Source organism: Zingiber officinale, chromosome 3B, assembly GCF_018446385.1.
Source record: "Zingiber officinale cultivar Zhangliang chromosome 3B, Zo_v1.1, whole genome shotgun sequence".
Taxonomy (NCBI): domain Eukaryota; kingdom Viridiplantae; phylum Streptophyta; class Magnoliopsida; order Zingiberales; family Zingiberaceae; genus Zingiber; species Zingiber officinale.
This window is the reverse complement of record NC_055991.1, coordinates 106420364-106492452: the sequence shown is the minus strand read 5'-3', so window position 1 is coordinate 106492452 and position 72089 is coordinate 106420364. Positions and strand designations below refer to the sequence as shown.

General features: G+C 39.8%; 1 non-coding gene across 1 annotated transcript; it reads right to left on the bottom strand.

The window, feature by feature from the left end:
* Positions 1-29482: 29482 nt before the first annotated feature.
* Positions 29483-29588, bottom strand: LOC121968901. Its single transcript, XR_006108418.1, has one exon. It is a non-coding gene; the product is annotated as a small nucleolar RNA R71 (small nucleolar RNA).
* Between the last annotated feature and the right edge of the window lie 42501 nt (positions 29589-72089).

Genomic DNA, 72089 nt, shown 5'->3' with positions numbered 1-72089 from the left:
ATACATGGGAAACATAATTAGATTTCTAACCCTAATGTCTTATAGTGGCTGAAACATATAGATTGGGTTTTAGGTAAAAACTCCATACCAACATGTGAACCCTAAATAAGTATCATTTCCTATACCATAAGAAAACACCATGAGCAAGTTTAGGTAGAGTTCTAGGTTTCTTAAGCTTACAACTTATCATGGCCGAAACTTATCAAACATACATTGGGTTAAAAATTATCATTCAAACTTGTGAACCCTAAACAACTTCATAGCAATTATTTCAAGGAACAACATGAGTATAGTTGAGTTAGGTTCTAAGTTTCCTAGGCCCTTAAACATGATATGGCCGAAACTTGTAGGGCTTAAAGTTAGGGTCCAAGTGTCATAAAAGCATGAGAACCTTAAATAACTTTCATAGCAAATATTTCAAGGAACAACATGAGCATAGTTGAGTTTGGTTCTAAGTTTCCTAGGCCCTTAAACATGATATGGTCGAAACTTGTAGGGCTTAAAGCTAGGGTTCAAGTGTCCTAAAAGCATGAGAACCTTAAACAACTTCCATAGCAAATATTTCAAGGAATAACATGAGCATAGTTGAGTTAGGTTCTAAGTTTCCTAGGCCCTTAAACATGATATGGCCGAAACTTGTAGGGCTTAAAGCTAGGGTTCAAGTGTCCTAAAAGCATGAGAACCTTAAACAACTTTCATAGCAAATATTTCAAGAAATAACATGAGTATAGTTGAGTTAGGTTCTAAGTTTCCTAGGCCCTTAAACATGATATGGCCAAAACTTGTAGGACTTAAGGCTAGGGTTCAAGTGTCCTAAAAGCATGAGAACCTTAAACAACTTTCATAGCAAATATTTCAAGGAATAACATGAGCATATTTGAGTTAGGTTCTAAGTTTCCTAGGTCTTAAAACCTTGTGTGGCAGAAAGTTGTAGAGCATGTAACTAAATTTCCATGCAACAATCAAACATAAGAACATTAAGTTAGTTTCATATCATTTCATCAAGAAGGTCATGAGCATCTTATGTTGGTGCGGGAAGCATCCGACGATCGAACCTAAGTTTTGATAATGGCAAAGGATTCAAAGTTAAGGTGCTTTGTTATCTGACAGCTTTTGCTGAGTGTTTCAGGAAAGTCCTAACTGCGGTTAGGCAAGGTAAAACCCTAGGGGGTGGTAACCCTAGGTCATAGGGGGTGGTAACCCTATGCGGAAAGTCTGGGCAGGTCGATGGCTTCAGGCAAAAGTCCTAGGGGGTGGTAACCCTAGGTGGAAAGTCCTGGTGTCGCGAACCAGGTGAAAGTCTGAACTGGCCGGTGAAGCGGATGTTCAGCAGAAAGTCCGGAAGCATCGAGTGCTGAGCAAAAGTCCAGTCGATCTGGAGGATCGTACTGGCAACAGGTAAATCTCCTGAGTGGAGTAGGTGAGGACGCGTTCCCCGTAGAGGGAACAGTAGGCGTCGGGTCGACCTAGGATTTCCGGCTGGAAATCCGAAGTCAGACCCGGACAGTCCGGAGACTGTCATAATTTCATATTCATACTATTATTTTGTGTTAACTCTGTGTTGCAGGTATCTTTGGATTAACATACTTGCAGGTACCAAAAACACAAAGAAGGACTCGGATGAACAGTGTCCGAGGCGCCTCCATGGAGCTTGGAGGCGCCTCGGGTGCGAGCCAGGAAAAGGCCAGCGCAGCAGACTGGAGGCGCCTTGAATGGAGTTCAAGGCGCCTTGAATGGAGTTCAAGGCGCCTTGGACCGGAGGTTGGAGGCGCCTTGGATAGGCTGAAGGCGCCTTGAACCAGATAGAGTTCGACCAGGTCAGTGCTGATCCACGCGGGTGACTCGGCTCGTTCAAGGCGCCTTGATGAACAGTGTAAGGCGCCTTGAACCCCCTTTATAAGGGGTCTCGACCAGCAGCTTCAAATATCTTCTTCCAAGTGACTCAAGTGCTACGTGCTGCTCCAAACGACGTTCCGAAGTGCTGCTACTTGTGCCCGACGACCAGGAGCTCCGAATCTTCATTTCTTTGTCGTTGGTATAATTAATTACTGTCGTTTATTGTACTTCAACTTGTAATCGTTTATCGAGCTTATAGTTGTTGCCCACCGGAAGCGATCAAGGATCACGGGCCTTCGAGTAGGAGTCGCCTTAGGCTCCGAACGAAGTAAACGACCGTGTCTCTGTGTTTGTGTTTATTTACATTTTCCGCTGCTTTAATTACTCTACGAACGTTTTACGATTCCGATAATCGAACGAAATAGCCGCGAGCGCTATTCACCCCCCCTCTAGCGCGTCTCGATCCAACAATTGGTATCAGAGCGGGGTCGTTTTGAATTGGTGCAACCACCTTTCAAAACAAATTTTTCGCAGTTTTTTTTTCGTTTTCGGAGTCGAATTAGAATTTAGCCTTATAGCTATATTCTAATTTTTGTTTCCCTCGAATCGACTTTTGCTCGAAGTAGGTGCAACACCACTCGAGTTCGTTTTTATTATCCTTTACTCTCGCACTACTAATCCAAGACTCAGTCTTGGAATAGATTTTGTTGTTTTTGTTCTTTTAGATCTAAAATGGCCCAACAAGAAGGATATAGCACCGTTCGTCCCCCACTATTTTCCGGAGAAGACTTCGGGTATTGGAAGGGGCGAATGGAGATATATCTGAAGATCCAGTTCGATACCTGGATGATCATCAAAACAGGACTGGAACTGCCAACTGGTACCGACGGTAAGCCTACACCCTGTGAAAATTGGGAGCCAGCATTTATCAAAAAGGTGGAAGCTGACGCAAAAGCCACCTGCACCATCCAATGTGGTCTTACCAAAGAAGAGCTCAACAGAGTCGGTCCATTCTCCTCCGCAAAAGAACTCTGGGAAAAGCTCATCGAACTCCACGAAGGCACTGACGACACCAAGGTAAGTAAAAGAGATCTTTTACTTAATAAATTATATAATCTAAAAATGCAGGAAGGCGAAACGGCGAGTTCTCTTCACGCGAGAATACAAGACATCCTTAACTCTCTTCACGGAATTGGCCAGAAGATAGAAAATCGGGACATAATAAGGTATGCCCTAAACTCGTTTCCAAGGAATACATTGTGGGCATCAATGGTAGATGCCTACAAAGTTTCCAAGGATTTATCTTCTTTAAAACTAGATGAAATTTTTAGTGAATTTGAACTTCATGAGCAGACTAATGCACAGCCTACCGAGAAAGGTATTGCGTTGGTTGCAGGTACAAGCCGAACCCGGGAACCGAGACCTCGACGGAGAACCGAACCAGTATCGGAAGCTGAACCAGACTCTGATGATGAAGAAGGTGACATTACAACCGAGCTGGTAAACCTCGTGAAGAAGCTCTACAAGACGAAAGGATTCGACAAAAGAGATCTAAAGAAGGCAGTGAAATCAAAGGAAGGCCCACAAAATACAAAGATGAAGTTTGAAGTTACATGCTACGGGTGTAACCAAAAAGGGCACATCAAAACCAACTGCCCTAACCTGAAGGAGATCAAAAAGCAAAGAAGGAAAAAGGTCCTTAAGGCAACATGGGACGAATCTTCATCAGAGGACGACGACGACGAGCTCGAACAAACGAGTCTACTCGCATTAATGGCCCGGGACCAAGTCGTCGAATCCGGATGCGAGAGCGAGTCTGAGGCAGAGTCCGAGCAAAGCCACGGATCCGTATCCGTTTTCGAAGGACCAGACCCCGCTGTAAGTATCTCCCGGTTGAACAGTTTAGTTAGCTATTTATTGCGCAAATTAGCTAAGTCAAACCTGAAAGTTAAGTCACTTCTAAAGGAAGTAAGTGTCCTTAAAGAAGTGGCTAACACCAAACCTTTACCTGACCAGAGTCAGACTAAATTACCAACTCAAGTTCAAAAACTTGAGAAAGAAAATTCAAATCTAACAAATCAGGTTAAAGATTTAAAAAATACCTTAGAACGGTTTATTTTGGGCTCCAAGAATTTGAACTTGATTCTTGGGACACAAAGAGCCATCTACAACAGAACTGGGCTGGGTTACAAAAGTAAATATAGATCCTATTTATCATTAATAAACAAACAAAGTATTAAAACAGTCCAAGCATGGGTCTCCAAGTCTAACTTGGTTAATCAAGTTGGACTTGGCCAATACTGGGTTCCAAAGGATCAAATATACTACCTCGATAGACCATATCGAGGCCATGATCCAGGGGGAGCAAAGAGAAAAACAATCCTAAAAATTTAAAATTCAAAATTCAAAATTAAAATTAAATTCAAAATTCAAAATTAAAATTAAATTCAAAATTCGAAATTAAAATTAAAAATTAAATTCAAAATTCAAAATTAAAAATTAAATTCAAAATTCAAAATTAAAATTAAATTCAAAATTCGAAATCAAAATTAAAATTAAATTCAAAATTAAAATTAAAAATTCAAAATTCAAAATTAAAAATTAAATTCAAAATTCAAAATTAGAAATTAAAACTCAAAATGAAGATAAGGGATCCAGACTCGCTGGCACCCCCAACTAAACCACCCGGGAGGGTAACTGAACCTAATCTACCCGAAATGGGTAAAACAAGAGTAGATTACCCGGCAGGGTAATTAAGGTTAGATTAAAACGGACTAAGGTTAACTTGAACCACAGTACTGGTGAAGTTTTTGGATGATAGTACGTTAGGGAAGCTTGGGCATCGCATGTCTAGGAAGATATGGCTTCGACCTGGTGCATTTGGCCAAGTGGAACTAACCGAAGCTACCCTTAAATGGATCCTAACTAGTTAGACCAAGGTTTAGTACTAAGCTCAATGGGTAGGACTATTTGGAAAACCTCGAAGGCATGGTTACTTTAATGAGTTCCTTGTGACTCACCATAGCCCAGAAGTTTATCCAAAGAATGCTTACTTGTTGAACCCAAAGCTAAACCTGAATCTAACACAAAGTTAACCCAAACCTTAAAATTGAATTATAAATCATCTCACATCAATCATAGGTTTCCCTGATTGAAAATTTAGATCGGGTGAGATGACTAAGTAATAACATTCATTTGAAAATCATTTTCAAAATCTATTTTAAAAATCAATTTTAAAACTCAATTTTAAAAATCAATTTTAAAACTCAATTTTAAAAATCAATTTTAAAACTCAATTTCAAAATCAATTTTAAAACTCAATTTTAAAAATCAATTTTAAAACTCAATTTTAAAAATCAATTTTAAAACTCAATTTCAAAATCAATTTTAAAAATCAATTTCAAAATCAATTTTAAAACTCAATTTAAAAATCAATTTTAAAACTCAATTTTAAAAATCAATTTTAAAACTCAATTTTAAAAATCAATTTTAAAAATCAATTTCAAAATCAATTTTAAAACTCAATTTAAAAATCAATTTTAAAACTCAATTTTAAAAATCAATTTTAAAACTCAATTTCAAAATCAATTTTAAAACTCAATTTCAAAATCAATTTTAAAAATCAATTTCAAAATCAATTTTAAAACTCAATTTAAAAATCAATTTTAAAACTCAATTTTAAAAATCAATTTTAAAACACAATTTTAAAAATCAATTTTAAAACTCAATTTAAAAATCAATTTTAAAACTCAATTTTAAAAATCAATTTTAAAACTCAATTTTAAAAATCAATTTTAAAACTCAATTTTAAAAATCAATTTTAAAACTCAATTTCAAAATCAATTTTAAAACTCAATTTCAAAATCAATTTTAAAACTCAATTTCAAAATCAATTTTAAAACTCAATTTTCAAATCAATTTTCAAAATCAATTTTAAAACTCAATTTTAAAAATCAATTTTAAAACTCAATTTTAAAAATCAATTTTAAAACTCAATTTCAAAATCAATTTTAAAACTCAATTTCAAAATCAATTTTAAAACTCAATTTTCAAATCAAATTTCAAAATCAATTTTAAAACTCAATTTTAAAAATCAATTTTAAAACTCAATTTTAAAAATCAATTTTAAAACTCAATTTCAAAATCAATTTTAAAACTCAATTTCAAAATCAATTTAAAACTCAATTTCAAAATCAATTTTAAAACTCAATTTTCAAATCAAATTTCAAAATCAATTTTAAAACTCAATTTTCAAAATCAATTTTAAAACTCAATTTTAAAAAATCAATTTTAAAACTCAATTTCAAAATCAATCTTATTTTGAAATTTCAATTCTAAAACTCAATTATTTCAAAACCTCTTCAAAATTAAATTAAATTTAAATTAAAAAAAAAAAAAATCGGGTGGAGCTTATCAGAGGCGCCTCCCATCAAAAGGAGGCGCCTTAGCAAGCGGCGGGAAAATTCCCGCCGCTTCGTCTTAAGGCGCCTCGGATCAACCCGAGGCGCCTCCAACTTATATAAGGCGCCTTAAACCTTGGTTTAAGGCGCCTTCAACACTTTATATCAAAACGAACAGAAGCCTTTCTGTTCGTTTTCTGTCGACGCCAAGCACGCGTTACTCGTGCGGTTTCCTCCCAACTAAGGCGCCCTCAACCGGTTTTTTTTCCCTCTCTACGTGACAATGCCTCCTAGGTATAATCCTAATCCCTTCCGATCAAGTTTTACTTAGAACTTTTGCTTATTTCTGTCAATTTTTGGTAAAATCGTTCAAAATAGGAAACGCCGACATGTTGATCTTAATCCAGCTAGAATTCCATCAGCAGATATCAGATTCCCGACTATACATCTTAGGGATACCTTTGCTAATTACATCTTTGAACCTATCAAGCCTAGATTTGTGAATAAGACTTTTTATACCCAGTATTGTCAACCAACTATTCAAATGATAGAGCACTATCAACTGGATCAATTGGTTTACTGCATCGATACAGTAAACCAGGAGTTATGTGCCCAGTTTTATCACAATCTTGAGAGGATTGATGATAATAGGTACAGCACCAGAGTTTCTGGCGTGGACATTGAGCTTACTCCCACTCTGCTACGCACCACCCTAGGTCTTAGGGCTTCTGAGTCTACCTTTCTATGCTATCCCAGTAGGGATCTGCCATTTGGCGATCCTTACTCCCACATTACGTTAGATACTATCTATACGTACTTCCTCGGGGGAGAGAGACCTGCTGACTTGACTGAGTTCAGGTCAGTTACTCTTCGGATTCAGGACTACATGATGTATAGGGTCCTGACAGCATGTATTCTGCCGATCTCATCTCTGGATGTCCCGAAGATGAGATCTTCACACTCATTCTTCTTGTACGCCCTGTGTCATCGGTTTGACATCGATATTGCCCTGCATATGTTCCAGAACATTATCTGTGCATCTGGGACAGTCACCTCCAAGATAGTCCACATGCCCTATTGTCATATTCTGACACGCTTCTTTTCGACGATAGAGGGTATAGATGTGACCAGAGGAACAATCATTCCTCTTACTATATATGATGAGCTAGGATCCCGTAGTTGTAGACTAGCCAGTGTCGATATCACAGCTGATGGAGTTCTAGCGTGGATAGGACGACCACAGCAGGCAGCTGCCCCTATCGCTCCAGCAGCCGATGATTTACCAGGCGAGGGAGAGGAGTGGGCTGATTTCTTAGCTGAGGATCTTTTTTCAGATCCTTCCTCGTCTGCCAGACCATCCACCTCAGCTGGACCTTCGACCTCTACATCACTCTCCGTCGAGGATAGACTTGCACGACTCGAGGTTGAGTCCATCCAGACACGACGGATAGTTCTCTCTATTCGATCCGAGATGGCTGCCGGATTTACGTCCCTTCGTGACGAGATACGACGGCTAGGTCAGCCAGCACCTGAGCAGCCCCATGATCCTCCAGCTAGCTCTCCTCGAGCAGATGATCCTGCTAGTTGATATGACTTTGTTATGCATTATTCTGTGGATTGTTGTCTCACTTGTTTAGACTTCCTTATTCTGTGGATGTACTTATTTGCATGCTTATTCAGTTTCACAAAATCTGAGTTCACTTATCATTTACTTTTAAAATTCTAGGAAAATACTTATTTCAAATTCCAATTTCTTAGAAGTTTCAAAAATTCTGGATTTAGCTTAGGCTTTCCCCTAGATATCATGTACCCCTAGATCAAAGCCAGAGCATCTCACAAACACCTAGGTCTACCTTGCTTGTGTTTGAAAAACTTAGAAAGGCGTGAGATGCATAGGGTACAGCCTGGACTCAGGAATGCTTATATTTATGCATCGATATGAGTCTGGGCATTAAATACATCATAAATATTAATCAAGTCAAGTCTTCTAGCTCTAGCCAACTCTAACTGGACCAAATGGACTTAATTTGACTAACCATGTGAAAGCTACTGCCCTCTAGGCAATCAGCAAGTAGCTAAAGGTTAGACAATTGGGAAAAGTGTGTTTCAATTTGTTGTTTAAGCATGATTGTACTTTAAGGTTCTAATCAAATTACTTTACCTGATTATTTTAAAGGCTCTGATACTTAATCAAATTAAACTCAATAATTTAATTTGACTCATGCTTGGACTAGAAAACAAACTACTGCTACTCCCTCTGTCCTAAAACTAAACATTTTTTAATATCAAAGTTTCTTCAAAATAAGTATTCAAAACTTAATTACAGTTTTTTCAAAAAACTTGTCCATGTAATTGAGTATTCAAAATAGTTTCAAATCTAGTAAACTTTTTATAACGTGTTAAAGTTATTTTTTTTCAAGTGACATCATATTTTCATCCAATTGACCTCATATTTTATAACTTCTAAGCAAATCCTTTTATTGAAAATTCAAATGCTCATATTTTCAAACCTAATTAATTTTAAAGACTAATTGAACTAGACTTAGTTAGATTGTACTTAGCTATTTGGCAAAATATTTTCTCAATACAAATCGTTTTGAAGCTGAATATATAGCTAAGTATTTTCAAATTTGGCAAATTCCAAAACTCAAAAAGCTAAGTCATTTTTGCTAAGAAGAATATTGTTCTTTTTCCCTCTTTTGAAAATTTTCCTTCAGAAAATACAAATCTACTCTCAAACTGGTTTATTTTTTATATATGGCAAAGGGGGAGAGTAGGTAAATTAAAGTTAAAGGAAAATTCAAGGCAGAGAGTAGGTAAAGTAAAGTTAAATTCAAGTATTTAATAAAAGGAGGGCTTTTATTAAGGGGGAGTCTTATATTACAAAGTTTCCAGCTTAACTGTTATTGCATTTGAAGTTTATTTACTTAAGCTTGGTTAACTTTAAGCAGTTATTACATATGTTGTTTTTCTTAACTTTGAATTACGTGTTGCCATAATCAAAAAGGGGGAGATTGTTGGTGCGGGAAGCATCTGACGATCGAACCTAAGTTTTGATAATGGCAAAGGATTCAAAGTTAAGGTGCTTTGTTATCTGACAGCTTTTGCTGAGTGTTTCAGGAAAGTCCTAACTGCGGTTAGGCAAGGTAAAATCCTAGGGGGTGGTAACCCTAGGTCATAGGGGGTGGTAACCCTATGCGGAAAGTCTTGGCAGGTCGATGGCTTCAGGCAAAAGTCCTAGGGGGTGGTAACCCTAGGTGGAAAGTCCTGGTGTCGCGAACCAGGTGAAAGTCTGAACTGGCCGGTGAAGCGGATGTTCAGCAGAAAGTCCGGGAGCATCGAGTGCTGAGCAAAAGTCGATCTGGAGGATCGTACTGGCAACATGTAAATCTCCGAGTGGAGTAGGTGAGGACGCGTTCCCCGTAGAGGGAACAGAAGGCGTCGAGTCGACCTAGGATTTCCAGACCCGAAGTCAGACCCGGACAGTCCGGAGACTGTCATAATTTCATATTCATACTATTATTTTGTGTTAACTTTGTGTTGCAGGTATCTTTGGATTAACATACTTGCAGGTACCAAAAACACAAAGAAGGACTCGGATGAACAGTGTCCGAGGCGCCTCCATGGAGCTTGGAGGCGCCTCGGGTGCGAGCCAGGAAAAGGCCAGCGCAGCAGACTGGAGGCGCCTTGAATGGAGTTCAAGGCGCCTTGGACCGGAGGTTGGAGGCGCCTTGGATAGGCTGAAGGCGCCTTGAACCAGATAGAGTTCGACCAGGTCAGTGCTGATCCACGCGGGTGACTCGGCTCGTTCAAGGCGCCTTGATGAACAGTGTAAGGCGCCTTGAACCCCCTTTATAAGGGGTCTCGACCAGCAGCTTCAAATATCTTCTTCCAAGTGACTCAAGTGCTACGTGCTGCTCCAAACGACGTTCCGAAGTGCTGCTACTTGTGCCCGACGACCAGGAGCTCCGAATCTTCATTTCTTTGTCGTTGGTATAATTAATTACTGTCGTTTATTGTACTTCAACTTGTAATCGTTTATCGAGCTTATAGTTGTTGCCCACCGGAAGCGATCAAGGATCGCGGGCCTTCGAGTAGGAGTCGCCTTAGGCTCCGAACGAAGTAAACGACCGTGTCTCTGTGTTTGTGTTTATTTACATTTTCCGCTGCTTTAATTACTCTACGAACGTTTTACGATTCCGATAATCGAACGAAATAGCCGCGAGCGCTATTCACCCCCCCTCTAGCGCGTCTCGATCCAACATCTTAGACTTGTTTTAAACTCTCCTAGGCCTCAAATCTAAACATGGCCGAACCTTCATAGACATGAAATAAAGTTCAACTCAACATACAATCATGGGCATATCATAATAGCTTCATATCTTATCTTAGGGAAATCATGGCATGCTTAGTTTTAAATTAAAGCTCTCCTAGGCCCTTAGTTCTACCATGGCCGAATATTCATGAGCCTGAAAATAAAGTTCCAAACAACATAACAAGTAGGTGAAAATGTTAATAATACCATTATCATAGGGCACCTATCATAAGAACAAAGGAGCATGTTTTAGTTTGAGACTTAAGCTTACATAATCCTTTTGTTCATGCTTGGCCAAAAGTCTAGGATCATGAATCTAAGTTCTAACTAAACATTCTAGCATAGAAACATGAAATAAATCCCTACCATAAAATACATGTTACAAGAAACATATCGAGCATGTCGAAATTTAGTTCTTTACATTCCCTAGATCCTTCCTTTGGTCTTATCTTGACCGAAATTCTTCATGAGGTTTTCTTAGATTTTTATGTAACCGAATCTTCATAGAACACACAAAAGCTATTGTACCACAGGTGAGGAAACTTACATCCTTTCGCTTGTGGTTTTTCTTAAGGACAAAAGTATCCTAAGTGCCAAGAAAGGGGAAAGCTTCTTCTTCTTGTACCTCCTTTTGTTTCCTTTGCTTGGAAGGGCTAGAACTTGAGGGCTTCTTCACGGAAATTAGTTTTCTTGGAGAAGAACTTAACTTAGCTATTAGAATGAGGAGAGGGAAAGGTTCTTGGTTCGGTGAGGAATGAAGAAGGAAGAAGGAGGAAGAAAGAAAGGACTTACTCTCTTGTTTTTCTTCTCCCAAATCTATTTATTCCTTTGTTCAATGAAACATGTCTTCATTCATTCCCTCAACTCTTCTTCTCCATCATTCCTTTAATTCCCACGAAAATTGAGAGAGGGAGGGAAGTAGGCAATTCCTCTTTTGCTTACTCCTTTTCTTAACCAAGAGGAAAAGAAGGTAAGCCACTTGGTTTTCTCTTGCTCTTTTGTTTATTTTTCTTTTATTTCCTTCTCACCTTTAATTAAATTTTTCATTCCTTTCCATCCAAATATTACTCCTTATCCTAGTGGTTATCATGTATCAATTTATCTCCATCATTTGGGGGAGGTTCAAGGTTCAATCCTTGACCTCACCTCTTCTTATTCTATATTTTTGTTTTTATTTTCCCTTTTCTCTTATTCTTTTCATTTCTATGCTCTAAGGAAAAATAATATTCATATACCTATCTTATAATTTCGTGGGTGTTACAGTACCCCATACCTCATAGAAAGTTCATCCTCGAACTTAGAATAGTGATGGATACTTCTGTCTCATATCATCTTCTCGTTCCCACGTGGCTTCTTCGTATCGTTGATTTTGCCACAGAACCTTTACTAAGGGTACTTCTTTGTTCCTTAGTCTTTTGACGTCTCGATCCAATATCTGAATTGGTCGGCTCTCGTAAGTTAGGTCCTCTTGCACTTGTACTGCCCGTGGTTTGATCACTTGATCCGTGCTCGGAATGCATTTTTTTAGCATCGAAACGTGGAACACGTTGTGAATGGCTGACATCTCTTGAGGCAGCTCTATTTCATAAGCTACTTTGTCGATTCTTTTCAGAACTCGGTATGGTCCCACATAATGCGAGCTTAGCTTTCCCTTCTTACCAAACCTCATTACCCCTTTCATAGGAGCTACTTTGAGAAATACTGAGTCTCCGACACTGAATTCCAATGGCCTTCGCCGCTTATCCGCATAATTCTTTTGTCGACTCTGAGCAGTTTCTATTCGTTGGCGGATGTTCTGTATAGCCTGGGTGGTGTTATCGATGAACTCGGTTTGGAATCCCATCTCCTTCTTTTCACCGCCTTCGTTCCAACATATAGGGGATTTGCATTTCCTCCCATACAGAGCCTCGTAAGGTGCCATTCCAATAGTAGCCTGGTAACTATTGTTGTAGGCAAATTCCGCCAGGCATAAATATCGGCTCCAGATTCCCTTGAAGTCTAATGCGCATGCCCGTAACATATCTTCTAGCACTTGATTAACCCTTTCTGTTTGTCCGTCGGTCTGAGGGTGAAAGGCGGTACTGAATAATAGCTTCGTACCAAGAATCTTCTGGATGCATTCCCAGAAATGTGAAACGAAACGACCATCTCTGTCTGAAATGATGGTCTTAGGGATCCCATGTAGCCTAACAATTTCCTTGACATATAATTGAGCCAGTTGCTCAATCGAATAAGTCATTTTGATTGCTAGAAAATGGCTGGATTTGGTTAATCTATCCACAATTACCCATATGGCATCGTAGCCATTTGTTGTCTTGGGTAATCCTGCTATAAAGTCCATAGAGATATCTTCCCATTTCCATTCTGGAATTTGGACAGGTTGCAGTAATCCTCTCGGTCTCTGATGTTCTGTTTTAACCCTCTGACAGGTTAGGCAAGGACCAACATACTGAGCCACATCTCTTTTCATACCGGACCACCAAAATTTTTTTTTCAAATCTTGGTACATTTTGGTGGATCCTAGGTGCATTGCATAGGGCGTTGAATGAGCTTCCTCTAGTATCCTTCTTCGCAACTCTGGATCCCCGGGAATACATAATCGATCCCTGAGGTATAATATTCCATTGTCCGCGATCCGGAATTCGTCATTCTTTCCTTCTAGGGTTTCTTGTTTAATCCTTTGGAGACTTTGGTCACTGGTTTGCTTCTCTAATAAATTATCGAATAATGTGGGTGCTGGTAGAGAGCTGCCCGGACATATTTTCGATCCATTGACTAGTAATATCTCTCGGTTTCCCAATAATTTCGAACACTGGTTCACCTTTAGCACCAGATATAGCTTTGGCATATTGACTAAAAGTAGGTAACTGACCTGTGACGACAGTAGTGGCGTTCGCCACATCTTCTTTAGTAAGCGAGAAAACCCTGGCGTTCGTTGTAGTTGGTGGAGCTTCCAATCTCCCTTGGCTAATCGATGTTCCCTCAATAGTAGCTTGCATCTGATGTAGTTATGAGGGGGTACTCTTGTTTTAGTTGTTCTGCTGGAGTGGTACCTGGAACCGGTTAGTGCAGTCTCTGGCCAGATGTCCTTCCCCTCCGTAATTATAGCACCTTCTTGTACCCTTGTGACATATTCCAGGATGCAGCTTTCCGTAAATAGTGCACTGAGGGTACTTCGGTTGCTTATTCACTGAGCTACCTTTTGCATTGTCCCACTGTTTCCTTTTTCCAGCGGAGGTCCCTTTCCAGCTTGTTTTATTACCTGAGGGTTTCTGTCCTTCTGTTCGGGCCTGACTCTTATTCCCGTTCATTGCGTTCTGATAATGTTCTGTGATGAGGGCACTGCTGACCAATTCCTCTGTAGTCTGAGGTCTATTAACTCCTCCGGCCACGTTCAGTGCTATTTCGGGTCGAAGCATCTTCAACATCAGTCTGACCCTTTCTCTTTCTGTGCGAACCAATTCTGGACATAGACATGCCAAACGGTTGAAGCGTTTTACTACTTTGTTCACTGATATGTCACCTTGTCGAAACTCGGTGAACTCGTCATAGTGCCGATTCATCACTTGCATATGGAAGAACTCCTCGAAGAACTCTGTCTCGAAGTCCGTCCAGTTCATCAGATTAATCTGTCTCTTTGCTTTTACTCTTTCCCACCACATCCTTGCGTCTCCAGAAAAATAGAATGATACACACTTGATCTTTTCCGCTACGGGCCAGTCCAGTAATTCCACTATGTTTTCCACTGTCTTGAACTAGGCCTGAGCGTCCCATGGTTCGCAAGTACCTGAGAAATTTTCCGGCTTCAGCCTTAGCCACTGTATCAAGTAGGTCTCCTGTCTGACCACTGGAGCAGGGGCTATCGGTGGTACTGGTGCAACTACTGAGATGACAGGCGCTGCATTCTGATTTACTGGCGGGGTGACAGGATTTTCTTGCTGACCCATCAAGGTCGTGATCAGCTGCTGTTGCTCCGTGATCTGACGCTGGAGGTCGGTAACTACCTGAGTCAGATCTGGTGGAGTAGCTGCCTCGTCTGCTCGGGTAGTACGTCTCCTAGCCATGCTTATCTTCATTAAATAACAATAAATTATAGTTATTTCTATTCAGGCTAAAATAAGATCGTTATTATTCCTATCCTACCATCATGCATACCTAAACTAGGACTGTGACTTAACATCATAACAACAAAATAAGAAATCATGCATAATATTAAAGCATCATAGAAGAATTAATTTTAAGCATATAGATTCTTACTTGGAGCGGCAGGATGGAGGCTTGACATGTGTGTAGTGAAAAGGCTAAACTTGGCTCTGATACCAAACTATAACGCCCCGCCCCTTCCTGCTTAAGCTGACGGATGTTACTTATCTTTTCTTCTTAAAACAGCGGAAGTCTTATCTATAGTATATATTTTTTTCTTTTTAAACTTTTCTTTTACTTTTCAAATCATCATTGCTAACTACCTATCATATGAGTCACATAACATGCTTAACATAATTTAACCCATAATACTAAAGAGCATGATGAAGTGTCATAGAGTCATAAAAGAAACAACATGAACATAATTCTTATTAACTAGAAGCAGGTCTTTCTCTTTAGCCAAGTCACTACTACACACGTCCTCCTTGCCCCCTCCTGCTACTCCCTTAGTACATCCACTCTTTGCCCTTATCTGTGGTACAAGGAAAGTAAGCTGTGAGCACTCAAGGTTCAGTAAGATCCTTTCCTACTCACAAAAACCGTATAGCATAAATAAAGCTTCAAGGCATAAAGCATAAAGACAACTCATCATATCAAGTATAGAAGCATCATATCATAACATAATCATATGGTATCATGGAATATCCAAATAAAGTCATAAAGTGCATTCTAGCATAACATAATCATGATCATAACATATCATAACATAATCATAAGGTTCATCCTAACATAACATAACATAATCATAGGCATCATGGTATATCGTAACATAATCATAATGTGTTATGCGAGATGACTTTCGAAAACATGATTCATGCAATAATATATGCAGCATGTCCTTTGAAAAACTTTTTACTTACATACTTAAACATAATCATAACATGGTTAGGGCCCCGGCTTGTACCACATACATAAATGCGCGCGTCCCATGTAGGTCCAAGGTAGCAAGTCTTGAACCCTACAAGGCATACATATCAGGCCCGTTTCTTAGTCCATCGACCTAGGAGCACTTAGGAGCCCATCCCTAACGAGGCCCGTTTCTTAGTCCATCGACCCCGAGGCGCTTATGGAGCCCACCCTTGGTACAAGCCATATAAAGTAAAGTAGCATGTCATACGTATCATGGTTCTTATCATTTCTTGCACATCGTATTTCTTATCATGTCATACCATATAGAATTTTGGGCACACAGCTCATCATAATGGTATGTAAAATTTGGGCACACAGCACATCATAAATACATGCATAGTTTGGGTACACAGCTCATCATAAATAGCATGTAAACTTGGGCACACAGCTCATCACATATATCATGCGTAAATTGGGCACACAGCTCATCATAAATAACACACGGCATAGCATAAGGGTTTCCATCATGTATAGATCATAAGTGTGCATAATTGAACATAGAAGCATAGAAATCTCATAAACATGGCATATAAGATACATGGGAAACATAATTAGATTTCTAACCCTAATGTCTTATAGTGGTCGAAACATATAGATTGGGTTTTAGCTAAAAACTCCATACCAACATGTGAACCCTAAATAAGTATCATTTCCTATATCATAAGAAAACACCATGAGCAAGTTTAGGTAGAGTTCTAGGTTTCTTAAGCTTACAACTTATCATGGCCGAAACTTATCAAACATACATTGGGTTAAAAATTATCATTCAAGCTTGTGAACCCTAAACAACTTCATAGCAATTATTTCAAGGAACAACATGAGCATAGTTGAGTTAGGTTCTAAGTTTCCTAGGCCCTTAAACATGATATGGCCGAAACTTGTAGGGCTTAAAGTTAGGGTCCAAGTGTCATAAAAGCATGAGAACCTTAAACAACTTTCATAGCAAATATTTCAAGGAACAACATGAGCATAGTTGAGTTAGGTTCTATGTTTCCTAGGCCCTTAAACATGATATGGCCGAAACTTGTAGGGCTTAAAGCTAGGGTTCAAATGTCATAAAAGCATGAGAACCTTAAACAACTTCCATAGCAAATATTTCAAGGAGTAACATGAGCATAGTTGAGTTAGGTTCTAAGTTTTCTAGGCCCTTAAACATGATATGGCCGAAACTTGTAGGCTTAAAGCTAGGGTTCAAGTGTCCTAAAAGCATGAGAACCTTAAACAACTTTCATAGCAAATATTTCAAGGAATAACATGAGCATAGTTGAGTTAGGTTCTAAGTTTCCTAGGCCCTTAAACATGATATGGCTGAAACTTGTAGGACTTAAGGCTAGGGTTCAAGTGTCCTAAAAGCATGAGAACCTTAAACAACTTTCATAGCAAATATTTCAAGGAATAACATGAGCATAGTTGAGTTAGGTTCTAAGTTTTCTAGGTCTTAAAACCTTGTGTGGCTGAAAGTTGTAGAGCATGTAACCAAATTTCCATGCAACAATCAAACATAAGAACATTAATTTAGTTTCATATCATTTCATCAAGAAGGTCATGAGCATCTTAGACTTATTTTAAACTCTCCTAGGCCTCAAATCTAAACATGGCCGAACCTTCATAGACATGAAATAAAGTTCAACTCAACATACAATCATGGGCATATCATAATAGCTTCATATCTTATCTTAGGGAAATCATGACATGCTTAGTTTTAAATTAAAGCTCTCCTAAGCCCTTAGTTCTACCATGGACGAATATTCATGAGCCTGAAAATAAAGTTCCAAACAACATAACAAGTAGGAGAAAATGTTAATAATACCATTATCATAAGGCACCTATCATAAGAACAAAGGAGCATGTTTTAGTTTGAGACTTAAGCTTACCTAATCCTTTTGTTCATGCTTGGCCGAAAGTCTAGGATCATGAATCTAAGTTCTAACTAAACATTCTAGCATAGAAACATGAAATAAATCCCTACCATAAAATACATGTTACAAGAAACATATCGAGCATGTCGAAATTTAGTTCTTTACATTCCCTAGGTCCTTCCTTTGGTCTTATCTTGACCGAAATTCTTCATGAGGTTTTCTTAGATTTTTATGTAACCGAATCTTCATAGAACACACAAAAGCTATTGTACCACAGGTGAGGAAAACTTACATCCTTTCGCTTGTGGTTTTTCTTAAGGACAAAAGTATCCTAAGTGCCAAGAAAGGGGAAAGCTTCTTCTTCTTGTACCTCCTTTTGTTTCCTTTGCTTGGAAGGGCTAGAACTTGAGGGCTTCTTCACGGAAATTAGTTTTCTTGGAGAAGAACTTAACTTAGCTATTAGAATGAGGAGAGGGAAAGGTTCTTGGTTCGGTGAGGAATGAAGAAGGAAGAAGGAGGAAGAAAGAAAAGGACTTACTCTCTTGTTTTTATTCTCCCAAATATATTTATTCCTTTGTTCAATGAAACATGTCTTCATTCATTCCCTCAACTCTTCTTCTCCATCATTCCTTTAATTCCCACGAAAATTGAGAGAGGGAGGGAAGTAGGCAATTCCTCTTTTGCTTACTCCTTTTCTTAACCAAGAGGAAAAGAAGGTAAGCCACTTGGTTTTCTCTTGCTCTTTTGTTTAGTTTTCTTTTATTTCCTTCTCACCTTTAATTAAATTTTTCATTCCTTTCCATCCAAATATTACTCCTTATCCTAGTGGTTATCATGCATCAATTTATCTCCATCATAGGTTCAAGGTTCAATCCTTGACCTCACCTCTTCTTATTCTATATTTTTGTTTTTATCTTCCCTTTTCTCTTATTCTTTTCATTTATATGCTCTAAGGAAAAATAATATTCATATACCTATCTTATAATTTCGTGGGTGTTACAGAGTGTTCACTTGACACTCTTCAAGATCCAGTACCTTTTGGACGAGCGAGATAAGCAAAGGGCTTCGCTACAAAGGTATAATCTCTACCATGTAGATCTAGGAGAAAACTATGTATATGTTATTTTTTATCTTCGCACGGATCTGTGGCAAGAACTTCGGGGTTTCCGCAACGCAAAAAGTAGTTTTTGCGGCTCGAAAGTTCCTAACAATGGTATCAGAGCCACGTGCGAAGCATATACTAGTTTTATTTGAATTTTATTAGATATTTGCATATCTATAAATTTATGTAGATTTACTAAATTTCAACATTTTTATGAGTATTTTTCTCTTGGGGGCAAAACAACAAGTGTATAGTCACTTGGAGGTTTCGGTCACTAAGAAAAAAATTTCGCAATGAGTTGGTCTCGGCCATATCGGCGATCTATGTGATTTTAGGTGCTGTAAGGTCTATGTAACACTCAAAAAATTAATTTTGTGAGTAGGGGTGTTGCCCCTAACCCTGCAAGGGGAATTGTTACTTGACCTCGGTCGAAAAATCAACAAACTAGACCGCTGCGAAGTTGTGGCTCATAAAGGGTTGTTAGAATGGTAGTAAATTTATGAAAAATGCATATTTTGAATATGTGTGTGATGTGTTCATGGTTATGGCCCAAAAGACCCAATATGATTGAAAATTGTGTGTTGTAATTCATAATATGGCCTGCGAGCCGTCAGTTGGTTGTGCGTGTTGTATTTTGTTACACGATCTGTGTGTCGTGCCCTCTTTCTTTTAATATTCCTGTTATAAAATAGTTTTAGGCTCGAATGTAACTCGAGTTTCACTTTTGTAATGTACAATTGAAGATGGAGTTACAAGAAGAGAGCCGACAACACAAGGTGGTCAAATGAAGACTTTAGAGAAGATACTTTCCCTAGGTTGACCATTCGATCTTCTCTTTGGCTAGAGAGGATTGTAGTAGGGCCATAACCATGTCACATTATTTTTTGAATATTGATATATTCTTTGTGTGTATGTGATGCATGCTATTGTAGGGTAATTAGTGCCTTGATGCGTATATGATACGCATTAATGATTAGATTAGATCTTAATCGAGTCAACTCGAAATGCCTACCATGTTTTGATACCCATCACTACCTCGATCATTTGTTGTTGTTGAATCTGCCAAAGCAGAGCAACGCATATTATCTTGGTAGGGTGCGGAGGGACAATCTTGGTCCCGCCTATCAAAGCTTGGGTGAGTACAAACTCAATTAGATTGAGTATAACTAGTTAACTCAATTTGATCGGGTATAACTATAGCCATTTTCCAACGGTTGGAAGATAGGATACAAATCACATTTATACTAAATCTTGGGCGATTTAGCCAAAGCTAACTCAAGCTTTAGTATAAATGAGGATCTTGATCCTATAAACAAGAGTTGCATAGAGATGTAATTGTTAATTAGTTATCTACCGATTATACTAAGTCTTGGGGGATTTAGCCAAAGCTAACTCAAGGCGTAGTATGATGTGGATCTTGTCCCATGAGAATTATAGCTAATTGGTACGAATCTAGTAGTGTGGTTTGACCACATCCATGACTTGTTTCTACAAAAGCTCTATAATTCAGTGGGAGAATCATTTAGTTAAAGGACTAATAAAATGATAAATGGAATATGATATTTACTTTCTGCATTATTTCTGTTGTAGATTGCCATGTCGACAAACATGAACACCTTCTCCCTGCGTTCTACCCTTGACAAGGACAAGCTCAATGGAGATAATTTCCTGGACTAGTACAGGAATCTGAGAATCATTTTCACACAAGAAAGAAAACTGTACGTCCTGGAAAAGCTCTTTCCCGAGGTACCTCCTGCCACTGCCACGCGAGCTGACCGAGATGCTTATAAGAAGCATCAAGATGATGCATTAGATGTGTCATGCCTCATGCTCGCGACCATAAACTCTAAGCTTCAGAAGCAACACGAGTTGATGTCTGCATATGATATGGTTGAACATCTTCGTCAACTATATCAAGGACAAGTGAGGCATGAGAGATTCGAGATCTTCAAGGCACTGTTTCAGTGCAAGATGCAAGATGGGACTCCCGTAAGTCCATATGTGCTCAAGATGATTGGATACATAGAAAACCTACAGAGGCTGGGATTCCCACTTGGCCAAGAACTGGCCACTGACTTGATCTTGCAATCCTTGCCAGAGAGCTACAGTCAATTTATAATGAATTACAACATGAACGAAATTGACAAGTCACTGCCTGAGCTACTAAGCATGTTACGAACTACTGAGCTCAACCTTAAGAAGGTAAAGCCCAACTCCATTTTGATGGTGCAAAAACATAAAGGCAAGGGCAAGCCTAAAGGTAAGAGAAAGTCTCAAGCCAAGGGCAAAGGCAAGGTAATGAAACCGAAAGGAGGGGTTTCCAAGGATGCTACCTACTTCCACTGCGGTCAGACCGGGCACTGGAAGAGAAACTGCAAAGGATACCTGGAAGATCTTAAGAAGAAGAGGAGTGAGACTTCTACTTCAGGTATATATGTTATAGAAGTCAATCTATCTATTTCTGCATCGTGGGTATTGGATATCGGATGTGCTTCTCACATTTGTACTAATGTGTAGGCGTTGAGAAATAGCAGGGCATTGACGAAAGGCGAGGTGAACCTACGAGTAGGCAATGGAGCACGGGTTGCTGCTATTACTGTAGGAACTTACTATCTATCTCTGCCCTCTGGGCTTGTACTAGAATTAGATGAATGTTGTTATGTGCCTGCTCTTACAAAAAACATCATTTCAGTTTCTTGTTTAGACAAGAAAGGTTTTTCGTTTATAATAAAGAACAAATGTTGTTCCATTTATTTAAAAGATATGTTTTATTGTAGTGCACCTCTGATGAACGGACTCTACATTCTAGACTTAGAGAACCCCATCTATAACATAAGTACCAAAAGGTTCAAGTCAAATGAAATGAACCAAACCTATCTCTGGCATTGCCACTTAGGTCATATAAATGAAAACCGCTTATCCCAGCTCCATAAAGATGGTTTGCTGGACTCATTTGATTTTGAATCATATGAGACATGTGAGTCATGCTTACTAGGCAAGATGACGAAGACTCCCTTTAGTGGACACATCGAAAGAGTAACTGACTTGTTAGGACTTATACATAGTGATGTATGTGGCCCTTTCAATGTCACTGCCAGAGGTGGTTACAGATACTTCATTACATTTACTGATGACTTCAGTAGATATGGTTATGTGTATCTGATGACACATAAGTCACAATCCTGCGATCAGATGAATTCAAGAATGAAGTACAAAACCAACTAGGCAAGAGTATTAAAATACTGCGATCAGATCGAAGTGGGGAATACCTTAACCATGAGTTTCGTGACTATCTAGTTGAGTGTGGGATTCTATCCCAACTCACTCCTCCTGGAACACCACAGTGGAATGGTGCATCCGAAAGGAGGAATCGTACCCTATTAGATATGGTATGATCTATGATGAGTCACACAGATCTTCCTATATCCTTTTGGGGATATGCTCTAGACACAGCAGCCTTCACACTTAACCGTGTTTCATCCAAAGCTGTGATAAAGACACCACATAGGATATGGACTGGGAGAGATGCCCAGGTGACTTTTATGAGGATTTGGGGTTGTGAGGCTTACGTTCGACGTCAAGTCTCGGACAAACTGGGACCCAAATCTGACAAGTACTATTTTATTGGATATCCCAAGAAAACGAAGGGATATTACTTCTACATTCCCAGTCAACACAAAGTGTTTGTGGTTAAGACTAGGGTATTTCTAGAAAGGAACTTTGTTTCTAGAAAAAACTAGTGGGAGTGCGTTCGATCTTGAAGAAGTTCAAGATATAGACCATAGCACTGAGGCCTTGATGGAAGTTGAACTGGAACCACAAAATATTGTGGATGATGAGATTGTTCCACAAAGAGTTGAGGAACAACAACCAATTCAAGTAGACCTACCTCTTCACAGGTCTGATAGGGTACGTCGTCAGCCTGAGAGATACTCATTTCTCTTGTCTGACCATGATGACATTATGCTAGTTGAGAATGAGCCTACCTCCTATCAGGAAGCTGTGATGAGACCAAATTCTGAGTCATGGCTAGAGGCCATGAGATCCGAGATGGAATCTATGTACACCAACCAAGTATGGACTTTGGTTGATCCACCTGAAGGCGTCAAACCCATTAGGTGTAAGTGGGTCTTTAAGAGAAAGACTGACATGGATGAACTTATTACCTATAAGGGTTGTTTGGTAGCTAAAGGTTTCAAGCAAATTCATGGTATTGACTATGATGAAACCTTTTCTCCAGTAGCGATGTTTAAGTCCATTCGGATCATGCTTGCTATTGCAGCATACCACGATTATGAGATCTGGCAGATGGATGTCAAAACCGCGTTTATGAATGGAAACTTACTCGAGGATGTGTACATGACACAACCTGAGGGTTTTGTAGATCCACAGCATACTGGAAGAGTATGCAAGCTGCATAAGTCCATTTATGGACTAAAGCTAGCTTCTCGGAGCTGGAATCTTCGATTCGATGTTGCGATCAAACAGTTTGGTTTCATCAAGAATGAAAATGAACCCTGTGTCTACAAGAAGGTTGTTGGGGACACAGTTGTCTTCCTTGTATTGTATATGGATGACATACTACTCATTGGAAATGACATCCCTTTGCTGCAGTCTGTAAAGACTTGCCTAGGGAATTATTTCTCAATGAAGGACTTAGGTGAAGCAGTCTGTATTCTAGGCATAAAGATCTATAGAGATAGATCTTAGAGATTGCTTGGCTTAAGTCAAAGTACATATATTGACACGGTATTACTATGGTTTGCCATGCAGAATTCTAAGAAAGGATTTCTGCCGATGTCACATGGTGTGAGTCTTCCGAAGACTCAAAGTCCCTCTTCTATAGAGGAGAGAGACCGCATGGATAAGATCCCTTATGCTTCAGCCATAGGATCTATCATGTACGCAATGCTATGTACTCGTCCTGATGTTTCATATGCTTTGAGTATGACGAGAAGATACCAGTCAGATCCAGGTGAACGTCACTGGATAGCGGTTAAGAATATTCTTAAGTACCTGAGAAGGACTAAAGACTATTTCTTGATATTTGGAGGTGATGATGAGCTAGCTGTAAAGGGTTACAGTGATGCTAGCTTCCAAACTGACCAGGATGATTATAGATCGTAGTCTGGGTTCGTATTTTGCTTGCATGGCGGTGCTGTGAGCTGGAAGAGTTCGAAGCAGGACACAGTTGTTGATTCTACAACAGAGGCCGAGTATATTGTTGCATCAAAAGCAGCAAAGGAGGCAGTTTGGATATGCAAGTTCATTACTGAGCTTGGGGTGATTCCTAGCATAGCAGATCCTATAGAGCTCTATTGTGACAACAATGGAGCAATTGCGCAGGCTAAGGAACCTCGCTCACACCAGTGGGCCAAACACATACTACGGCGCTTCCATCTCATTCGAGAGATCATCGATAGAGGAGATGTGAAGATTTGCAAAGTACCCACAGAGCCTAACGTCGTTGATCCCTTGACCAAGGCTTTGGCACAGAGAAAGCATGATGATCACATTAGGTCATTAGGCCTTAGAGCCTACACTGATTGGCACTAGTGCTAGTGGGAGATTGTTAGTTAGGGCCCTAGAGCCAATCATATGATAATTGTTATATGGACTCGATGTATCATATTCCTATATACTTATAAAGGCATTTCTTTATGGTTATTATACTTACTTGTATTGGTGCCAAATAACTAGTGTAATAGGGTCCTTGAGTAGAAGGTTCTTATCTATATCAATCGATTGGTTGAATTGATAGTGAGATGATATAGAGAACACTACTCTTAATCATTCCTAGTCAAGTATTAATATTCAGGGACAATGTTAATGCGCTGAGACTAGCATGTAGGTCAACTCGATGACTTAATCTCACAAGTCATGGATAAAGAGATATCAAGTTGACACATGGGTATGCATTGGAGAATGTATACTGAATGACCCGCCATGAGAAAGTATCATGGATCGTTATATGAGTGTCATATACTTTCTCATGTGACTATTAGTATGACTATGAGTCCTTGGACCTGAAGTCACCATGGTTCCCTACATAAGGAGTTGCATATTTTGGCTTCGTCAAACATCACCCATAACTGGGTGGACTATAAAGACGATTACTGGATATGTAACAAATTATACGGAGGGATGTGAGTGATGTAGATGGGATCTATCCCTCCTATATGATGGGAGTGACATCATGATATTTAATTAGAGTGAGTCTACTTGGAGTTCGAGATATAAATTGATTAGAGGATGACACAGTCTATGTCTCAGTTGATCAATTTAGATATCTAGGATAGAAGAGCATTATCATATATTGTGAGAGTCACAATTAGTAGTCACAAAGGTGATGTTGGATCTCAACATTCTTGTAACTTAGGTAGTAATGATGTGTTGCTAGATATCGCTCATTACTTATGTTTCTAAATGAGTTTAGGAGTATTACCAACATTACAAGAACCTATAGGGTCACACACAAAGGGCAATTTGATAGAGATTAGGTTCATATGATGGACCAAGAGGATTAGGTTCATATGATGAACCAAATTGGATTAAGAGTAATCCAAATTAGACTAATTGAGTTGGACTCAATTTGATTCATGTGTTGAATGAGTCTAATTTAGATTATGACTCATTGAATCAATTTAATTCAATGAATAGAGATTCATTAAATCAAATTGATTTGAATCAATGGTTAGATTTGATCAATCATGGGAGATAAATAGGTCAAGTTTGACTTGACTTGAGAGGGAAGATAAACGGTCAAGTTTGACTTGACCAAATGCTACCTCATTGTGACTTGGCATGGGGCTGGCCAATGATGGTGTTCCACATCATCATGGCCACATAATTGTGTGCCACCTCATAAGAGAGACCAAGAGCCATGACTCTTGGTATTACATGGAGGTATAAAACCTCTAGAAAAGTGGTCGGCCACTTTATGTGAAGCAATCAAGTGCTCATTCAAGATATCATCTTCTTCCTCCTCTCTTCTCATCTCTCCCTCTCCTCCATTGCCGAGCCACCCAAGAGTGCTAGCACACTCTAAGTGGTTTTTCTCCACGTTTTGTCCGTGTGGATACTTGTAGAGGAGTGTTCACTTGACACTCTTCGAGATCCGACACCTTTTGGATGAGCGGGATAAGTGGAGGGCTTCCCTACAAAGGTATAATCTCTACCATGTAGATCTAGTGTAGATCTAGGAGAAAACTATGTATATGTTAATTTTTATCTTTGCACGGATCCGTGGCAAGAACTTTGGGGTTTTCGCAACGCAAAAAGCGGTTTTTGCGACTCGAAAGTTCCTAACAAACATGTCATCCTCCAATAAGCATTGGAAGGATTACTTCTTCTTCTTGCGATTCCTCGAACCACCTCCCTTCCGGACCCGATGGCAGACGACTCTGTTGGATCAAAAGCACTAGAGGGGGGTGAATAGTGCTCATGGCTTTCACAATCGATTTCAGAATCGTAAAAGTAAATACAGGGGAAAAGAAATAACACAAATACAGAAGACACGAGAAGTTACTTCGTTTGGAGTCTATCTCGACTCCTACTCGAAGGCCCGCGGTCGTTGACCGCTTCCGGTGGGCAACAACTATATAGCGCAAATCTTTACAAGTAGATGAATACAAGTATGAGCTTAAAAAGAAAGATTATACCAACAAAATACAATATATTAAGAGTGGTCGCTGATTGTCGGAGCAGCAAGGCGTTGTCGAAGCGTACGGAGCAGCACACTAGAGCGCAGGAGATCTTCTGTTCGAGAGTTGTGTTCAAGCTGCACTTCGAGGCCTCCTTTTATATCTCTGCAAAGTCTGATCCAGATCCCCAAGCTTCAGGATCAAGTTTGACCCAACACGGATCGGTCGACCGATCCCAAGGTTCGGTCGACCGATCAGGCGATCCCTCCTATCTGATCCACCCGATCTTCTCGCTCCACTTCGATCTGATCAAACTCCATCCGAGGTTCGGTCGACCGATAAGCTCTTCTAACTCAGCCTAGTCAGCCTGATCCAATCGACACCCAACCTAGGTTCGGTCGACCGATCCCCAACCTCTGGAGATTTGATCTGCTGATTTGTGGGTTCGGTCGACTGATCCCAATGTTTGGTCGACCGATCCCGATCACTTCTAACTCTGCATAAAAATGTTAGTTACCTGCAAAACAGAGTTAGAACATAATGGAATATTATCGAATAAATTGACAGCCTTCGGACTGTCCGGGTCTGACTTCAGGTTTCCGACCGAAAACCCTAGGTCGACCCGACGCCTACTGTTCCCTTTACGGGGAACGCATCCTCACCTACTCCAGTCAGGAGATTTACCTGTTGCCAGTGCGATCCTCCAGATCGACTGGACTTTTGCTCGGCGCTCGTTGCCTCCGGACTTTCTGCTGGACGCCCGCTTCCTGACCCATCCAGTCTTCCACCTGGTTCGCGACACCAGGACTTTTCACCTAGGGTTGCTACCCCCTAGGACTTTCGCCTGAAGCACCCGACCCGCCAAGACTTTTCGCATAGAGTTACCACTGATGTACGTAGATTATATACTCTTTTATGCATATTTTTACGCACATTTACTTACTTTGAGCATGCTTGATCTATGCATTTTTATACTTCCAGCTTTCCTTTTAGCATATTTACTCTTTTGGTTCGGAGATCTACTTTTTGTGCATTTTCTGTACACAGGAGTCGAAATTGGTGAAGATTATGCGTCCTCGGACAAGCATGGAAGGAATTGAAGGGAGAGAGCATCAGGCCGTGTACCACACACGGCCGTGTAGTTTTAACAGGAAGGGAAGAGGACATGGCCGTGTGAATCTCACACGGCCGTGTTTGATTTGAAGAAATTAGAGCAGATGCCTTACATGGCCGTGTAGATCTACACGCAGTGCTTTCCGAGGCCAGCGGTGGTGGCCGTGTGCACCACACGCCGTGTAGCATTTCCAGAACAGAAGGGTCCCGGCTGTGAGTCACACTGCAGTGGCAGAAGGAACTGGACATGACCGTGTGAATCTCACACGACCGTGTCATGGGGTCGTGTGGCGCCCGATTTCCTCCTCTATTTAAACCCTCCTTCATGAATTGAAAGGGGATCTCTTCCCCTTTGGGAGAAGGCAAGATTTGGTGGTATCCTCCCATTCTTGGGAGGATTTCTGGGCGATTCGAGGGGAGTTCTTGATGATTTCGACTCTGGAGCGAGGATTGGATCCGAAGACGAGGCTTCTTCGTATATAAGTTTTCTCTTTCCCCCTTTTCTTGGTTTCTTGGATTGGGGATTTAAGAAATGCTTGTAATCTTTATTTCTTCGGGTATTCTTCCTCGATTCATGGAGTAGATCTTGTATTCTAGGATTAAGGGAGTATTTGTATGATGGATTGATGTAATCTCTTATGGATTTGCCAATTTCTTGTTTCAATGACATTGTCTTGCTTGTATCAATTAGATCTTGAATGATTAATAGTGATTTATACTTAATTCTCATTCTTGATTGATTGTTTGGATTTCTTGTGGACTTAGTAAAGATAAACTCTCACTCGATCATCCGAGGGATCCACGTGACAGGTGCAAGCCCGTGTAAGGACGTTTGAGAGATAATCTTGAAGAGGAAATAGGAATATTCAAGAGAGTAAGATGGATCTTGTGATTAGTTTCTTGTATCTTGATAGATTAATAAGTTGTGGGCTTCTATGTTGATATCCGAGGAAGGCATAGTAATAGGTGCGCTTCTGTGTAAGGACAACGTAGGTTCACGTCTAATTGATCATATTTAGATACATTTCTCATTCCTTAGCCGGTTATCTATTGCAAGAGAGAACCGGCAACTTTCTATAAGTGTTTGGCAATTGAGGGATAAGAATTGGTGAACCATTTACATTCAAGAAATCTTACAAAGAAACTGAAACTCCTAGAATCTCCCCTTATCATAACCCAAAACACTAAACTCTTGTTTGTTGATCTTTAATATTAGATTTGTTTACCTTCACTTTGCATTTGAAACAGTTGGATAGTTGTTTAGCTAATTCGCATTGAGGCATTTCTAGTGCTTATTCCAGTCCCTGTGGATACGATAATCTTTTATATTACTTGCGACATTTTCGTACACTTGCGGAGCGTAACAAGTTTTTGGCGCCATTGCCGGGGACTGCGCTATAACATTAGGAATTATCAATTGAGTTAGACTAAACATAACATTTGTTTTCCTTTCATATTGCATAGTTGTAACTAATCATTAGATTTCTATTTTTACTTTCTTGTATAACTTTTACTTCTTGTTAATTCTTTTTGTACAAATTCAATTCTGCATTTTTGATTCTTTTATTTTTTTTCTTTTTCTGTTGAATTGTCATTTGCTATCTTGTTCTTGTGTATGCGAAGATCTAACTTTGCAGGGGAATTCTTTCCTTTTGACCCTGAGATTGACAGAACTTTCCATAAAAGAAGAATTCTGCAAAGGCAAATTGAAGAACAGGAACATTTGAACATGGCGAATAGACCACCCAAGGTTTATGCAGCACCTTATGCAAGGGGTTTTCGATCTAGTATTTCAAGACCTTCAGTGGAAGCTAATAACTTTGAGATCAAACCCGCAATTATATCTATGGTGCAGCAGAACCAATTTGGTGGAGGACCTCATGAAGACCCCAATCAACACTTAGAGGTCTTTTATAAAATATGTGGTACCATGAAAATGAATGGAGTTCCTTCAGAAGCAGTTAGATTATTATTATTTGGGTTTTCTTTAAGAGACAGGGCAAAGCAATGGCTGAATTCTTTGGCCCCTAATAGCATCACCACTTGGGAGCAGTGTGAGCAATAGTTTCTTGATAAATTCTATCCACCAAGCAAAACAGCTCATATGAGGAATTTAATTGCAAGCTTCAAGCAAACTGACTCAGAATCTCTTTTTGAAGCATGGGATAGATATAATAGTATGCTCAGACAATGCCCACATCATGGGTTGGAAAGATGGTTAGTGTTGCACACTTTTTATAATGGTATCAACTATCATACCAAAGTGTCCCTTGATTCAGCTACTGGAGGGGCACTTATGAATAAAAGTTTAGATGAAGCTGAAGAAATTATTGACAGTGTAGCACAAAATCATCATCAATGGGCAAATGAAAGAAGTGGTGGCTATTCTTCTGTAAACCCAACAATTAAAGCATCAGGGAAGTTTGATGTAGATGCAGTCACTCTTTTGTCTGCAAAATTGGACGCTCTTACAAAGAAATTTGAGAATATGGGGACTAGTGCTAATATGGTCAATGCTATTAGTACATCTTGTGAAGTATGTGGGAGTTCAGAGCACTCAAATGACTCATGTCCATTGGGAGCTATCACTGCACAAATCAATCAACTAGAACAATGTGATGCAATCATGAGTTACAATCAAAGGCAGAACAACCCATACTCAAATACTTATAACCCTGGATAGAAGAGTCATCCCAATTTTTCTTACAGAAATAATCAAGATCAAGGACCATCTATGGGGGCAAGACCAAATTTTCAAGCTGGGCAACAAAATTTTCAACATCTATCTTCTCAAGGCTTACCAAAGTCAAATATTGAAAAGATGCTTGAAGAAATTATCTCAAGTCAGAATGAAATGAAGCAAGATTTAGCAAAGCTCATTCAGAGAATGGATAATTCTGAAAAGCATCAAAAGATCCAGGATAGTCAAATTGCCCAACTAGCTTCCTCATCATCCAGAGCACCAGGACAACTTCCAGGAAAACCTGATGTGAATCCTATGGAGCATTGCAATAGAATTGAGCTTAGGAGCGGACGGACCTTGGGAGACTCCCAAGTGACTGCTCTAAAAGGGATACAAAAAGAAGAAGAGCTCTCTCCTCTTATACCAAATCAGATTCAAGCTAATGAGGAGAGTACCATTGAGGTTGAAGAGACTCTTCCACTGAACCATCAGAGCAAAGCTGTCCCTTTTCCTCAGAGACTTACAATGCTCAAGAAAGATGAAGAATTTGGCAAGTTTTTAGAGAAAGTTAAGGAAATTTGTGTAGAGGTACCTCTTATTGATGCTATTCTTCAAATGCCTAGATTTGCCAAATTCCTAAAGGATCTCATGTCAAACAAGAGAAGAAGAGGAGAGGTTGAGACAATTGCGCCTAGTGAGGAATGTAGTGCTATTTTGGAGAAGAACACTTCCCCAAAACTAAAGGACCCAGGGAGCTTTTATATTCCTTGCAACATAGGAAAAGATTTTTTTTGAAAAAGCTTTTTGTGATTTGGGGGCAAGTGTTAGCCTCATTCCCTATTCAATTTGTAATAAATTAGGTCTTAAAAACATTAAACTTACTACTATGGCACTTCAACTTGTCGATCATTCCTGCAGGTACCCTTTGGGTATTATAGAAGATGTGCCAGTAAAGGTGGATGGGAATGTTATTCCCACAGATTTTGTCGTGTTGGACATGGAAGAGGACCCCAGGATTCCTATCATATTAGGAAGACCTTTCCTTGCTACAGCTGGAGCTATAATTGATGTCAAAAATCATAAGCTTTCTTTGGTAATTGGTAAGGAAAGGTTGGAATATGATTTATCTAATATCTCTAACCATGTCTCGTCTCTTTTAAATGCTTGTAGAAGGACAAGCATTTATAAACTTGAGGAATGGAATTTCCATCCTCATGGAAGGCCACCAAACGAAGGAGACAATGTGGTGGAAGATGTTGGGAGAAGATCTCCCAACAAAAATGAAAAGTATATCTGTCCTCCAAGGGCGAGGAAAAGAAGTGAATGATCAAGTTTAGTCGAGCTAAAGACCTTAAACAAGCGCTTCTTGGGAGGCAACCCAAGGCTTCTTTTAGTTAGTTTTGTTTTGTATTTTAATTTCTTTTAGTTTGATGCATTCTTTTGATTTTGTTTTCAGGTTAGGTGCAAAACAGAGCCCGGTCGTGTGCTATACACGGCCAGGCAAAGGTTACAGAGAAGGGAAGTGCTTGGGCCGTGTCATCCAGACACGGCCGTGTAGGATCTCCCGAGGAGAAAAAGGACTAGGCCGTGTCCCAAACACGGCCGTGCAAAGAATTCCGAGAAGAAAGATGGAGAGGCCGTGTCCCAGACACAGCCGTGCGAAGAATCCAGAGAAGGAAGAGGGGGAGGTCGTGTGGATCTGCACGGCCCGTGTAGGAGAGTTATTTAAGTCTTCTTTCTACCTTACACGGCCAGATCTTGGCCATGTTCCGCACACCCCCAACTCTCCAAAACATCTCTTTCTCTCCCAATCTCTTAAAAACTCCTCTCTAATCTCTCAAGATCTCTTAGATCCGGATTCTCCTCCTCTCTAAGACTTGGACTTTTTATTCTCCTAACCTAAGATCTTTGCTATTTGAAGTTTTGTTCTTTGAGTTCCATTTTTCCAACCCTAGATAATGTTGGAGTGTATACTAAAAGCCTAGCTTTTGGTATAAACATTTATCTAGAAATAAGAATCACATTGGTCAAATGTCTACATTTATGATAAATGTAGTTGTTCAATTAATTTATATTGTAGATGACATGGTGTGTGGTGTCACACACAGAAGATCATGTTATCAGTACCTTATAAATTATAAACAGTAGCTCACGACCATGATGGAAAGGAACAAACCATTGGAAGGTCGTAGTGTAATTAGGTATTAGTTTATCTTGACTATATAATTACACTAGTACACTCAGAGTGTATTGAGTAGGACCATTTGAGGTCGTTTCTTTTATACTGACTTTATAAAGAAACAAAGACCTCGGTTATTATGGAAGTGTGTGCTCTTAATCCTAATGTAATAACAAGCACATATATTTGATATTTATTTCTTTAATTTATCAATGGGTGAGATTTAGTTCGTTGAATCAATAAACCCGATAAGTTGGGAAATGGTATCACTTATAGTGTGTGTTGTTGATTATAGAAGGAAACTGTGTCCTAGAGATACTAGGTTGATAATGTCCTCAAGAGGAGCTCATAAAGATTGTCATGTTAAACCCTGCAGGTGGACTTAGTCCGACATGATAATAAGGTTGAGTGGTACTACTCTTGGACTTAGATATTAATTAAATGAGTTGTCAGTAACTCACTTAATTAGTGGACATTTGATATCTTAAATACAGGGAGACTAACACACTCATAATAAGAAGGAGCCCAAAAATGTAATTTGGGATTGGTGCGGTAGTTCAATGATAGTTCTCTAGTGGAATGAATTATCATTGATAAAATTAAGTTGTGTGTTCGGGGCGAACACGGGATGCTTAATTTTATCGGGAGACCAAAACCAATTCCTCCTCTCGGTCCCTATCGTAGCCTCTTATTTATAGAGTTCTATACCCACCTATACCCACCTTCTAAACCTACCCAATAGGGGTCGGCCAAGCTAGCTTGGGAACAAGCTAGGGCCGGCCTAGGTATAAAATTGGGTGGCCGGCCCTAGCTTGAACCCAAGCTAGTAGGGCCGGCCAAACTAAATTAAAAAAGAAATTTAATTTTAATTTTTATGTGGAAGATATAATTTAAAGAGAATTAAAATTAAAATATCTCTCTTGTAATAGATCTACAAAAGATTAAAGAAAAAGATTAGATCTCTTTCCTTATTTGTAGATTGGAGAGATGTTTTATTTTCTCTTTAAATATTATCCACATGTTGATAAAATTAAAATTATAGAAATTTCCTTTTTATCAACCATGAAGGGATTTTGAAGAGAAATTAAATTTACAAGAACAAATAAGGAAATTTTTGTTGATTGGAAATTTTTTCTTCTCTTTAAATTGTGGCCGGCCATATGAATTTAATGGGGAGTTTTTATTAATTCCTCATTAATTCATATTAAGGAAAGCTATTGATATTATTTTTAATAAGTTTCCTTAATTGTCAAGGCCAAGGATTATAAAAGAGGGGGTTAAGGTGCCTTGAAGAGAGACAATATTTTATTTTTCTCTCCCTCTTTTCTTCTTCTTGTGGTCGGCCCTAGCCTTTCTCCTTTTCTTCTCTTTTGGTGGCCGAACCATACATCTCTTGGAGCTCTTGTTGGTGGCCGGACCTAGGAAGGAGAAGAAGAAAGAGGAGGAAGCCTAATCTTGAAGATCCTTTGGAGCATTGGTGGTGATCAAGTTCTTCTTCCTTGGAGGTGGTTCTTCTTGTGGCCGAACCTTGCTTGGAGAAGAAGAAGGTGCGTGGTGGTTCTCATCTTGGAAGATCGTCGCCCACACGACGTCCGGGATAAGAAGAGGAATACGGTAGAAGATCAAGAGGTTTTTCTACAAGGTATAACTAGTAATTTCTATTTCCGCATCATGCTAGTTATTTATGGAAATAATACCAAATACAAGAGGCTTACGTTCTAGTGTTTCGAATATGGTTTTTCGAAGTTGTGTTCTCTTGTTTCTTTCTTTTCCTTGTGATTTGATTGTTCTCTTTGGTTAACCTAAAGTTATTTTAGGAAATTAAATATTAGCTTTCTATTAAAGGTTTTGTCTAGTCGGTGGTGGTTGCTCCCATATCCAAGAAGGCCATGTGCCTTGCCACGTCAGTACTGGGAACCTTTTATGGAAATTAATATTTAATGGAATTAATAACTTAAGGAGACTTGGGTCAAACGTGTTAAGTTCCGCAGGAGATCCAAGTCAAAACCTAAAAGAACAAATAGATTAAGTTTTGGATCAAACGTGTAAAGTTCCGCAGGCGATCCAAAATTTAATTTAAAATAACACATGGTAGCTAGGAAAAGGTTCAGACCTTTGTACAAAATTTTTGTACAGTGGAACCTATAGGCTTTCCGAGTAGCAACCAACAATTGGTATCAGAGCTAGGGTTTTGCCTCTGTGTATTTGGTATTAGTTTAATTATGCACATGTCATACATAATTTAGGCAGGTTAATAGTAGGATGTGCTAACTTTGTGGATGCAGGATCCAACTATTATGGCTTTTAGTTATTATGTGTGTGATTGGACCCTTGGACATGTCAAGGGCATTTATCTGTGTGTGCATGATTGTATTAAAATACAGCAGGAGCTGTATTTAGTTTTATTAGGATTTTATTTTTGATCTAGATACATGTACATTCCTTTTATGGAATATAGGATCAAAATGTAAAATTCTATTTATGTCGCGGATCGAATCTTGCAAAGAGTGGAACCTTCTAAGGACCAGAGGCGCAGCGGAACTAGGAGCAAGATGGATGCGACAGCTAGACCCGGTGGCGGTGGCCAAATATGGCAGCAGCTTGGGATGACAACACACGGAGGACAACTAGAGATAAAAGCCATAATAGTTGAAAATTAGATTTTCTATTTATTGCTTTTATATATTGTGCTGTGTGTTCATGTTAGTATACATGACTAGTAGGCTAGCATAGTTAAAATTCCTCGTTTATAAATAACTAAGTGGGAGAGGGATTTTTAAATAAATTCCATGGTCTCCATTACTGGTTTGTAAGTGATGCAAACAAGCTTGCGTGTTGGCTCTGAGTGCCTTCCTCCATAACGGATGAGCTTGTTTGTGGATCACTAGAACAGACTTCCATTTTTGGATGACTATAGGAAGTTAATTAAGAGCGTGTGATCTTCCCCAACGGAAGGGGCATAATCTTATTAATGGACTTAGTGTCAAGTAATGGTATACACTTAGACACATCTAATAGTATCCTCCCCATCAGAGTCACTGCTATTATTTGTGTGACCAAATGAAACCAACTATTAATTTATCATAAAACTAGGTTGACAAGATAATAAAATTAAATGGTTAAAACCCCTCTTACAAATGATTGATTTTGTATACGTCCACACTAACGTGGCATACAAAATTAACGGTGTTTGAGATAATTTTATTTGTCATAAAGATACGTTGACAAGATAGTTAATGGGTAAAACCCTCCTTTTATAAATGTTGAATTTGTATATGTCCACACTAACGTGGCATGCAAAATTCACGGTGTTTGAGGTATTGGTGAATTTAAATAATATTGTTTGAGGAATCAATATTTTATTTTAAATTCAAAGAGTTTTGACCAAATATTTGATCAAAGACAGATCAACTATTAATTTTATTCGTCATAAAGTAAAGTTGACGAGATAATAAAATTAATGAATAAAATCTCCTCTTCGATTTTGTATACACAAAATTCATGGAGATTTTAAGGAGTTGATCTTGACCAAATATTTTTGTGATTCTTAGGATGTTTGTCAATCCCTAGTAGTCATACTATAGAAAAAGACTTAGTAGTCCCAATTGTAATGATTGGAAATAGGACTTGGACATTAAGGTAGGCTGTCTTCTTAGAACTAAGAACAATTTAGGTGTATTTAATTCATTAGTTGAAACATGTCTAGTGGTGTTATCTACCAGAACCTGGAGTGTAGATACAAGATGCCATTAATCATGTCTGCAATTCATTGTAGGGTTCCAGAAACCCGACAACTAAATGAAAGGTAAATCACCGTCCACATGGGCACTACTGTAAAAGTGGTAGCTGTTGCAGTGGGAGATGTTTTGATAAGAATAAAATATGGATTTTAAGTAATTGTCTTTACGTACCAAGTTTAGAAAGAACCTGATTTCAGTTTCTAAACTATTATAGATATTGTGTCTATTTTGATAACAAAGTTGTTATCAAGAAAAATAGGAAAGTTATCTATTCTGGTATGATGGTTGACAATTTATAATCCAATAACTCCCACGATGCAACAAATGGAAATTAGTAACACATCTTCTAATTTTAAGAGAAAGCAACCTTCGGAAATGAACCAATTATATCTTTGGCATATAAAGCTAGGTTATACTTGAGTAGGATTCATTGGTAGCTGATGAACTTTTGGGTTCATTGGTAGTGGAAATCTTTCCAACCTGCGAGTCTTACTTGGAAGAAAAATAACCAAGAAGCTTTTAAGTCCAAGGGGTATAGAGTCAAAGATATGTTGAAATTGGTTCATTCTGATTTGTGTGATCCTATGACTATCCAGACAAGAGGTAGTATTGAATATTTTGTCTAATTTATAGACAACTATTCAAGATACAAATAAATTTACTTAATGTACCGCAAGACTAAGTACTTTGATTAGTTCAAAGAGTACAAGGTTGATGTGGAGAAATAAAGTAAAAAGTCACTATGGAAGATCGTAGTGGCAAGTACCTCTTGAGAGATTTTAGGAGTCACTTATCAGAAGTTGATCCCAACTAACTGCATCTGGTACACCCCAACAGAATGGTGTAGTAGAAAGAAGGTAAAGAACTCTTATGGAATAATTAGATAGATGATGAGTTATTCAGAAAATTACCAAATTTGTTTTAAGGATAAACTCTGAAAATGAAAGTGAACATAGTGCCTTCCAAGTCATAACTCTCTACTCATATAGAATTGCTGAATAGGCGTAAGCCTATTTTGAAGCATATTCGGATTCAGGTAATCCAGCATATATGTTAAAGAGAGATAATGATAAGTTGGATAGGAGTTCACTTGTTTGTAAGTTATCCTAGATAAACAAAAGTAGGTTTATAGTCTTAAAAATCAGAAGGTCATTGTTAGCATCAATGACTGATTTTTAGAAAAGGACTATATAATGAACCAAGTGCTCATAAGTAAATTTGTTCTTAAGGAAATAATAAAGGACATGTCTAACCTAGTACCAACTGTACAAGATGAGATATCACAAGAAAACTGCAACACGTATCACAAATGATACACAATTGCATAAAGTGTCTTGTCATAGTGGGAGGGTTGTTAGGCAACCTAAATAGGTTCATGTTTTGGGAGAGTTTTTGGACTCGATCCCTGAAGGACATAAACCTGATCTCCGGACATATGACGAAGCACTCCAAGATAAATATGCAGCATCTTGGCAAAGAGTAATGAATAATAGAATTAGAATATATGTATTCTAATAAAATCTGGAAGCTTATAGAACCACCAAGTGGTGTAAAAGCCTTTGGGTGTAAAAGGTCTATAATAGGAAAAGAGGGATAGACAGGAAGGTTGAAACCTTCAAAGCAAGGCTTGATGAAAAAGGAAACTTTTTCACTGGTAGCCATGCTTAAGTCTATCCGGATTCTTTTATCTATTTGGCAAGTGGATGTCAAGACAGCATTCCTTAATGGAAGTCTTGAAGAAAGCATCCATATAAAGCAACCAGAAGGGTTCATTGCAAAGGGCTAAGAGCATCTTGTGTAAAGCTCAATCAGTCTATGGACTGAGGCAAAGCTTCAAGGTCTTGGAACATCCGGTTTATCAAAGTAATTCAGACCTATGGATTTATTTAGTAACCGGATAAGTCTTGTGTATACAAAAGGTGTGATGGAAGCGTGGTGGTATTTCTTGTACTATACGTAGATAACATTTTTGGTAGTTGGAAACAATATCAAAAAGTTGTCAGAAGTAAGGGTATGGTTGTCCAAACAATTAGATATAAAGGACTTGGGAGAATGTATATATTCTTGAGATCAAAGTAATAAGGGATCACAAGAAAAAATATATTCCAAGCTTGATACATCAAAAAAATCCTTGCTCGTTTTAAGCATGCAAAACTCCTCAAAAGGTTTCTTACCTTTTAAGCATGGAGTGTCTTTATCTAAAGAGATGTCTCCGATGACATTAAAGGAGATTGAGGACATGTAGGCAGTTCTTTATGCTTCGGCAGTTAGACAACCTAATGTATGCTATGCACGAGATCAGAAATCTGTTTTGCTAAGAGCATAGTTAGCAGATATCAAAGTAACCCTAGACAAAGACATTGGACTGCAGTAAAGTATATATTAAAGTACCTTAGAGGCACTAAAGATTATATGCTAGCTTACAAGGCAGTTAATTTGGTTCCTATGGGTTGTATGGATTTTGACTTCCAATCGGATAGGGACAATAATAAGTCGACCTCAGGGTTTTGTGTTTACTTTAGGAGGAAAAGTCATAACTATGGAAGAGTGATAAGCATAGGTGTTTTTCTGGACTCCACCATAGAAGCTGAGTATATGGCAAGCCTCTGAGGTAGCCATAAAAGCTGAATGACTTAATTACCTCAAGATAGACTTAGATATGATTTCTAGTTTGTCCAAAGATTATTATAATTTATTGTAATAATAATGGTGCAGTAACAAACTTGAAGAAACCATGAGTCTATAAGGCAAGTAAACACAATAGAGCGCAAGTACTACCCAATACGAGAAATTGTATAACGAGGAGAAGTTGTTGCCGCCTAGATTGCATCAGATGATAACCTAAGGTCCTTAAGGCAAGAGCTTTTGATGGGCATGTTGAAGGGTTAGGAATCAGATGTATGGCAGCAGATATAGCAGCTTAGTCTTTTAGTATAAGTGGGAGATTGTTGGAGTGTATACTAAAAGCCTAGCTTTTGGTATAAACATTTATCTAGAAATAAGAATCACATTGGTCAAATGTCTACATTTATGATAAATGTAGTTGTTCAATTAATTTATATTGTAGATGACATGGTGTGTGGTGTCACACACAGAAGATCATGTTATCGACCTTATAAATTATAAACATGAGCTCACGACCATGATGGAAAGGAACAAACCATTGGAAGGTCGTAGTGTAATTAGGTATTAGTTTATCTTGACTATATAATTACACTAGTACACTCAGAGTGTATTGAGTAGGACCATTTGAGGTCGGTTCTTTTATACTGACTTTATAAAGAAACAAAGACCTCGGTTATTATGGAAGTGTGTGCTCTTAATCCTAATGTAATAACAAGCACATATATTTGATATTTATTTCTTTAATTTATCAATGGGTGAGATTTAGTTCGTTGAATCAATAAACCCGATAAGTTGGGAAATGGTATCACTTATAGTGTGTGTTGTTGATTATAGAAGGAAACTGTGTCCTAGAGATACTAGGTTGATAATGTCCTCAAGAGGAGCTCATAAAGATTGTCATGTTAAACCCTGCAGGTGGACTTAGTCCGACATGATAATAAGGTTGAGTGGTACTACTCTTGGACTTAGATATTAATTAAATGAGTTGTCAGTAACTCACTTAATTAGTGGACATTTGATATCTTAAACACAGGGAGACTAACACACTCATAATAAGAAGGAGCCCAAAAATGTAATTTGGGATTGGTGCGGTAGTTCAATGATAGTTCTCTAGTGGAATGAATTATCATTGATAAAATTAAGTTGTGTGTTCGGGGCGAACACGGGATGCTTAATTTTATCGGGAGACCAAAACCAATTCCTCCTCTCGGTCCCTATCGTAGCCTCTTATTTATAGAGTTCTATACCCACCTATACCCACCTTCTAAACCTACCCAATAGGGGTCGGCCAAGCTAGCTTGGGAACAAGCTAGGGTCGGCCTAGGTATAAAATTGGGTGGCCGGCCCTAGCTTGAACCCAAGCTAGTAGGGCCGGCCAAACTAAATTAAAAAAGAAATTTAATTTTAATTTTTATGTGGAAGATATAATTTAAAGAGAATTAAAATTAAAATATCTCTCTTGTAATAGATCTACAAAAGATTAAAGAAAAAGATTAGATCTCTTTCCTTATTTGTAGATTGGAGAGATGTTTTATTTTCTCTTTAAATATTATCCACATGTTGATAAAATTAAAATTATAGAAATTTCCTTTTTATCAACCATGAAGGATTTTGAAGAGAAATTAAATTTACAAGAACAAATAAGGAAATTTTTGTTGATTGGAAATTTTTTCTTCTCTTTAAATTGTGGCCGGCCATATGAATTTAATGGGGAGTTTTTATTTTATTAATTCCTCATTAATTCATATTAAGGAAAGCTATTGATATTATTTTTAATAAGTTTCCTTAATTGTCAAGGCCAAGGATTATAAAAGAGGGGGTTAAGGTGCCTTGAAGAGAGACAATATTTTATTTTTCTCTCCCTCTTTTCTTCTTCTTGTGGCCGGCCCTAGCCTTTCTCCTTTTCTTCTCTTTTGGTGGCCGAACCATACATCTCTTGGAGCTCTTGTTGGTGGCCGGACCTAGGAAGGAGAAGAAGAAAGAGGAGGAAGCCTAATCTTGAAGATCCTTTGGAGCATTGGTGGTGATCAAGTTCTTCTTCCTTGGAGGTGGTTCTTCTTGTGGCCGAACCTTGCTTGGAGAAGAAGAAGGTGCGTGGTGGTTCTCGTCTTGGAAGATCGTCGCCCACACGACGTCCGGGATAAGAAGAGGAATACGGTAGAAGATCAAGAGGTTTTTCTACAAGGTATAACTAGTAATTTCTATTTCCGCATCATGCTAGTTATTTATGGAAATAATACCAAATACAAGAGGCTTACATTCTAGTGTTTCGAATATGGTTTTTCGAAGTTGTGTTCTCTTGTTTCTTTCTTTTCCTTGTGATTTGATTGTTCTCTTTGGTTAACCTAAAGTTATTTTAGGAAATTAAATATTAGCTTTCTATTAAAGGTTTTGTCTAGTCGGTGGTGGTTGCTCCCATATCCAAGAAGGCCATGTGCCTCGCCACGTCAGTACTGGGAACCTTTTATGGAAATTAATATTTAATGGAATTAATAACTTAAGGAGACTTGGGTCAAACGTGTTAAGTTCCGCAGGAGATCCAAGTCAAAACCTAAAAGAACAAATAGATTAAGTTTTGGATCAAACGTGTAAAGTTCCGCAGGCGATCCAAAATTTAATTTAAAAGAACACATGGTAGCTAGGAAAAGGTTCAGACCTTTGTACAAAATTTTTGTACAGTGGAACCTATAGGCTTTCCGAGTAGCAACCAACAGATAATTCTTCCCCTATCTAAACTCATCAAGATGTCCAACATTTTGAAGAAACTTCGCAAAGGAGGTGGTGGATCCAGTGGAGACAAAGAGAAGGAGCCATCAAGGGACAAAGGAAAACAACCAGTGAAGGGCAAAGGCAAAAGGACTTCACGCAACGAAGGTAATGACAATGAATTCAATATTGTGTTTAGAAATGATGATCAAGTAACTAGATTTGCAATTCTTGTCAATAGAAAGATAGTGTGTACTAGATATATGGACCCAATTGTTCTTGATATGCTTGGAATTAGGGAAGATGTAGATTTGATGATTGGGTTTTTGGATTGGAGTGATATTATGTACACACATTTGCCTATATATCCTCGTCTTGTTTTGGAATTTTTAAGTTCATTGGATGTCCATTTTACTAATGAAGATGATTATTTTGGAAAAATCTCATTTAAACTAATGAATCAAGAATTTCTATGGGCATTTAGTGACTTTAATTCTTGTTTTGGATTAACCACCAGTAGCCCTCGTAGATTTGATCCAAGGTTTAATTGGAATCATTTTTGGAATGCAATAACTGGGTTAGATCAACCTTATGAGCCTTCAAGAGCTAAGGCCTCCCATATGCAAAACCCCATCTTTAGGTATCTACATAGAGTCATGGGTAAAACTATTTTTGGTAGGGGAGAGAGTGATGGGGTGGTTAAAAAGATAGAGCTTTATCCTTTATGGGCTATGCTTTATAAGGTTGAATTTGATTCTGGTTTTCATTTTGTTCAAACCTTATTAAGATCTGCTAGGGCATCATCGGGATCAATTGTTTTTGGTGGTTTGATTACCCGAATAGCTTATAATTTAAATCTTGATGTTGATGGGTTGGAAATAATTCATGGTAATGACATGATTGACATTGATGCATATCTTGCTATGAAAATGATCGTTCGGGATGAGAATGGTTTCGCGTTTCCTAGGAGGAGTGGTTCTCCTTTACCCCTTCCTTTTCCTGAACGAACTACTATTCGTAACCGGCTAATTGGGTAATTTTTGAGTTAGATTTTGAGGATAACCCTTCTATACCTGGAGACACTGAGCCACATCATGAGCCCTCGTCATCTGGACACCCGCAGCCTTCTAGTTTTATGGAGCCTGCTAGGCATTCTTTTGCATATGGCACGGGATCTTCTAGGTTTGATTTTTCAGATTTTCATACGTCTCTAGAATCACTTCATGAGAAGCAAGATGCCCAACGAAAAATGTTGGAGGGGCGCTTCTCTTTATCTGATGATCAGTTTAGGGAGGTGCAAAATCATTTCCAGTTTACGAGGAATTTTCAAGGTCAAGTGGCTGAGTTTGTGCAGGATTATGATACTGATCAGGCTAGGATGAGAGATTTTATGCAGAGCATGATGTTTACTAGCCAACAAGTAGATGCTTTATATGAGTATCATAGATCCTTGGGTGAGATTCCAGGTTTTCCTAGTTTTCCTATTGGCCAACCATGTCGTAGACCTCCTTTCCCTCGTCCACCTCCTCCACCATATTGATTTCATCGGGACGATGAAAAGTTTAAGTCTGGGGGGGTGTCATGTACTTTTAGTTTGGTTTTCAGTTTTTATTTTTTGTTAGTTTTTCATGTTGGTTCATATTTTCATTGCTTGTTCCTTTATTTTGCTTGTTTTTGAAATAATCATGGCAAAAAAAAAAAAAAAATTGAGAACATCAAATCTTCACTTATATGCTTTCTTGGATTCAAGTGAAATGTTAGCATGATTATTGTCTTGATTCATGATGTTCGAATGATGCTAGTAGTAAATTTTGTGTAGTTCTTTTTTCTATCTTGGGAAGCATTAATAAGCTAAGAATCTTATGGTGATGAGTTTTAGTTTTGGTTCAACCTTAAGGATTTTATCTTCACTACACTTGTGCTTGATGCTTGAATAATTGATGTCATTGAAATAGTCATGATTCATCTTGTTTGCTTAGTACTTGGTTTCCATGGTGATTTCTCAACTTTCATTTTGGTTACTGGATGAGGCTCAAATCATTAAAGCTCATTTGGAAAAATTAAAATATCCCAACATGTGTGCTAAAAGTACATTTGTGAATAAGTTTTGCACAATGCAAACACTTATAAAAAAAAATAAGGGATATAAAAAACAGTTTTCATGAGTGGAATCTAGCAAGTCACCCCTTTGAGACCGAGTTAGGTTACTGGGGAAATGACTGCCTAGCTTCCCTTGAGATTGAGCACACCTTTGAGACCTTGGGTTAGTTGAGAAATATGAACCAAGTGAATGGTGAGTAAGTGTCTATCACTGGTTACTTGTCTTTCACTGGAAACATTAGGAATTCAAATTTGATGACAACTTGACTAGGACATGGATTGAAACTTGAAGGGTGTTGAGTTACTTTTACACTGTGCACAAGATTCTTATGCTTGAACCATACTTTACTTGTTTCCATGATCACGCTTGTTAATGAAACTTTTTGATAGAGTTAGGAAAGTGCACTAGGTTTTATGAATGTGTTATAGAACATATGAATTTAGACTGCAGCATTTTGCTTGAGGACAAGCAAAGGTTTAAGTCTGGGGGTGTGATGTGCGTAGATTATATACTCTTTTATGCATGTTTTTACACACATTTACATACTTTGAGCATGCTTGATCTATGCATTTTTATACTTCCAGCTTTCCTTTTAGCATATTTACTCTTTTGGTTCGGAGATCTGCTTTTTGTGCATTTTCTGTACACAGGAGTCGAAATTGGTGAAGATTATGCGTCCTCGGACAAGCTTGGAAGGAATTGAAGGGAGAGAGCATCAGGCCGTGTACCACACACGGCCGTGTAGTTTTAACAGGAAGGGAAGAGGACATGGCCGTGTGAATCTCACACGGCCGTGTCTTGATTTGAAGAAATTAGAGCAGATGCCTTACATGGCCATGTAGATCTACATGGCTGTGTGAGGTTTCCAAAGGCCAAGCAGGTGGTGGCCGTGTGCACCACACGACCGTGTAGCATTTCCAGAGTGAGTCACACGGCCGTGCAACTTTGGCAGAGAAGGAACTGGACATGGCCGTGTGAATCTCACACGGCCGTGTCATGGGGCCGTGTGGCGCCCGATTTCCTCCTCTATTTAAACCCTCCTTCATGAATTGAAAGGGGATCTCTTCCCCTTTGGGAGAAGGCAAGATTTGGTGGTATCCTCCCATTCTTGGGAGGATTTCTGGGCGATTCGAGGGGAGTTCTTGACGATTTTGACTCCGGAACGAGGATTGGATCCGAAGACGAGGCTTCTTCGTAGATAAGTTTTCTCTTTCCCCCTTTTCTTGGTTTCTTGGATTGGGGATTTAAGAAATGCTTGTAATCTTTATTTCTTCGGGTATTCTTCCTCGATTCATGGAGTAGATCTTGTATTCTAGGATTAAGGGAGTATTTGTATGATGGATTGATGTAATCTCTTATAGATTTGCCAATTTCTTGTTTCAATGACATTGTCTTGCTTGTATCAATTAGATCTTGAATGATTAATGGTGATTTGTGCTTAATTCTCATTCTTGATTGATTGTTTGGATTTCTTGTGGACTTAGTAAAGATAAACTCTCACTCGATCATCTGAGGGATCCACGTGACAGGTGCAAGCCCGTGTAAGGACGTTTGAGAGATAATCTTGAAGAGGAAATAGGAATATTCAAGAGAGTAGGATGGATCTTGTGATTAGTTTCTTGTATCTTGATAGATTAATAAGTTGTGGGCTTCTATGTTGATATCCGAGGAAGGCATAGTAATAGGTGCGCTTCTATGTAAGGACAACGTAGGTTCACGTCTAATTGATCATATTTAGATACATTTCTCAGTCCTTAGCCGGTTATCTATTGCAAGAGAGAACCGGTAACTTTCTACAAGTGTTTGGCAATTGAGGGATAAGAATTGGTGAACCATTTACATTCAAGAAATCTTACAAAGAAACCGAAACTCCTAGAATCTCCCCTTATCATAACACAAAACACTAAACTCTTGTTTGTTGATCTTTAATATTAGATTTGTTTACCTTTACTTTGCATTTGAAACAGTTGGATAGTTGTTTAGCTAATTCGCATTGAGGCATTTCTAGTGCTTATTCCAGTCCCTGTGGATACGATAATCTTTTATATTACTTGCGACATTTCCGTACACTTGCGGAGCGTAACAACCACCCACTATGACCTAGGGTTACCACCCCCTAGGGTTTTCCACCTGCCTAACCGCAGCTAGGACTTTTGCCTAAGTACCACTTAGGACTTTCCTGCAAGCTCCATGAACCTTATTAGATAACACCACAGCTTAACTTTGAACCCTTTGCCATAATTAAAACTCAGGTTCGATCATCTGGTGCTCACTGCACCAACAATCTCCTCCTTTTTTATTATGGCAACCTTGGTTCAAAGTTAAGTAAAACATAACATTAAATAAAGGAATAAATAACGGAAGTTAACCATGAGCATCAATGCATAAAAAAAATTTAAAGCTTATGCTATGCTCCCCCTTTCATTATGTTTAAGTTCTTGATTTCTTAACTTTGACTTTTCTCTCCCCCTTTTACATAAATTAAAAAATGATTAAGAAGAGAGAGAAATATTTTAAAGCTTATGCTATGCTCCCCCTGATGGGTAGCATAGATAAATATTTAGATTTTGATAAAAATTTGATTAATTACTTAGCTTAAAAAAGGATTTTGTCATACAAACATAGTCAAATCCTTTGCTTAAAAAAACTTAGTCAAATTTGAAAAGCTAAGGTTGAAATTCTTTGAAAAATATTTAACTAAATTTGAAATGCTTTTGAAAAATACTTAGCTCAAATTATAAGGCTTTTGAAAATAATTATTGTTTTGAAAAATTGTCTTTTTGAAAGGATTTTTGTAAGATATCGTAAAATTAATAATAAATATTATTAGACGAAAAATCTTATTGGAATTTTCAGAAATTTATAGAAATTTTTCGGGATTTGAATGAAGGTCGTATGATCTGTTTTGAGGGGATAGATTCGGGGTACAGTGGAGGCCTGTTTGGAACACCATTTAAGTGGGAATTGATTAAGGAATCAACTTAAGGTTGATTAAATTTAACCCTAAGTATTTATTTAATTAGCCTTAATTCCTTATTATTTTCCTTCCCCCGATTTCTTTCCCCTTCGCGCGAGGGCTTCCTTCGTCCCGAGCCTCACCAACGACCGGCGATCTTCCTCTTCTCCTCTCGGCGTCGCCGGCGCAAAGAAACCCCCAGAGCTTTGAGGAAGCAAGCCACCAATTCTTCTTCCTCTCCTCTCATTTTCCTCTCTCTCGACTTCTCTCACGCAGGCGACCCGACGTCGACGGAGGCGAGTTTTTCCCCGGCGATCTCATTCCCTCCGCATCACCTGCGGTATGTTGCCGGATCTCGACAGTACCTGCCATCTTCGCCTGAGAGGTCGTCTTCTCGGTGGTTTCTTGCTCGCGATCGGCTGCTGCTCGACGTCTAGGGCATCGCTGGGACTGGATACGAATCGTTCTCGGCTGATCAATCCTTTCCGATTCTCCTCTTTAATCTGTTCACTGGAGGGCATTGCAGATCGTCGAGGTGGATCGTGCGACACCAGCTCTAGGTGATCGGTTTAGGTAAGGCTTTGTCGGAAAGTTTGGTGGATTCAAGAATCTTGTGTAATTTGTTTCCCCTTTGTGATGATCTCACTGATCCGAACTAGGAGGAGGAGTTGGATCAGAATTGTAGATCTTCCCCTGTGCCGATCACTGACCTTCTCCAATTATTGCGGCTTGGGTCTTGGGTAGCTCTCGGTGAAGAAGTGAGGGTCTATTGAGGTGAGTTTGTACTGTGGATTAGGTTTTCTGTAACTCCGTTGCTGTATATTTCATTTTCTGGATTGATTGTTGTAGCTTCCGGACAGTATTTAGCTTGATGGTGAGCTACTGGATTCTGCCCAACCTCAAAGTAAGTTCTTCTAGTAGAATACTGCTGTGATTCTTATTTGTATGTGGCTAAATTAGGTTTTATGGGTTGTAGGGTTTTGTTATTCTTGCTTAGATTGATTAGTGAGAATTAAGGAATCAATTAAGATGTGGATTGATAAGGATTTGTATCGTATTATGTTGGAGATTGCATGATTTGTGGTTGTTTGGATAAATTGTTAGAGGTGAATCATGAGGGTGATTATGCATGTTTGAATAATGATGTATAGTAGATAATACTGGGATGTTGGAGTTTATGATCAGTTATGGATTTGGGATTCATTTGTGGATGGATTTAAATCTAGTTAGATTAATTTGGGTGAGAATTTAAAGATGAATTATGTTGGAGTTTGTGATTGACGGTGGTTGACGATTTGGTTGATAGGTTGATTGGATAATTATTGAATTGGGAGGTATTGTTATGATGTTGGATAAAATTAGATTATTTTTTTGGAGGAGTTTTGGAGATGTATCATGTATAACCTAATCTAATTAGGTTATATTATGATTAAGGTTAGTTGGAGGATTAATCCATAATCATGTTTGATTAGGGTTATCCTAATTAGGTGGGGGAAAGTTGTTTAGTTATTTACTTCATATGTAACTAGCTAAATACATTATATGATTGCAGGACTTTGGTTTGAGACGAGTGTCTCGACGTGGGATTTCCGGATCACGATCGATAGATTTAAGGCGGGTATTTCTTCCTTGGCCTCTTTATAGTTTCTTTGAAACTTAGTGCATGGTTATTATTGGATGAATTAGGCTGCTTTATCTTATATCATGATCGATTGCTATTTTTCCTGCATGATACTTATGCTTGACCCTTGTGATGATCTATTTATTTCATATGCAATCTTCACTCTTGATATCTACTCTGTTGTGATTACACGTGTAGAGTATGTCTTATAGGGATTGTCGGGTTGTTGGTATTACCATGCTGATTGGGTATATGATGTGGACTGCACATAGTTGGGTATGTGTTATAGGAGTCATCTTGTTGACCGTGCATTTACATGTGGTGTGTACATATGTATTTGTTATGCACTTTTGGAGGAGTTGTGTTGATTGTATGTTTGAGGTATATACACATGTCTGTTGGGTTTTTACTAGAGGATACATGTTGATTGTACTTATCTTTTGTGTACATGTGTCTGGTGGGATTATTAGAGGTTTTTGGTTGATTATACATGTGTAGTGTGTACATATGTTTAGTGGGATACGTGGAGGTATCATGACGATTATACTCATGTTGGAGGTATTTATGAGGTTTGGGGTTGTTGCATGGATGATGATTATATATATATATATATATATATATATATCATGTTCATCATTCATTGCATCTGACGACCATTGTCTCCCTTGTGGGGAGAGAGTCGTCAGTTGATTTGGGAATAGCGCCGCACACTCGGCCACTCATGGGTAGTGGTAGCTGGAGCAGCTGCCGCTAGTCCTGTCGTGCCACCCGGTCACGAGGTTTTGTGAGATCCGGCATTGTGAGCAGTTAGGGACCCTGATACTATGTAGCTAGATAGTTACTAGTGGATTGTCCGCCTCGACCACTATATAGTGGGCTGAAGGGTAATACAGTCGTCACAGACCCAAGCATCTCGGCCATACAGGGGTCGTGGTGTCTAGAGAGGTGGCGGGGGTGACCATGGAGCATGCATGCACTTTTGCATATGATGCGCGGTGCATCTGGGGGGATATATCTGCATACATGCCTAGTAGATACTAGTTGCATGTGATTGTGATTTGTTGCATTTGATTGAGCTATGGTTGTTGCATATGGTTGTCATGCTGCATACATGTCATTTATTTTACATGTATACGTAGTCGTATTTATATTGCACAGGTGTCACGGGTATATCTATTGCAGATCCAGTGAGTTTACTGATCTTTGTACCTTGCATCGATTCCAGATTGGGTATGTATCTGTCATTATGTTAGTTGTGGTTTGTACAGTTTATATGTCAGGTTATTATGTCAGATATGTTTAGGTGCATTGATTATGATAGTATGATCATGTTCTTTATTCCCTACTGAGACTGTATACTTGTGATCTCCATGTTTTATTGTAAACCGTGCACTATCTTGTCTATTACCCGCTGAGTTACCTATACTCACCACCACATGTATACATTTATGTTTTCAGGTAGCTTGTAGATGGTTGGTGTCGCTTGGAGTATCCTGTCTGCCGAGTCCTACGTCACATCCGAAGATGGTTTCATCTTGTGTTTGTTTTCTTTTTGTATATTCTTTTATTATTTTTGGCATTGTATTTGTGTGTAGCCATGTGGCTATCTTATGGTTTTGGTGTTGTATTTGTGTTTAAGTCGTGCCGGCATGCATTGTATTTATTTGGTTTATGTGGGCTTTCCTTCGTTTTTCCGCTGTGTTTTTAGTACAGCCGTGTGGGCTGTTTTATATATAACTGCGTGGTTGTGATTGTTTCATTCCAGCTGAGTGGGCTGTGATTATAACTGCGCGGTTGTGTGTATAAATATTCCAGGCGCATGTGGCTGATGTATTTTGTTTGTATTGATGCTTCAGATTGTCACCGGTACAAGGGAGATGCTGCCGGATTTTTGTCTGGCAGAGACTCCTTTGGGGGCGTGACAATTTTGATAAAACACTTAGCCTTGCTAGAATAAGCTTTCATGTAAAGCTTTCAGCTAAGAGAAACTTGTTTTGACTTTGAAAAGTATCTTAGCTAGTTTTTGAAAAATTGAAAACAAATTTAACAACAAATTTTTCAAACAGAAACACTTAGTCAAATTTGAGATAGTTTTGAAAGATTTTTTTTTTTTGAAAAATAATTTCCAAAGGATTTTTAAAATAATTTTCAAAGAATTTAAAATAATTTTCAAAGGTTTTCTTAAAATAATTTTCAAAGGATTTTAAAAATAATTTTCAAAGGATTTTTAAAATAATTTTCAAAATAATTTTCAAAGGATTTTTAAAATAATTTTCAAAGGATTTTTTAAATAATTTTCAAAGGATTTTAAAATAATTTTCAAAGGATTTTTTAAATAATTTTCAAAAGATTTTTAAAATAATTTTCAAAAGATTTTAAAATAATTTTCAAAAGATTTTTTAAATAATTTTCAAAGGATTTTTAAAATAATTTAATTTTTTTTTTATTTTTTTTTGTAAGTTTTGTTAAATCGATTAAATTGATTAGATTGATTGATTATAGACTAAGTTCAACCTAGATCCATCTCATCCGACTCTAAGTTATCAATCAAGTAATCTTAAGTAATTTTGTGAGATGGTTATCTTTGATTCAAATTATTTCTAAGGATTAATTTACATTTGAATTAAACTTAGGTTTTCCAATTAGTCAATTAAATATGTCTTTCTATGATTGATTCTCAGGTCAGGGCGAGGCTCTAGGCCTTCTTGGGTATGGGATCATCCACCCCTTCCTAGACAGAATCGCTCAAAGAAATATATATTTAATTTTCTTTTTGAAACTCCTAGATTTAACTAGCAAATGTAAATTACGCCTAGATCCTTAAGCTATCCAGTCTAAGCATGTATATTGCAAGGAAAATAAATAAACAAGCATCAATCAGTTCTATCTATTGGTAAAGATGATCTTTCTATTGGCTCCCCCTGAATCATAGCCTCGATATGGTCTATCAAGATAATGGATCTGATCCTTGGGGACCCAATATTGTCCAAGTCTAACTTGATTAACCAAGTTTGACTTGGGGACCCATGCTTGAATTATGTTTCTATTATTTCTTTTTACCAATGACAAATATGATTTATATTTCATTTTGGTCTTAAATCCAAGTCCGGATTTGTTGTAAATGGCTCGCTGTTTTCCAAGAATCAGATCCAGATTCCTAGAACCCAAAGTGAATCGTTCCAACATGTCCTTGAGTTCTTTAATTTGAGTTTTCAAGTTGGAATTTTCTTCCTCAAGTTGTTGGACTTGAGTTGAACTTCCAATTTGAACTGGCTCATTTAAAGAACTCAAGTCAGTCGCTTCCTTAAGGGTTGTTACCTCCTTTTGGAGCGACTTAACCCGGATGTTGGATTTAGCCAACTTTTTTACTAAGGTACTAATTCATGCAATTTATCTAATTGAAATTCAGCAAGTAAGGCACTTACAGTGGTGTTCGGTCCTTCGGGAATGGATGCAGATCTGTGGCTTTGCTCGGAGTCAGTTTCCGACTCGCTCTCGGTTTCGGACTCAAATTCGGACTCGATTTCATCAAGGTCTACTTGTACTAGCAGCGCGAGGAAGCTTGTCGGTTCTTCTTTGTCAGACTCGGATTCATCTGATGACTCGGACCAGGTTGCCTTCATTGCCTTCTTCTTGCGTTGTTTTTTGTTTGGACAATCCGGCTTGTAGTGCCCCTTCTGGTTACATCCGTAGTAGGTGACTCCAGATCTGTCCTTCGGGTCCGTCTGAGTTGCCCTTTTTGACTTGCATATTTTCCGCACGAGCATTATCAGTTCGGAAATAACTTCGTCTTCGTCCTTTGCTTCGAATTCATCTTTGGACTCGAGTTTGGATTTGTGCCTTGACGTCGGTTCGCGCGTTCTGCTGGTACCTGCAACCAAAGCAACATCTTTCTCGACCGGGCGTGCATTAGTCTGCTCATGCAATTCTAATTCAGAAAACAATTCATCTAGTTTTATTGAAGATAAATCCTTGGAAACTTTGTAAGCATCAACCATGGATGCCCACAAAGTGTTCCTTGGAAAAGCGCTTAGCGCGTACCTTATTACGTCGCGGTTTTCCACCCTTTGGCCGATCGCATGAAGCCCGTTGAGCAGGTCTCGGATGCGCGAGTGAAGCTGGGTCGCCGTCTCACCTTCCTGCATTTTAATATTATACAATTTATTTAAAATTAAATCGTGCTTACTTACTTTAGCATCGGAGGTACCCTCATGCAGTTCGATCAGTTTTCTCCATAGCTCTTTGGCGCTTGAGAAGGTTCCTACTCTATTGAGTTCTTCTTTTGTAAGCCCGCATTGTAGCATGCAAGTAGCTTTGGCATCGGCTTTAACCTTCTTCCTTATGATGGTATCCCAGTTGGTGCATGAAACGAGTTCTCCAGCACCGTCACGTGGAAGTTCGAGACCGGTCTGGATAATAATCCACATCTTGACTTGCGTCTTGAGGTGGTATTCCATCCGGTTCTTCCAATATCCAAAATCGTCTCCCGTGAAGAGAGGGGGTCGGGCTGTACTGAAGCCTTCTTGGAGGGCCATGAAAGCAGAATCTCGCGCACAGAGAAAACCAAAAGAAAAGAATGTCCCAGGACTTAATCCTGGATTAGTAGTGCGGGAGAAAGATAGAAATATCACGAGCTCGAGTGATGTTGCACCAACTTCGAGCAAACAACCGATTCGTTAAAACGAATTAGAATGTAGCTATTAAGCTAGATTCTAATTGACTCCGTAAAATTGAAAATACCACAAAAAAAAATTTATTTTGAATGGTGGTTGCACCAATTCAAAACGACCCCGCTCTGATACCAATTGTTGGATCGAAAGCGCTAGAGGGGGTGAATAGCGCTCGTAGCTTTCACAATCGATTTCGGAATCGTAAAAGTAAATGCAGCGGAAAAGAAATAACACAAACACAGAAGACACGAGAAGTTACTTCGTTCGGAGCCTATCTCGACTCCTACTCGAAGGCCCGCGGTCGTTGACCGCTTCCGGTGGGCAACAACTATATAGCGCAAATCTTTACAAGTAGATGAATACAAGTATGAGCTTAAAAAGAAAGATTATACCGACAAAATACAATATATTAAGAGTGGTCGCTGATTGTCAGAGCTGCAGGGCGTTGTCGAAACGTACGGAGCAGCATAATAGAGCGCAGGAGATCTTCTGTTCGAGAGTTGTGTTCAAGCTACGCTTAGAGGCCTCCTTTTATATCTCTGTAAAGTCTTATCCAGATCCCCAAGCTTCGGGATCAAGTTTGACCAGACGCGGATCGGTCGACCGATCCCAAGGTTCGGTCGACCGATCAGGCGATCCCTCCTATCTGATCCGCCCAATCTTCTCGCTCCGCTTCGATCCGGTCAAACTCTATCCAAGGTTCGGTCGACCAATAAAAGGTCCGGTCGACCGATAAGCTCTTTTGACTCATCCCAGTCAACCTGATCCAGTCGACACCGAACCTAGGTTCGGTCGACCGATCCCCAACCTCTGGAGATCTGATCTGTTGATATGTGGGTTCGGTCGACTGATCCCAAGTTTTGGTCAACCGATCCCAGTCACTTCTAACTCTGCATAAAAATGTTAGTTACCTGTAAAACAGAGTTAGAACATAATGGAATATTAACGAATAAACTGACAGCCTTCGGACTGTCCGGGTCTGACTTCGGGTTTCCCACCGGAAACCCTAGGTTGACCCGACGCCTACTGTTCCCTCTACCGGGAACGCGTCCACACCTACTCCACTCAGGAGATTTACCTGTTGCCAGTGCGATCCTCCAGATCGACTGGACTTTTGTTCGACGCTCGTTGCCTCCGGACTTTCTTCTGGACGCCCGCTTCCCGACCCGTCCAGTCTTCCACCTGGTTCGCGACACCAGGACTTTCCACCTAGGGTTACCACCCCCTAAGACTTTCGCCTGAAGCACCCGACCCGCTAAGACTTTCTGCATAGAGTTACCACCCCTATGACCTAGGGTTACCACCCCCTAGGGTTTTCCACCTGCCTAACCGCAGCTAGGACTTTTGCCTAAGTACCACTTAGGACTTTCCTGCAATCTCCATGAACCTTATTAGATAACACCACAGCTTAACTTTGAACCCTTTGCCATAATCAAAACTCAGGTTCGATCATCTGGTGCTCACTGCACCAACACACTCTGCCTACCCAGCTTGACTTGAAGCGGTATAGGACCGAGCCTGCCTACCTCCACGCAGCCAACCTGCTGGCCGGGCTGAAGCTAGATATCCATAAGCTGCTCCATGAAGGAATGATGTATATGTTCGGCTTAAGTCCGACCTGAACGAGGCTTCCGGGCGACCCTGGTAAGAAATAACTTTCTCCTTTTTTCTTTGGGTCTAACTGATTTCTTCTTTCTTTTTTGCAGCTGCCACTATGATGAAGTCAGTGGCGCTCGGCATGCTAAAACTCAAGGCTGCCAAGATAGAGGCAGCTGCAGCGAAGGAGGCGAAGAAACTCGGCCTCGCTCCGGTCGACTCTCATGAAGGCGAGAGCGAAGAGGCGTGGATGGCAGGCGATGCGTCTGCCGCTCGGATCGCCACTAACGAGGCGGCGGGAGAGACCGCCTCGTCAAGTACTCAACCGGCCATTCAGACCGAGGAGGGCGGGTCTTCTGGTGATGAAATTTCGTTGTCTGGGCGCAAACGCAGCCGAACGGGCACACCAACCCGCTTGGCCACCTCAGCTGTGCATGTGTACGAGCAGACGGCCATTCCCCCTCCGTTAGCTCATGCGACGGTGGAAGCGCTATCTTCCGACCGGACCCCCTCTCAGGGTGATTGGCCTTCTAATCCCATCACTGTCCAACCCCTTAGCTCACTCCCTCCTGCTGAATGAAAAATCAGACGATCTCTTATCCGTTCTGATCCGGTCGGCCAGTCATCTACCCCTTCAGCATCTGCTCAATCTACCCCGGGCGAGCGCAGGATTATCAAGGCCATACTCCACCTACCGACGGAGGAATATCTGTAGGCGGTCACACGGCCGGCGAGTCCCGAACACCAAATAACCATCCGAGGACCCCTGGCGAAGGTCTGAGAGGACGCTCGGGTGCGCATTGCTCTGATGCCCCCGGGGCTTCTCGGCAACAGCCACATACAACAGGCCACCGGGGTAACTCTCATCATAACCTCCACTTTTTCATTTCTGTTCGGCGCTGACTTTTTCCCCTCTGATCTTGTTGCAATATTGGGTGGAAAGCATTGCGGTAAGCAATCGCCTGGCGTTTTTAGAGGAGGAGTTCAAGAAGCTCAAGGTTTCTGGTGGGGCTCCCCCTCCAGGCCCCTCTTATGTCGAGTTGAAGGCGGACCTTGACAAGACCAAGAGACTGCTGGAGGTCGAGCAGCACAAATCTTCTGGCCCGCGGACTATGGTTGATCGGCTCAAGACCAAGGTTAAGACATACAAAAAAAAATCGAGCAGACCAATACCAAAAAAAACATGGCTATCTCTAATCTAGAGATAAAAAACACTGAGGCTCGAGCCCTTGCGCAGAGGGTCAAGGAGTTGACTGACCTGCTCACCGCCGAGAAGGTTGGCCGCTTGGCGAAGGTGATCGCTCTCTAGGGTGACCTGAAGACCTTTTAGGACGCTCTTGAAGAGTCTCGAGCTGCCCTTAAAGAATATCAGGAGGCCGAGCCTAGCCGGTTCGCCGTCATGCGACAGAACTATATCCGTTCGGAGAAATTCATAGAGAAAGCTTGCGCTCGGCTTGTCCGTGCATTTAAGTTGGTCGTCCCTGCCACGGTTAATTATCTAAAGACAGAGGGCCGCCTCTCTGAAGACTTCATCATTCCTATCCGTGACCATGTCGGGCTTCTTACCACGATCCCTGATGATGTCTTTGATTATCTAGAGTGAAGTCATTGATATGTTCTTGCCGTTCATACTATTTTAATATATGTACTCATTGTTCGGCCTATTTTGATTAATGAACTCTTTCTGGGCCTTCCATTGCTTATTCTCTTACTGTGTATATCCGAGTGGGTTACCTGTTCCCTCGATCTCTATTAAATTCGTGAGAGCCTCATCTTTTGATCTTTGAGTTGCTGCTCGGCAATCGAGTCTATGATCGCCTCCTTTCCAGAGGACCCATGTTAGATTGAAACGATACGAAGGCGGAGCTTTATAGTCGCCGCTAGACTCTGGGGTTTAACGTCGCCGCTCGACGGTCTTCAGGCCAGGTATTTATAGCCGCCGATTCGGCTCTTGCATTTAACGTCGCCGCTTGACGGTCCTCTGGCCGGGTATTTATAGCCACCGGTTCGGCTCTGGTGTTTAACGTTATCGTTCGACGATCTTCAGGCCGGGTATTTATAGCCGCCGGTTCAGCTCTGGCATTTAACATCGCCGCTCGACGGTCTTCAGGCTGGGTATTTATAATCGCCAGTTCGGCTCTGGCGTTTAATGTCGCCGCTCGACGGTCTTCAGGACGAGTATTTATAGTCGTCGGTTCGGCTCTGGCATTTAACGTCGCCGCTCGACGGTCTTACGAGTTGCCCAGCTGTTCAGCAATGATCTTGCAATCCTTTGCTTTTCAATTTTAACCCTGCAGTCAAAAGGCGTAGGGCAAAGAATAGATACATGGCACTAAATACATCCGTACACCTTTCACCCAACTCAGTATAGCTGGAGATGGTTCGCACTCCATGGGCGTTCCAGTCGCCGTCCGTCTTCATCTTCTAAATAGTAAGCTCTCGAGCGGAGCTTCTCCACGATCTTGAACGGTCTAGCCCATAGAGCCTCTACCTTGCCAACGTTGCCGACCGATTTCACCTTTCTCCATACTAGGTCGTCGACCTGAAAGGATCGGGGGATTACCCGCCGGTTGTAGCTTTGCCTCATTCTTTGCCGATAGGCCGTCAGTCGAGTAGCTGCCTTGACGCGCGTCTCATCCACCAAGTCAAGCTCCAGTTGTCTCCGCTCGGCGTTGTCCGCGTCGTACTGCTGCACCCGGTCAGATTCTATTCCGACTTCGACGGGAACGACTGCCTCACCCCATACACCAAGTGGAAAGGCGTGACACCCGTCCCCTCCTTTGGCGTCATTTTGATTGCCCACAATATGCCTAGAAGCGTGTCCACCCAACTGCCCCCGACGTGGTCGAGTCGAACTCGGAGAATCCGCTGGATCTCTCGATTGGCTACTTCGACTTGCCCATTGCTTTGGAGGTAAGTCACTGAGGTGAAGGCCTGCTGGAAGCTGTATCCTTCGCACCACTCTCTGAGTTGCTGACCGACAAACTGTCTTCCGTTGTCTGAGATGAGCCGACGCGGGATGTTGAACCGAAAAATAAGGTGTTGCCAGATGAACTTCTTGACCATCTGTTCGGTGATCCTGGCCAGCGGCTCGGCCCCTACCCACTTGGAGAAGTAATCAACGGCTACGAGTAAAAACTTCCGTTGACCGGTTGCCATGGCGAAGGGCCCCACTATGTCCAGGCCCCACTGGTTGAACGAGCATGATACTGCGGATGTCTTCATTTCTGTCGTCGGACAGTGTGAGAGATTGTGGTACTTTTGACAGGACAGACAAGTGGATATGATCCGAGCGACGTTCTCCTGAAGGGTTGACCAAAAGTATCCAGCCAGCAAAATCTTCCTTGCTAGTGAACAGCCACCCGGGTGTCCACCACAGGAGCCTTAGTGTACCTCCTACAGTATGTAGTCGATGTCTTCCGGCCAAACGCATTTGAGAAGCGGTCGGGAGAAAGCTTTCTTGTACAGCTGATCTCCGATTAATGTGAATCTACCTGCTCGCCTTCTCAACAGGTGAGCCTCTTCCCGATCAGAAGGCGTAACTCCTGCTCACAGAAATTCTATCAGTGCCATTCTCCAATCGCTGGGAAAGGTAAGTCCTCCATCCGGTCGATATGGGCCACGAGGGACATTTGCTCGATCGACTGCTGCATGACGATCGGTGATATGAAGCTGGCTAGTTTCGCCAGTTCATCTGCCACTTGATTCTCCACTCGAGGTACCTTCCTTATAACCACCTCCTGGAAATCGGCTTTTAAATTTTTGAAGGCCTCAGCATAAAGTCTAAGCCGAGCGTTGTGGATCTTGAACGTTTCGGAGAGCTACTGGGCGGCTAACTGCTAGTCCGAATGAATCAGAACTCTAATGGCACCTACGTGCCGAGCGGCTTGCAACCCGGCTATGAGAGCCTCGTACTCGGCCTCATTGTTGGTTGCTCGGTAGTCCAGCCGAACAGATAGTTGCATCCACTCCTCTTTGGGGGAGATCAGTAGTATTCCCACTCCACTCCCTTGCAAGGTAGAAGACCCATCCACGTATACCTTCTAGGCGACTTCGGGCTCAGGGTCGTGCACCTCGGTGACGAAGTCTGCCAGAGATTGTGCCTTTATGGTTGTCCGAGACTGATACTAAATATCAAACTCATTGAGCTCCGTGGTCCACTTGATCAGCCGTCCTGATGCTTCTGGATTGAGGAGGACCCTGCTCAATGGGTTATTGGTCATTACTATGATGGTATGCGCAAGAAAGTACGGACGGAGCCTCCGAGCGACGAGGACCAATGCAAAGGCGAGTTTCTCGAGACCGGTGTAGCGAGATTCAGCGTCTTTTAATATATGGCTCAAGAAGTATACAGGTTGTTCCTCGCCGTCCAGCCTTACAAGGGCCGAGCCGACCGCGTGATTGGTCGAGGATAGGTAAATCTTGAGGGGTTCACCAGCTATCGGCTTGGCTAGCACTGGTAGGGAGTTGAGATAGGCTTTGAGCTCCTCGAACGCCTGATCGCACTCCTCGTCCTATTGGAACTTCGTGGCTCGGCGCAGGATCTTGAAAAATTGTAGGCTCCGGTCAGCAGACTTTGAAATGAACCTTGATAGAGCTGTTATCCGGCCGGTAAGACGCTACGCCTCCCTTAGGTTTCTCAGTGGTAGCATATCCTGTAGCACTTTAACCTTGCTAGGATTAGCCTCAATACCCCGCTCGATCACAATGTATCCTAGGAAACATCCGCTCTTGGTGTTGAACATACATTTCTGGGGGTTGAGTTTGATCCCGTACGTCCGTAGCGTATGGTAGGTCTCCTTTATATCTGCATAGAGATCGACAGCCTGGAGTGATTTAATAAATATATCGTCTACATATACCTCCATATTGCGCCTGATCTTTCACATGAATACTTTATTCATAAGATGTTGGTAAGTGGCCCTAGCGTTCTTTAAGCCGAACGGCATCACGTTGTAGCAGTAGGTGTCGTCTGCTGTGATGAAGTTAACCTTCTCCTGGTCCTCACAGGCGAGCGACACCTGGTGGTATCCCTGGTATGCATCCAGCATACATATTAGCTCACACCCGGCGATTGAATCTACCATCTGATCGATTCTGGGCAGAGGATAAAAGTCCTTCTGGCATGTTTTGTTCAGGTCCCGAAAGTCAATGCAGACTCTCCATTTGTTGTTTGGCTTGGAGACGAGCACTACGTTCGTGAGCCAGCACAGGAATTGCACCTCATGTATGTGGTCGGCCTCCAGGAGCTTCTTGTTGGTGCGGGAAGCATCCAATGATCGAACCTGAGTTTTGATAATGGCAAAGGATTCAAAGTTAAGGTGTGTTGTGATCTAACGTACTTGATTGAGTGTTTCAGGTAAGTCCTAATTGTGGTTAGGCAAGGTAAAAACCCTAGGGGGTGGTAACCCTAGGTCATAGGGGGTGGTAACCCTATACGAAAAGTCTTGGTGGGTCGAGTGCTTCAGGCAAAAGTCCTAGGGGGTAACCCTAGGTGGAAAGTCCAGGTGTCGCGAACCAGGTGAAAGACTGGACCAGCCGAGAAGCGGACGTCCAGCAGAAAGTCCGGAAGCATCGAGCACCGAGCAAAAGTCCAGTCGATCTGGAGGATCGCACTGGCAACAGGTAAATCTCCTGAGTGGAGTAGGTGAAGACGCGTTCCCCGTAGAGGGAACAGTAGGCGTCGAGTCGACCTAGGGTTTCCGGTGGGAAATCCGAAGTCAGACCCAGACAGTCGGGAGACTGTCAAATTCATGTATATATATACTATCTTTTATGTTCTAACTCTATTTTGCAGGAAACTAATATTTTTTTGCAGGGTTAGAACTGACCGGGATCGGTCGACCGAACCTTGGGATCGGTCGACCGAACCCCCAAGCTGGCAGATCAGGTTTCCAGGAGTTAAACCGGGCTCGATTAGGGATCGGTCGACCGAACCTTGGGATTGGTCGACCGAACCTGGGATAAGTGTCGACTGGATCAGGCCGAGGTGAGCGGGTCAGAGGAGATTGATCGGTCGACCGAAACTTGGGATCGGTCGATCGAAGTTGGGGATAGAGCTTGACCAGATCGAAGCGGAGCGATGGATCGACGGATCAGATGCGGTGGAGATCATCTGATCGGTCGACCGAACATGAGGATCGGTCGACCAATCCGCTTCGGGTAAAAGCTGATCCCGAGACTTGGGGATCTGGATCAGACTTGCAGAGGCTATAAAAGGAGGCTTAGGATGCAGCTTCGAACAACAACTCTCAGAAAGAAGAACCTGTGCTCTTGTGTGATGCTCCGTACGCTCCAACAAGGCCCTACTGCTCCAACGACTTAAAGCTCCGAAGTTCCTTATTTACTGTTCGTTGGTATAATTTTTCTTACTGCATTTAACTGTAATTAATCTTGTAATCATCGATTCTATAGTTGTTGCCCACCGAAAGCGGTCAACGACCGCGAGCCTTCGAGTAGGAGTCGAGCTAGGCTCTGAACAAAGTAATTCGACTGTGTCTTCTGTGTGTGTTTTCATTTGCTTTCCGCTACGTTCAGTTACTCGAACGATTTCCAAAAAACGTGAAATAGCCGCGAGCGCTATTCACCCCCTCTAGCGCTTTCGATCCAACAATTGGTATCAAAGCGGGGTCGTTTTGAATTGGTACAACCACCATTCAAAACAATTTCTTCATGGTATTTTCAGATTTTTCGGAGTCAATTAGAATTTAGCTTTATCGCTATATTCTAATTCTTTTCTCGAATCGATTTTTGCTCGAGGTTGGTGCAACACCACCCGAGTTCGTGTTCTATTTTTTATACTTCCCGCCACTACTAATCCAGGACCAAGTCCTGAAATTTTCTTGTTGTTTATTTTCTTTGTATTTAGTTGATCTAAAATGGCCCTTCAAGAAGGCTACAGTACTGTCCGTCCCCCGCTCTTCACCGGAGAGGACTTTGGTTACTGGAAGGGCAGAATGGAGAACTTCCTGAAGATCCAGTTCGAGACGTGGATGATCGTCAAGACTGGTTTGGATCTGCCAACGGATAAAGACGGCAATCCTACACCCTGCGAGGACTGGGAACCTGCATTAATTAAGAAAGTGGAGGCAAATGCCAGAGCAACTTGTACCCTCCAGTGCGGACTAACAAAGGAAGAACTAAACCGCGTCGGTCCATTCTCAAGCACCAAGGGGCTATGGGAGAAGTTGATCGAGCTTCACGAAGGGACCTCCGATACCAAGGTAAGTAAAAGAGATCTTTTACTTAATAAATTATATAATCTGAAAATGTAGGAAGGTGAGACGGCAAGTTCACTGCACGCAAGAATTCAAGACATCCTCAATTCTCTCCACGGAATCAGGCAAAAGATAGAGAATCGGGACGTCATAAGGTATGCACTAAACTCGTTTCTAAGGAGCACATTGTGGGCATCAATGGTAGATGCCTACAAAGTCTCCAAGGATTTATCTTCAATAAAGTTAAATGAATTATTCTGTGAGTTTGAATTACATGAACAGACTAATGCACAACCAACCGAGAAGGGGGTTGCTTTGGTTGCAGGTACCAGTCGAACGCGCGAACCGAGATCACGACGAAGAACTGAACCAGAGTCAGAAGAAGAACCCGATTCAGATAATGAAGATGAAGAGCTAACAACCGAGCTCATGAACCTTGTGAAGAGACTCTACAAGAAGAAGAAAGGCTTCAACAAGAAGGACCTAAAGAAGGCAGTCCAATCCAAGGAGGCCCAACCAAGTTCTAAGGTAAAGTTCGAAGTGATCTGCTACGGGTGCAACCAGAAGGGGCACATCAAGGCCAACTGCCCTAATCAAAAGGATACAAAGAAGCAAAGAAGGAAGAAGGCCTTAAAGGCGACATGGGACGAATCTTCCTCAGAAGACGACGACGATGAACTCGATCAGACGAGTTTACTTGTGCTGATGGCCCGGGACCAGATCGACGAATCCGAGAGCGAGATCGAGGCGGAGGCCGAGTCCGAGTGAAGCCACGGATCCATATCCGTTTCCGAAGGGCCCGATCCCTTTGTAAGTATCCCTCAACTCAATAACTTAGTCAATTATTTATTACGGAAATTAGCTAAGTCGAATCTTAGAATTAAGTCACTTCTAAAGGAAGTAGCTATCCTTAAAGAAGTGACTAACTCCAAATCTTTGACTGAACCAGTTCAGACTGAAAACTCAACTCAAGTTCAAAAACTTGAAGAAGAGAATTCCAGCCTGAAAACTCAAGTCAAGGATCTGGAGAAAACACTAGAATGGTTTTCTTTAGGTTCCAAGAATCTTGACCTAATTCTTGGGACACAAAGAGTCGTTTACAATAAAACTGGTCTAGGATTTAAACCAAAAAAGAAATACAAATCTTATTTATCTATTGTACAAAAAAACAAATAGAAAAACAGTTCAAGCATGGGTCCCCAAGTCCAAATTGATTAATCAAGTTGGACTTGGTCAATATTGGGTCCCGAAGGATCAAATACACTACCTCGACAGACCATATCGAGGCTATGATCCAGGGGGAGCAAAAAGAAAAACGAACATAATTTCAAACACGAGATTAAATTAAAAATTAAAATTAAAAATTAAAAATTCAAAATTAAATTAAAAATTAAATTAAAAATTAAATTAAAATTCAAAATTAAATTAAAAATTCTAAATTAAATTAAAAAATTTGAAATTAAATTAAAATTCAAAATTAAATTAAAAATTCGAAATTAAAATTAAAAATTAAATTAAAATTCAAAACTAAATTAAAAATTCGAAATTAAATTAAAAATTAAAATTCAAAATTAAATTAAAATTTTGAAATTAAAAATTAAATTAAAATTCAAAATTCAAAATTGAAAATTAAATTAAGGAGGATCCAGAATAGTTGGCACCCCCAACTAAAATACCCGACTGGGTAACCGAACTTAATCTATCCGAAATGGGTAAACAAGAGTAGACTACCCGGCAGGGTAATTAAGGTTAGATTAAAAGGAGTTAGGTTTAACTTGACCCACGGTACTGGTGAAGTATTGGATGATAGTACGTTGGGGAAGCTTAGTCATCGCATGTCTAGGAAGATATGGCTTCGACCTGGTGCATTTGGCTAAGTGGAACTGACCGAAGCTACCCTTTATGGATCCTAACTAGTTAGACCAAGGTTTTGTATTAAGTTCAATGGGTAGGACTATTTGGAAAACCTCGAAGGCATGGTTACTTTAATGATGTCTTTGTGACTCACCATAGCCTAGAAGTTTATCCAAAAAATACCTACTTGTTGAACCTAAAGCTAAACATGAATCTAACACAAAGTTAAACCAAACTCTTAAATTGAACCTCAATTCATCTCAAAACAATTATAGGAGTACCTGATTGAAAATTTAAATCGGGTGAGATGACTAAGGAACTTAAAATTCAAATTCAAATTAAATTTGTAACTATAATTAATTAAAATTAATATAATTTTAAATGAAATTAATTTTAAAATCTTTTAAAAATCATTTTAAAATATTTTCAAAATTAATTTCAAAATTAATTAAAAATCTAATAAAACTTAATTTCAAAATTATTTAAAAATCTTTCCAAAATTAATTTCAAAATTATCTAAAAGTCTTTTCAAAATTAATTTCAAAATTATTTAAAAATCTCTTAAAACTTAATTTCAAAATTATTTAAAAATATTTTCAAAATTAATTTCAAAATTATTTAAAAATCTTTTAAAACTTAATTCCAAAATTATCTAAAAATCTTTTCAAAATTAATTTCAAAATTATTTAAAAATCTTTTAAAACATAATTTCAAAATTATTTAAAAATCTTTTCAGAATTATTTAAAAAACTTTTAAAACTTAATTTCAAAATTATCTAAAAATCTTTTCAAACTTAATTTCAAAATTATTTAAAAATCTCTTAAAACTTAATTTCAAAATTATTCAAAAATATTTTCAAAATTAATTTCAAAATTATCTAAAAATATTTTCAAAATTAATTTCAAAATCTTTTCAAAATTATTTAAAAATCTTTTAAAACTTAATTTCAAAATTATTTAAAAATATTTTCAAAATTATTTAAAAATCTTTTAAAACTTAATTTCAAAAATATTTTCAAAATTAATTTCAAAATTATTTAAAAATCTTTTCAAAATTAATTTTAAAATTATTTAAAAATCTTTTAAAATCTCTTAAAACTTAATTTCAAAATTATTCAAAAATCTTTTCAAAATTAATTTAAAAATTATTTAAAAATCTTTTAAAACTTAATTTCAAAATTATTTTAAAAATCTTTTAAAACTTTTTCAAAATTATTTTCAAAATAAATTTCAAAATTATTTAAAAAAAATTTTCAAAATCAACTTAAAAATTATTCTTCAAATTAATTAACTTAAAATTATTAACTTCAAAATAAATTAACCTAAAGTTAGATCTTTGTTTCAACAAATACAAACTCAAACTTAATCACTTCACTTTCTTTTCATCAAATAGAGTCCAATTCAAACAATTTATGTGTAGGAACATAAAGAATTGGATTAGTGGATGTTAGATAGTGGATGCTCCAGACACATGACTGGAGATAAACTAAAGTTCACAAAGCTCACACTAAAGAATTTAGGGTCTGTTGCATTCGACAACGACGACAAACTTAAGGTAATCGGAAGAGGTAACATCGAACTTAGTTCCGATTTTATTATTCAAAAGGTTCTATTAGTTGAAAACTTCAATTTTAATCTTCTAAGTATAAGTCAATTGTGTGATAGTGGATATTTAGTTACCTTTGACAGATCTAGTTGTTTAGTTAAAACTATTGAAAACCCTGAAATCACACTTAAGGGGTTTAGAAAAAATAATATGTACTCAATTGATCTACCCACTTCCTCATTAAAGTGTTTTCTAACACAAGAAGAGGAAACTGAGTTGTAGCACAGAAGATTGGGTCACACTCACACTAGACTCATTTCAAAAATGAGTCAAAATGGTCTAGTTAAAGGTGTTCCCAAATTAAAATTTAATGAAAACTCAATCTGTAATCCTTGTCAACATGGAAAACAGACCAAGTCAACGCACAAATCAACTAATCTAGAAAGAACTAACTCTTTACTTGAGCTCCTTCACCTTGACCTATTTGATTCACATGGAGCCAAGTCACTAAGCAAGAACCAGTATTGCTTAGTAATAATTGATGACTACTCTAGGTTCACCTGGGTAAAATTTCTAAAAATAAAAGATGAAACTTTTGAAGAATTTAGTAATTTTTGCAAGTTAATAGAAAATGAAAAATATACCAAAATTAAAAGAATAAGAAGTGATCATGGGGGGAATTTGAAAATCATAGGTTTACCCAATTCTGTAAAATAAATAGATACCAACATGAATTTTCATGTCCTAGAACCCCCCAACAAAACGATTTAGTGGAACGTAAAAATAGAACCCTACAAGAAGTCGCTAGAACCATGCTAAATGAATATAACTTAAGTCATCAATTTTGGGCCGAAGCCATAAATATAGCAAATTATATTCAAAACAGAATTCTAATTAACAAATATCACAATAAAACTCCTTATGAAATGTATTATAATAAAATTCCCAACCTAAACTACCTAAAAGTTTTTGGATGTAAAGTTCATATTTTAAATACTAAAGATTACTTAGGAAAATTTACACCCAAATCAAACCAAGGAATCTTTTTAGGGTACTCCACAACCAGTAGGGCCTATAGAGTCTATAACCAAAATATCCTAAAAATTGAAGAAACAACTAATATAATATTTGATGAAGAAAATAATCTACCTAACTTAAATAAAAATGTTGACATTAATCCAAGAATTATTGAAGACGATGAAATTCATCCCAACACTAATAAACCAGAGGAACCAATTTCTGACCCAAATATAAGACCAACTAGAACAAGTACCTCTCACCCACCTGACCAAATTTTGGGTGATCCAAACTTAGGAGTCAGGACTAGATCCTCTTATGGGAACATTAGTCAGATTGCCCTTATTTCTTAAATTGAGCCTAAGACTATAGAAGAAGCCCTACCCGACCCAGACTGGATCATTGTTATGCAGGAAGAGCTAGCACAATTCGAAAGAAACCAAGTCTGGGAACTTGTACCTAAACCCATAGATAATTCCATAATTGACACCAAATGGGTATTTAGGAACAAATTGGATGATCAGGGTGAAATAGTATAAAGGGTTTAAATTGTACCAAATGGATATAAAATCCGCGTTCCTAAATGGGTTCATTAAAGAAGAAGTCTATGTAAACCAACCCCCAAGATTTGAAGACTTAGACTACCCTAATCATGTATTTAAATTGAAAAAGGCCTTATATGGACTTAAACAAGCTCCTAGAGCATGGTATGAATGGTTATCCAATTACTTAACCTCCAAAGGTTTTAATCAAGGTCACATAGATCCAACCCTATTTGTAAAAACTATAGAAAAGGACATCTTCATAGCCCAAATCTATGTTGATGATATAATTTTCGGCTCAACTAACTCTAAATTTCTAAAAGAATTCGTTAAATTAATGGAAAATGAGTTTGAAATGAGTATGGTTGGAGAACTAAATTTCTTCTTAGGTTTACAAATTAAACAAACAAAAGATGGAATCTACATTTACCAAACTAAATATGCTAAAGAACTAATTAAGAAATTTGGCATGGAACATTCTAAAATCATAAATACCCCAATGGCCACTAACATCAACATTGACTTGGACCCAGAAGGAAAATCAGTAGACTCAAAGTACAATAGAAGTATAATAGGAAGCCTACTCTACCTAACTGCAAGTTGACCAGATATAATATTTGTAGTTGGTATGTGCGCAAGATACCAAACTTGTGCAAAAGAATCACATTTAACATATGTTAAAAGAATACTTAGATATATAAAAGGCACTCTCAATATAGGACTTTGGTACCCTAGAACTAGCACCTTTGACCTCTTTGACTATTCTGACTTAGACTATGCCGGGTGTAAATTAGACAGAAAAAGTACAAGTGGTAGTTGCCAAATCCTAGGTCAGTGCCTAGTAAGTTGGTCAAGCAGAAAGCAACATTGTGTTGCTCTATCCACCACTGAAGCTGAATACATAGCCCTAGGAGAGTGTGCCTCTCAACTTTTATGGATGATGCATACCTTAAAAGACTATGAATTAGAATACAAAAATACAAAAATCTTAATTGATAATATAAGCTCAATTAATCTAACTAAAAATCTAATTCACCACTCTAGGACTAAACACATAGAGGTAAAACACCACTTTGTAAGGGATCATGTAGCTAAAGGTGAACTTGCACTCAATTATGTTGAGTCCAAATCAAATCTAGCTGACATTTTCACAAAACCCTTACCTGAACTTGAGTTCAGTGCACTTAGAAGACAAATAGGAATGTGTTGGGTAGAATAGATATTAATTTTCAAAATTCACTGTCTTACTTCAAAACTCATTCTTTTATTCTTTTCAAAATCTAGGAAAAATAATGATTTTAAAATCCCATTTTCTTAGAATTTTCAAAAATATGACTTAGCCTAGGTATACCTTGCTTGTGTTTGCAAAACATAAAATGGTGTGAGATGCATAGGGTACAGCCTAGATTCAAGAATGCTTATTTCTGTGCATTAATATGAGTCTGGGCGTTAAATACTTTATTAACAGTAATCAAGTCAAGTCTTCCAGCCTTAGTCAAATCTAACTGGACTAAATGACTTTACTTGAGTAACCAAGTGAAAGCTGTTGCCCTCTAGGCAATCAGCAAGTAGCTAACGGTTAGACAGTTAGTGAAGGAAATGTTAAGCTTAAGCATGCTTGTACTTTAGGGCTCTGATACCTGATCAAAACAATTTGAATAATTTAATAACTATTTAACTTGACTCATGCTTGGACTTAAAGACCAACTGAATAAATAACCTAAATTAAATTTTTAGTTACTCCCTCTTCGTCCTAAGATTTCATAAATTCTTACTCCTATTTTCTTCAAAATTAAGATTTTTAAGTAAGTACCTTTTCAAACTGAAACTATATTTTCAATATTTAATGTTTGCAAAAGGCTTAGCTAAGTGGCTCAGATAGCAACCTTCAAACTTAGTCATCTTTATGAATTTTTGCCACGTTACCTATTAGATTCATTCTATACTTAGCTAAAAGTATTAAACGCATATTTCTTTACTTGCAAAATTTAACTTATGACTTTCAAAAATTTTTGCTAAGTAAAAAGAGACATCAAAATAATTTACCTCCAAAATTCTTTAAAAACTCTAGCTAAGGTTTTCTAAACTTAGTTAAATATTTTTTTCTAAAACCAACTAAGTTTAAAAAGAGGCTAAGGTCATCCTTCAAAGACATCCATAAATTAGCCTTTTTAACTTAGGAGAAAAATATTCCCTTTTAAGTCCTCTTTCTCCCTTAACTAACAATTTTTTAGTAAAATTTTATTATAAGTTAAGTGTTACACAGGCATTTTTTCTTTCAAAGAATAAATCTGTTTTTTCTAAAAACTTAAAACTTGCTTTCAACTAGCTTATTTTTTGATATATGGCAAAGGGGGAGAGTAGGAAATTCAAAAGTAAAAAGTGTTGCTTTTATTAAGGGGGAGAGTAGGAAATTCAAAAGTAAAAGGAAGTCCTGTATTAAAGGAGGAGCTTCACAAAGTTCAAGTGTTAGCTTAAGTTATGCTTTTATTTGAATTTATATACTTAAGCTTGCTCACTTAAAATCTGTTAATATATTTGTTTTACTTAACTTTGAATTTGGGTTGCCATAATCAAAAAGGGGGAGATTGTTGGTGCGGGAAGCATCCGACGATCGAACCTGAGTTTTGATAATGGTAAAGGATTCAAAGTTAAGGTGTGTTGTGATCTAACGTGCTTGATTGAGTGTTTCAGGTAAGTCCTAACTGTGGTTAGGCAAGGTAAAAACCCTAGGGGGTGGTAACCCTAGGTCATAGGGGGTGGTAACCCTATGCGGAAAGTCTTGGTGGGTCGAGTGCTTCAGGTAAAAGTCCTAGGGGGAGTAACCCTAGGTGGAAAGTCCTGGTGTCGCGAACCAGGTGAAAGACTAGACCAGCCGGGAAGCGGACGTCCAGCAGAAAGTCCGGAAGCATCGAGCACCGAGCAAAAGTCCAATCGATCTGGAGGATCGCACTGGCAACAGGTAAATCTCTTGATTGGAGTAGGTGAGGGCGCGTTCCCCGTAGAGGGGACAGTAGGCGTCGGGTCGACCTAGGGATTCCGGTGGGAAATCCGAAGTCAGACCCGGATAGTCGGGGGACTGTCAAATTCATGTATATATATACTATCTTTTATGTTCTAACTCTGTTTTGCAGGAAATTAATATTTTTGTGCAGGGTTAGAACTGACCGGGATCGGTCGATTGAACCTTGAGATCGGTCGACCGAACCCCCAAGCTGGCAGATCAGGTTTCCAGGAGTTAGACTGGGCTCGACCAGGGATCGGTCGACCGGACCTTGGGATCAGTCGACCGAACCTGGGATAAGTGTCGACTGGATCAGGCCGAGGTGAGCGGGTCAGAGGAGACTGATCGGTCGACCGAAACTTGGGATCGGTCGACCGAAGTCGGGGATAGAGCTTGACCAGATCGAAGCGGAGTGACGGATCGACGGATCAGATGCGGTGGAGATCATCTGATCGGTCGACCGAACATGAGGATCGGTCGATCGATCCGCTTCGGGTCAAAGCTGATCCCGAGACTTGGGGATCTGGATCAGACTTGCAGAGGCTATAAAAGGAGGCTTAGGATGCAGCTTCGAACAACAACTCTCAGAAAGAAGAACCTGTGCTCTTGTGTGCTGCTCCGTACGCTCCAATAAGGCCCTGCTGTTCTAACAACTTAAAGCTCCGAAGCTCCTTATTTACTGTTCGTTGGTATAATTTTTCTTACTGCACTTAACTATAATTAATCTTGTAATCAACGATTCTATAGTTGTTGCCCACCGAAAGAGGTCAACGACCGCGAGCCTTCGAGTAGGAGTCGAGCTAGGCTCCGAACGAAGTAATTCGACTGTGTCTTCTGTGTGTGTTTTCATTTACTTTCCGCTGCGTTCAGTTACTCAAACGATTTTTGAAAAACGTGAAATAGCCGCGAGCGCTATTCACCCCCCCCCCCTCTAGCGCTTTCGATCCAACACTTCTCAACCTCCACTCGGATTATTTGATTCTGTTCGGCACTGAAGTCTCTTTTCTGTTGCCTTACTGGTCGGGCGTCTGGTCGAACGTGGAGCTTATGCTGAGCTACGCTTGAGGAAATGTTGGGCAGTTCATGCGTCGACCATGCAAAGACATCATGGTTTTGTTGAAGGCATTGGATGAGCTCTTTCCTTTATTCCTCCTCCAGGTCAGATGCTATGAAGGTGGTGGCCTCCGGTTGGCAAGGATGAATATGCACTTCCTCCTTTTCCTCATAAACTAAAGTAGGAGGCTTCTTGGTTATAGCGTTTACCTCGATCCGGGGTGTCTTCCATGCGGATCTGGCTTAAGAGCGGACTATTTCCACGTAGCAGCGCCGAGCTGCTAGCTGGTCTCCTCGGACCTCTCCTACCTGGTCCTCGACGGGAAATTTTATTTTCTGACAAAAAGTAGAGATGGCTGCCCGAAACTCGTTGAGGGCGGGGCGCCCTAGGATCACGTTGTAGGCGGAGGGAGCGTCTACCAGGATAAAGTTAGTGGCCCGCGTCCTCCGGAGCAGCTCTTCTCCTAGTGATATGGCTAGTCTGGTCTGTCCGACCGGCATACCCTCGTTTCCTATGAACCCGTACAGTGGGGTTATCATGGGCAACAGCTTAGCTCTGTCAATCTGGAGTTGGTCGAATGCCTTTTTGAAGATGATGTTGACCGAGCTGTCTGTGTCAATAAATATGCGGTGAATAGTATAATTGGCTGTTACCGCTTTGATGATGAGAGCGCCATCGTGCGGTACTTCGACTCCCTCCAGGTCCCTCGGACCAAAGATAATCTAGGGTCCGTTCACCTTCTCTTCGCTGCAGCCCACAGCGTGGATCCTTACCTGTCGAGCATGCGACTTCTGGGCCCAGTTAGAATCCCCGCCGGTAGGCCCACCTACTATGATATTGATCTCCCCCCGAGCGGTGTTGCTTTTGTTTTCTTCCTCCCGTGCAGATGGTCTAGCTTGCTCGTGAGAGGTCCAGGGCTGATCACCGTGATGTGGCCGCTCGGATGATCACCTAACTTCTCGTCGCTTGGCGTCCCAGTGTCGATGCCGCTGGTTGGGCGAGGGCAATCGGTGGCGATAGTTTCTTTGCGTCGACGAGACAACCGGGGTGAACCCTCGACAATCGCGGGTGTTGTGGCTAGCCAACTGGTGTAGGGAACAAAACATGGGAGTCCATACCTTTCCCTTCGGCCTCGGCCGTTCGGCAGCCACATGTTGGACGGCGTGTGGCTTGGCCTCGTAATGCTGTCGGGCCCCCTCAACTCAGGGCCCTCTAGGGGGTTGGTGGCTGATAGGTGGCCTCCTTTCAGCTGGCATGGATGGTTCTGATGCCACCTCCTTCCTTCTGGCCGCTTGTGCTTCCTCCACGTTAATGTATTCGCTTGCCTTCTTTGGCATATGGTCATAATCGCGGGGCAGCTTTCGGATGACCGAACGAAAGAAATACCCATCAACCAGCCCTTGGGTGAAGGCGTGCATCATGGTCTTGGATGAAACTATCGGGATGTCCATGGCTGCCTGGTTGAATCGCTGGATGTAGGTTCGGAGAGTTTCTCTGGGCCCCTGCTTCATGGAGAACAGGCTGACGCTAGTCTTTTGGTAGCACCTGCTGCTTGCGAAGTGGTGGAAGAATGCCGTTCGAAAGTCCTTAAAACTCTG